The 70,719-nt window shown below is 43.4% G+C and overlaps 2 protein-coding genes, 7 non-coding genes and 1 pseudogene across 9 annotated transcripts in view; 6 read left to right on the top strand and 4 right to left on the bottom strand.

The window, feature by feature from the left end:
* The first annotated feature begins 5,900 nt into the window (after positions 1 to 5,900).
* Positions 5,901 to 14,743, top strand: PRSS16 (serine protease 16). The gene is made up of 12 exons (XM_054490587.2): positions 5,901 to 5,970; positions 6,045 to 6,211; positions 7,008 to 7,107; positions 7,269 to 7,398; positions 8,825 to 8,948; positions 9,184 to 9,261; positions 9,357 to 9,404; positions 9,918 to 10,208; positions 10,976 to 11,117; positions 12,861 to 13,040; positions 13,154 to 13,299; positions 13,416 to 14,743. Exons 1-12 carry the CDS (start codon positions 5,901 to 5,903, stop codon positions 13,482 to 13,484), a joined length of 1,545 nt encoding a protein of 514 aa, XP_054346562.1. The 3' UTR covers positions 13,485 to 14,743.
* An 11,304-nt stretch (positions 14,744 to 26,047) lies between these two features.
* LOC129038054 (cell division cycle-associated protein 7-like) lies at positions 26,048 to 27,616 on the top strand (annotated as a pseudogene).
* Positions 27,617 to 31,889: 4,273 nt separating this feature from the next.
* TRNAI-AAU (transfer RNA isoleucine (anticodon AAU)) lies at positions 31,890 to 31,963 on the top strand. Its single transcript has one exon. It is a non-coding gene; the product is annotated as a tRNA-Ile (tRNA).
* A 1,120-nt stretch (positions 31,964 to 33,083) lies between these two features.
* TRNAI-AAU (transfer RNA isoleucine (anticodon AAU)) lies at positions 33,084 to 33,157 on the bottom strand. Its single transcript has one exon. It is a non-coding gene; the product is annotated as a tRNA-Ile (tRNA).
* Positions 33,158 to 38,166: 5,009 nt separating this feature from the next.
* On the bottom strand, positions 38,167 to 38,239 carry TRNAV-CAC (transfer RNA valine (anticodon CAC)). The gene has a single exon. It is a non-coding gene; the product is annotated as a tRNA-Val (tRNA).
* Positions 38,240 to 48,911: 10,672 nt separating this feature from the next.
* TRNAV-UAC (transfer RNA valine (anticodon UAC)) lies at positions 48,912 to 48,984 on the top strand. The gene has a single exon. It is a non-coding gene; the product is annotated as a tRNA-Val (tRNA).
* Positions 48,985 to 52,192: 3,208 nt separating this feature from the next.
* TRNAI-AAU (transfer RNA isoleucine (anticodon AAU)) lies at positions 52,193 to 52,266 on the top strand. The gene has a single exon. It is a non-coding gene; the product is annotated as a tRNA-Ile (tRNA).
* A 4,015-nt stretch (positions 52,267 to 56,281) lies between these two features.
* Positions 56,282 to 56,363, top strand: TRNAS-GCU (transfer RNA serine (anticodon GCU)). Its single transcript has one exon. It is a non-coding gene; the product is annotated as a tRNA-Ser (tRNA).
* Positions 56,364 to 62,527: 6,164 nt separating this feature from the next.
* Positions 62,528 to 62,599, bottom strand: TRNAM-CAU (transfer RNA methionine (anticodon CAU)). Its single transcript has one exon. It is a non-coding gene; the product is annotated as a tRNA-Met (tRNA).
* Positions 62,600 to 67,115: 4,516 nt separating this feature from the next.
* Positions 67,116 to 70,719, bottom strand: part of POM121L2 (POM121 transmembrane nucleoporin like 2) — a 3,952-nt gene continuing 348 nt past the window's right edge. The window contains exon 1 of the mRNA XM_054490562.1: positions 67,116 to 70,719. This exon is cut by the window's right edge and continues 348 nt beyond it. Within this exon, the coding sequence (XP_054346537.1) occupies positions 67,801 to 70,719 (2,919 nt within the window). The 3' untranslated portion in view covers positions 67,116 to 67,800.

Genomic DNA, 70,719 nt, shown 5'->3' on the forward strand with positions numbered 1-70,719 from the left:
TTTTTTCATCCGACGTTCGGTCAGGGTCTGCGGGTCGGACCCGGCACAGTGTTCATGTGAAAAGGCTTTTCATGATATCCCAAATCATTTCTAATTTGTGAGAAAAAAACAAAAGTCTTACTTCTGAGCACCTTTGTGAGCGTCTGCCCTGCCATGAAAATAAGTTTCAGTTAGAAGCAAGAAAATGGAGCTCACTTCTAGCTAAACATTGTAAAAGAAAAAGGACAGTAATGCATGTCAGTTGATTTGGGACTATATATATATAATTTTTTTCTTAGAGATGCAGTCTCACTCTGTCGCCAGACTGGAGTGCAGTTGCATGATCTCGGCTCACTGCAACCTCCGCCTCCCGGGTTCAAGTAATTCTCCTGCCTCAGCCTCCCGAGTAGCTGGGACTACAGGCGCACACCACCACGCCCAGCTAATTTTTGTATTTTTAGTAGAGACGGGGTTTCACCATGTTGGCCAGGATGGTCTCGATCTCTTGACCTCGTGATCTGCCCACCTCGGCCTCCCAAAGTGCTGGGATTACAGGCACGAGCCACCATGCCTGGCGAGTCAACTATATTTTTTAAAAACCAGATTAATCAATAATAAAATTTTCACATATACAGCATAGACCTGAAAAAAATATGACTGACCCAGAAGAGAAAGGCATTTAAAGACCTTTTCTATCCTCACTGGGCATTCACTCCACTGCCCCAGTATGCTACCCGTCATTACCACCTGCACACCTGGACCTGTCTCAACCTCACAGTCTCTCCCAGACAGAAGCTAACCTAGCAGAGACGTCATGATAGTTCCAAGGTTCATTTTGGGGAGTCTTGATTCCTTTTCAGGTCACTTGTAGGCACTAAAAAGATGCAGACCAGAAATAGCGAGATAACCAGGAGTTTCTTGAATTCAAATTCCTTCCACTAGTGCCTGAGGTTCTGGAGAAGAAGGCAACAGCTTCATAGCAAAAGGGAGTGACTAAGAAAGTGGCCCCAAGGACAGGGCAGGAGATCTCTGAAAAAAGTTAAACTCCCAAAGGAAAAGGCAAGGATGGAGGGAAGATATGGGAAATATCTTTTGGACAGTGTCACTTTAAACAGATGGGTCTCTTTTCTCTGTGTAGCGCCAGGAACTCCAGACGCTTGAGACAGAGTGAAGGGCTGAGAGGAAATCAAGATCACGTGGAAACTCGCTCACACAAATCAAAAGATGCCCTTAGTTATCAGGTGGATTTCGCAAATAGTTTATAACGGTTGATTGAAGTTCATGAAAGCGCGCTGGATGGGGCGTGGGGGATTGAAATGAGTGAGCGCGCTAGTGTCCTGCCTGCGGATGATCACGAATCTGTTGGGCTGCGAATGGTTTAAAAAGGCAAAACAATCTAGAGGATGGATTTAAAGCTTCCTAGAGCATCATAATTTATCCCCTGTTTTACTGCTCAAATTAAGATGACTTCTGCTAAGAACAGTTCAGAGGAACAAAAACCATAGAGAAGGTACGGGTACTGGAAGCAAACCCACAATTTTGTGGGCGCTAGGACACACTCGAGCCCAGCTAAGCTACCAATCATTCCACTGACTTGTCTTTGCTTTGAAAACATTAACTTCATCAACATTCTTCTCGTAGATAATCTTAGACCGGAAAGAAGTCCCTTCCCACCTTCCACCCCTGCCTCAATAAAAAGAATAATCTATTTTCGATTAAAACAAACAAACTTGGTTTTAAATCTTACTCATGGAGTAGACAAAGGATGCAGACGTTTTCAAACCTGCAGCTTCTGACTGGGGAATCCACGGAAATTTCTGACCGTCCTGAAGGACATCATGTTTATGCTCACCAGGGGTCTGACACGCTGAACTTCAGGCAGCAGGCACCACTGCCCACAATAAAAAGATACAGTTTCATGCCTGAAGGGATAATCTGGCAGCCTCTGGTCCTCTCTATTCAATGATTTTTCCTGGCGTCTTTCAGTTTTCACTTTTCCAGCGTGTTCATGTTTGAAATTGGAGACTTTCTACCTGTTTGGTTCAGGTTTCTGGAGTCTAAGAAATTACATGAACAAATGGTACAGCCACTTTGGAAAACAGTTCAGTTCAATTTCTTTAAAAGTTAAATCTGATTTTAATATATGCTCTGGTAATTCCACATCTAGGTATCTACCCAAGAGAAATGAAAATGTATCTCAACAAAAAGACTAGTACACAAATGTTCATAGTGGCATTAGTCATAATAGCAAAAAGAGGAAATAATCCAAATGCGCATTAACTGATTAATAGATAGCTCAAACATAGTATATCCATAAAACAGAATATTATTCAGCCATAAAAGGAAATGAAATGCTGATACCTGCTACAACATGGATGAACCTCGAAAACATTATGCTAAGTGGAAGAAACCAGACATAAAAAAGCATATATTGTAGAATTCCTTTTATATGCAATGTTCAAAGAAGGAAAATAAATATATAGAGAAAATACATTAATGGTTGTCTGTGGCTAGGGATAGAAATGGGAATTCACTGCAAATAGGCATGAAGAGACTTTTTGGGGGTTTCTGAAAATGTTCTAAAACTGGATTCTGCTAATAGTTGCACAAATCTGTAAATCTACTAAAAAACATTAAAATTTACACTTAAAAACAGGTGAGTTTTATGGTATGTAAATTATACCTAACAAAAGTGATTTTTTAAAAAAAAATGAGTTCAAGAGTCTTCTACAGTGGCTGTTTCCTTTACATTTCCAATGCTTGTATTGCCTATCTTTATCAGAGCCATTTTTGTCAGTATGAAGGATTATCTCATAGTTTTAATTTGCATTTTAGTGGCTGGGTGCAGTGGCTCACGCCTGTAATCGCAGCACTTTGGGAGGCCGAGGTGGGTGGATTTCTTGAGATCAGGAGATCGAGACCAGCCTGGCCAACATGGTGAAACCCCATCTCTACTAAAAATACAAAATAGGTGGGCATGGTGGCGTGCACCTGTAATTCCAGCTGCTCGGGAGGCTGAGGCAGGAGAATCACTTGAACCCAGGAGGCGGAGGTTGTAGTGAGCCAAGATCATGCCCCTGCATTCCAGCCTGGGCGACAGAGCGAGACCCTGTCTCCAAAAATAAATAAATAAATAAATAAGAATTGCATTTTAGTAACGACTAATGATGTTGAGCATCTTGTCATGTGCTTATTGGCCATTGGTATATTTTCTTTGGAGAAATGCCTATTCAAACCCTTTTTCCATTTCCAATTGTGCTATTCGTCTTATTATTGAGTTGGGATAAAGATCCCTGTCTTTCCAGTCTAGCAATTAAAACAACTAAGTAAACTGGTATTTATCAAAAAATAAATTTAGAAATTTACTAATACTTTTTTTAAATATGGGTTCTTACTGTGTTGCCCAATATGGACAACATTGTGTTGCAGTGGCTAGTCACAGGCTCGATCACAGTGTACTGCAGCTTTGAACTCCCAGCCCTCTCATCCCAGCCTCCCAAGTAGCTAAGAATATAGGCATGCACCACCACACCCAACTTTAAATTTACATATGTATTAATGTTTTAAAGGGACCCTTATGGCAACAAATTAGTATTTTTTTTTTTTTTTTTTGAGATGGAGTCTAGCTCTGTTGCCCAGGCTAGAGTGCAGTGGCATGATCACGGCTCACTTCAAGCTCCACCTCCCGGGTTCAAGTGATTCTCCTGCCTCAGCCTCCTGAGTAGATGGGATTACAGGCGCCTCCCCACCATGCCCAGCTGATTTTTGTAATTTTACTAGAGACAGGGTTTCACCATGTTGGCCAGGCTGGTCTCGAACTCATGACCTTGTGATCCACCTGCCTCGACCTCCCAAAGTGCTGGGATTACAAGCATGAGCAACTGCGCCCAGCCATATATCAGTCTTTAAATAAAAGCCAAAGCCCTTTCTATGGCTTGCCAGCAGGGTTGAATCTCTGATTACTTCTCTCTTCTCATCTAATTCAAATTCCTTCATTGACTTTCCAGCCCACTAACTGCTGATGTTCCTTGGAGGTGCCAAGCAGGTTTGTGACTCAGACTCTTTGCACCTGCTCTTTCTTGGGCCAGAAGCCCTCTGACTCCAGATAACCTCATGCTCCCCCCAGCTCCTCATTCTTACCTCAAGTATTTTTTTTCCCTGCCTTCCTCCCTTCCCACTCACTCCCTTGCCTCAGCTCTTAGGTCACATTCTTAGGGAATTCTTTCCTGAGCAGAAAACTAATTCATTAATTAATCAGTTTATCCATATAGCCTTTTGCTCATTGCATATTCATTGAGAACCTATCAAGTGCCTTGAAGTAGTTTGGGTGTTATGGGTACACCAGTGAACAAAACAGACAAAATTCCTTCCCACAATAAGCTTACTTCCTGGGGAATGGTTTGGGAGAGAAATGCAATAAAATGTCATCACTATCAGGGAGTGACAACAGAAGGATCAGAGGACAGGGTCTCAGGGGTTGTGCCATTTTATAAGGGTGGTCAGGTAAAACCTATTTGGTAAGATAAAATATATGAATGGGAACTACAGGAAGTGATAAAATAAGACTTGCAGATATTTGGAGGAAAAGCATCCCAATGAGAGCAAAAATTCTAAGGAAGGAGTGTGTCTTGTGACATATGAAATAGCCCAATGCAGCTGGAGCAGTGAACCCAGGAGGGGTAGGAGATGAAATCATGACAGTATATATAACAGGGGGCCAGGTCATACAGAGTTTTAAAACCTGTTTTCAAAACTTTAGATTTACTTTGAGTAAGATGGGGCATCAGGGAAGTGTTCTAAACCAGGGAGTGAATGATTGTGAATGATTGGGCTAATATTTAATTCTATCTCTCTGTCTGCTGAATGTAGAATAAATCATGAGGCAGAAACAGGGAGACCAGCTAAAAGGCTTCCATGATATCCCAAGTCAGAGATGATGGTGGCTCAGCAGTTGTAGCACTGAAGGTAGTGAGAAGTCATCAGATTCTGGATATATTTTTTAAATTTATGGGAATAATTTTTTAAATGTACAATATTTCTCATAGCGATAAGTCCTATGAAAAAGAATTAGGAATAAAGTTTGAAAAGGAATAGAAGAGGGCCATAGGTTTGGCAATTTTTAAGAAGCTGACCATGGAAGACCTTTCTGAATGAATGACCTTTGAATAAAGATCTAATTGAAGTGAGGGAGCAAACCACGTGGGTATATGGGGAAATCACAATCCACAGGGTGGGAACAACAAGAATAAGAACCCTAAGGCAGTAGCAAGCCTGGTATGTTCAAGGAACTGTAAGGAGTCTATGGACAGTGTGACATTGTGGGTCAGAGAAGCTTGGGACAGTGAAGCAGAGCAGAAAGTGAGGGGGCTGGAAAATAGACAAGGTGAGATTGGGGAACAAAGAGACAAGTATGGAGAGAAAGACTGAAAAAGAGATGGGGGACTGAGAACAAAGAGAGGGAAAGACTGAGTATGGGAACAACTGAGGGGTACTGAAGATATGCTGAGGGGCAGAAAGAAAAGACTGAGAATAAGTGGGCAACTGGGGTTCCAGAGGAGGTGCTGAGGTGGGGAGAGACAGAGGTTGAAGGACAATAAGGCATGCAAAGGAGGAATCTGAGATAAAGAGAAGGTAGACTGAAGAGAGGAGAGGAGGAGACTGAGACAGCGAGGGCTACTGAGAGCTGAGGGAAGAACAGACTGAGAGGCCCAGAGAGAAGGAACTGGGAGTTCTGATGCTGCATCAGCAGCCTCTGTGTACAGACTCTGGCGTCCCTGCCCCGCTTTAGCAGTTCCTACAGACGCTTGACCTGCCAGGAAAGGAAAGAAACCTGAGCCTCTGCTGAAAGGTGATGGATTTAAAGCCCGGCTGCTAAGGATAAGATAAAGGTCCCCCTGGGGGAGAACAGAGTCCTGAACACCATGGCCGTCTGGCTTGCCCGGTGGCTGGGCCCTCTGCTCTTGGTTTCCCTCTGGGGACTCTCAGCTCCAGGTAAGAGGAGGCTGAGGGTCAAGCAGGGCATCCTAAGGGGGCCAACCTGACTTCCTTCCCTCCATGTCCCACAGCCTCCCTTCTTAGGCGCCTGGGTGAGCACATTCAGCAGTTTCAGGAGCGCTCTGCCCAGGGCCTGGGCCTGAGCCTGGGGCCAGGTGCTGCAGCCCTCCCAAAAGTGGGGTGGCTGGAGCAACTGCTGGACCCCTTCAACGTGTCCAACAGACGATCCTTCCTACAGGTGAGGCCAGGAGACGGGGAGTCCACTGCCCATCCTGCCCTCTCCTCAGTCTCCCTCATCTCTTCCTCAGTCTGCATTTTTCCCTCTCCACACCTCAGTTCTCCCCATCCCTCTGCTTGAATCTCATGTTATGCTTGCTGTCAGTATCCCTTTTCCTGCCCTTTTTAGATTTGGCCTTAGTCTTCCCTCTCCTCAGGGTCCCACTCGTTTTGTCCCTCAGATCTTGCCCTTCACCATTTCTTTCTCTCTGTCATTCACATTCACTGCTCCTCCCTACCCCCTTGTCCCTGTCCAGACTGGACACAAAACCTACCACCAGGTCTCAGTAGGTAGCAGAAATTTGAACCAGCTTTGGAATCAGACCTAGCTCACAACAGGCACTCAAAGATATCTACTGAAAGAAGGAACAAATTCGCCATTTTTCAGTGCTTCCTCTGTATTTAGTCTCCAAATATCATCCCATTTGGATCTTATTCCTAAATCCATCTGCATTTATTTCTTATTCTACAATTATTACTTCAAGAAATAGCAAGTTCCTTCAATGTGAGAGCCACTCCCTCAGTTCTGGGGATATAAGAGTGAAAAACCAGGCCAAAAATTTGCTTTTGTAGATTTTGCATTCTAGATGAGGAGATGAACAGGAGAAAAGTGAGCAAGTAAATGAACAAGCTCATTTCAGATACTGTTAAGTACATGAGGAAAGATCCATTAGGGAGACAGACTGGAACAAACGAGGAATCGAGAATAAGTCAGGACTCTCACAATGCCATTTCTTCTTCCCCATCCCACCTCTTAGCGTTACTGGGTGAATGACCAACATTGGGTTGGCCAGGATGGACCCATATTCCTGCATCTGGGGGGTGAGGGCAGCCTTGGGCCTGGCTCAGTGATGAGAGGTAAGAGGCAAGGTTGGGGGAGAGAAGGAGTTGGGATGCTGGTGGGGACCAGGAAGGGGAGCTGCATATTGCAATGCTGTGAGACCTGAGGAGTGCAAGGGATTAAACTCAACTTGCATCTCACACCCCCCCTCCAACCCCCATCCATACACTCTTCACAGGCCATCCTGCAGCCCTGGCCCCAGCCTGGGGCGCCCTGGTGATAAGCCTGGAACACAGATTTTATGGCCTGAGTATACCTGCTGGAGGCCTGGAAATGGCCCAGCTCCGCTTCTTGTCCAGCCGCCATGCGTAAGTGGAGGAAGGGAAAGTGTTTATGGTCAAAGGACAGGAATGTCTGTGCTTTGGCATCTCTGCATCTGTGTCTCTCTCCTCCACTGTCTGAAGTCAACCTCTGAGTCTCTGGTTCCCTCTGTTTTCTTCTGTCTTTCATAGTGTCTTGCTTTTTCTCTTTCCATTTCTGGGTCTCTGACTCTCCCTATCTGTCTTTCTCTTATCCTGTGTTCTTTCTGTTTCTGTGTCTCTGTCTGAAGTAAGCCACTGTATCACTGTGCAGACCACCAGCATTCCTTACCTGGATTGCAGCCACAGCATTCTCACCATTTTCCCTGCTCTGCCCGTGACTTCCAGGTGGAAATCAGAGTAATTCTGTTAGAGCATAAACCAGGTCATGATCCTCCCTGGCTTAAGTCTCTCAGACATCTTCTGTATTGCTCAGAGTAAAGTCAAAGCTTTTACAGTGGCCATGGGGTCCAATGGGTTTTGGCCTCTAGTTAACTCTGACCTCCACTCTCTCACTTTCACTGGGCTCCAGCTACACTGAGGTCCTCACTGTCCTCCAGACTTACATGCACATTCCTGCCTTGAGCTTTTGAACTCATCCCTCTGCATGGCGTGGCCTTCCCCCAGATGTTTTTATGGCTCCCACCCCAGCCTCCTTCAGTGCATCTCACTCCTGTTAACGACCCCCACCATTTTTCCAACTTTACTTCACCTGCTTTTTGTTTCTTTCATCTGCTTTATTCTTACAGAACTTAGCTTTTTCTTTCCTCATTGGTATCTCTGTCTGTTTCTGTCTGTAACAGTCTCTTTGCCTGTCTGTCTCATTTTCTCCATCTCTGTATCTACATCTGTGCCTCTTTGTCTCCATCTCTGTCTCTCTCTGCATCTTAATCTTTTCTACAAGCTAAACGGTTTTCTAACTGCAGCAGGATGGCACCAACTGCAAGCCATTCAGAAAGGTTAGGGAAGAAAGAAAGCGCTTGGGAGGAGAAAGAGGATGTTAGACATATCCAAACTTCACTCTCCATTTCTCTTTGTGTCTGTTCGCTCTCCCAAAACCTTGTAACTCATCAGGTTAGGACCTCTCCTCCTCTGAGTAACCCTCCTTGAGTGCCCTCAACCCTTCCCTACATTTGTCAGGTTTTCATCTAAACTGACTTGGAAATTTTTCCTCTCCTACCTAAAACGAGAAGGGAAAGAGGGTGGTGGCTTTCTAGAAAGTGGACGAGGACAGGGTCTCCCTTGGCCTAGGCACACATGTTCTGGGAAGTGTATGTGGCTTGGAGAACCCTTGGAAACACGTCATGAGAAAACGGCCCTGGCTTCTGGCCAGATTCACCCATTCATGTCTCTGGATCAGGGTCTCCCCCAGAATGGGGAAATTTTCAGGGATTCCCAGCGATGAGGACCGACCGAGTCCCCCCTTTGACCCTAGGCTGGCTGATGTGGTCTCTGCCCGCCTGGCACTTTCCCGCCTCTTTAACATCTCCTCCTCCAGCCCCTGGATCTGCTTCGGAGGCTCCTATGCCGGCTCCTTGGCCGCCTGGGCGCGGCTGAAGGTCCTGCGACTCCTCCGGGTGGGCTGGGGGGAGGGAACTCGGACTTCAGGGCCCCAGTCTCAGATAATAGGAATACCCTCCCACCACGCCCCTACCTTCCTCCCGCCCCCAAAAAATTTTGCACAAGCTGTCCTCACAAGAGCCCGAGATCACACAGCGAGTAAGTGACACAGAGGCACGAAGATATGCGATTCCAACCCCTCAGCCCGCAGGCTGACGGCGTCTCCTCCCTTAGTTCCCCCATCTCATTTTCGCGTCGGTCGCCTCCTCCGCCCCGGTGCGGGCCGTGCTGGATTTCTCCGAGTATAATGATGTAAGGATGGCGGGCAGCAGGGGCGGGGGGGGGGGGTCCCAGTGGGCGCAGTCCCTTGACACTTCCGGATACCTTCCTCTGCGGTCCGCCCACAGGTGGTATCCAGAAGCCTAATGAGCACCGCGATCGGCGGGTCCCTGGAGGTAGGAGGTGGGGCCTAGTCCGAGGGAAATTGGGAGGGAAAAGAGGCCTCTGATGTCAGGGAAGAGAAGGCCAGAGAAGGGCAAAACCTGCAACGTGGCGGGGTCTAAGGAAGGTCGGAGCTCGGGGGAATACGCAAGTTTTAGAAGAAGGCGGGAGCTGACGAAGAGGCGGGGCACCAGGAAAAGAGGTGCTCCCCAGAGAGGGCGGGGTTTAGGCAGGGAGAATCCTATCCGGAGGTGAGGTTCAAGGTGGGGCGGGGCCACAATGGAGGGCGGGGCCTGCAGGGACGACCCGAGAAGGAGGGTTGCGAGGCGGAGGCCTGGGGGCGGGGACCTGGGGGCGGGGGCCTGGGGGCGGGGGCCTGGGGGCGGGCGCCTGGGCCAAGAGCTCGGTCTGCACCCTCTGAGTCCCGCTGGGGGAAAGTGGGGAACCCAAGGAGGACGCAGGTCCTGGGAAGGGAAAGCCGAGGCCCAGCCTAAGACTTGGCGGACATCGCCTCTTGCTTCCCACAGTGCCGGGCGGCGGTGTCCGTAGCCTTCGCTGAAGTGGAGCGGCGGCTGCGCTCGGGTGGGGCGGCTCAAGCAGCGTTGCGGACGGAGCTGAGCGCTTGTGGGCCCCTGGGCCGCGCTGAAAACCAGGCGGAGCTGCTGGGGGCGCTGCAGGCACTGGTGGGAGGTGTAGTGCAGTATGATGGGCAGGCTGGAGCGCCGCTAAGCGTGCGACAGCTCTGCGGACTTCTCCTCGGGGGCGGGGGCAACCGCAGCCACTCCACGCCCTACTGCGGGCTTCGTCGGGCGGTGCAGGTAAGCACTCCCTGGCACAGCTGGGAGGAGTTAGCGGACAAGGGTTCCTGCCCCACTTCCGTTGTGTGATCTTGGGCAAGCGAGAACCTTCTCTGAAACTTCGTTTTCTCATCTGTAAACTGGGGATAACACTTCACAGGGCCGATGGGAAGATGAAATGAGGCGGGTCATGTAGAGCAATCAGCTGGGAGCCTGGCACACAGTGTGCCAATGTTAGAGACTGCGATTGTTACCTATTTTGCCTATCTTGTCCTGTCCTCTTTTGGGGGGCCTGCAGGAGTGCCTGGCACATGGCAAATTCTCACTTAGTATTTTTAGAATGAATCAAAAAATGTTATCTCTGGGGATACGGTTCTCCTAGGTACCTGGGACTGCAGACTGTAAATCCACAACTGCAATCCAGCTGTCGCTTTTCCAGCACTGTCTGGACCAAGTGCTGTATAAAGTGCTTCACATGTATTATTTCATTAAGTTCTCAAGAGATAGGCACTATTATTATCGCCACTTACAGAAAAGGAAACTGAAGTCTGAAAGATTATCACTTGTCCAAGCCCTCACAGGTAATAACGTCTCAGTCTTCTAGTGCCTTGATCTCTAACTCACAAGGACCCAGGCATCCACCCGCTCTGACCACTGACTCCCAGGAGAACTCAGGAACTCACCCTTCTATTTCTGACTTTTGACCTCTGGGGACATAGGCCTCTGCACCCTGGCTTGCTGGGAAGAGAGGAGGAATTTATGTCTTATGTATGTACATTGTTCCCTAGATTGTCTTGCACAGCCTGGGCCAGAAGTGTTTAAGCTTTTCCCGAGCAGAGACAGTGGCACAGCTGAGGAGCACAGAACCTCAACTGTCTGGTGTGGGTGACCGGCAGTGGTTGTACCAGACATGTACCGAGTTCGGCTTCTGTAAGTGACTGGCCTAACCCTAACGTTGTCCCCTCAAACAACCTTTTTACTATGCCCAGAGAAGTCATCTTACAGGTGGTCTGGACTCATTTCGACCCGGCTCTCAGGCACTGTGTAACCTGCAGATGTTGGGCTGGAGAAGGTGGAAGCCATACTAGTGTGTGCATGTGCTTGGCCCTCACATGCCTCCTCACTCACACACTGAGGTCTCCACTTGAGTGGTCTTCCTTTCAGCCTGTTCTTTCTCTGTGTCCCCATTCCAGGGATGGCCCCCTTTCCCCATCCACCAGACTAGAAACTTGAGCCTTGTTTTAGTTGCTTCCTTCCCATTTTCTAGTGAGCCTGTCAATTACTGAGTCCTCCTCACTCTGCATGGACAACTCTGTAGTCCATCCCTTCTGCTTTCTATGCCTACCTCTGCTGTCCTGCTAGGAACCTCCATTCTTTCTTGCCTGGATCCCTTCCCAGCCGCTTCTCTGGTCTCATGGTTTTCACTTCCTCTGTACAATCCAACTTTTTCATAGCATCCACAGAGATCCTTGTAAATATAACCTTGTCCCTCCTGTACTCAAAACCACAGCTCCTCAAAGACCCCAGGGTAGTGTTGCCAGATACAATACAGGATGCCCAGTTAAATTTGAATTTCTGATATACAACTGATTTTTTTTAGTATAAGCATGTCCCAAATACTACATATGGTAAAGTTAAATGTTCAAATTCCAGCTCCATTTTCTACTCGTGATCTTGGGCAAACTTGGGCAAGTGACTTACTTCTCTATGCCTGTTTCCACATCTATAATGTGGGAATACAGGCAGTATTTCTCTCATAGGTTTGTTTCAAGGACTAAAGGAGGTAATGTTTGTAACACTCTAAGAATAATGCAGGTCTACAGTAAGTATTCCATAAACCCCTTGCTATTGTTATTATTATAAGGCTTTACATATTTTAACCCTCTTAATACATTAGTCTTCCTAACACCTTAGGAACTTTGTAGATGCTGTTCACTTTGCTTGGATTATCCATCTTAAGTCTCAATAGGATGCCCTCCCTCAGGAAGCCATGATCCCTCAAGATAAGTCAGCCTTCCCACCTCCGACTTGGATAGCTCTGTGTTCTCTTTAGCATTTTACACAGCCTGTCATCATACATTTTTTATTGCCTGTCTTCCCCTCTGGACTGAGTCCTGTGACAGCAGAGCCTGGAGCTGTCTTGGTTGCCACCATGTGCCCAATATTGTACAACATTTATCTGAGCACATCGTAGGTGGTCAACAAATAGGGAAGGAAGGGATGACTTAATCTGATGTTATGGAAGTTAGCTTTACCCTGAAAGCACAGTGAGCTACGGGTTTTAAGCAGGGGAGACAAAATACAATTTGAGCTCCGAGCATTCCAGACCTTTGCACTTGCTATTTCCTCTATTTACTATGCCTTCTCTTCTCTATCTTTGTTTGACTCAGTCCTACTAATTTCTCAAGGTCTTATCCTTTGCAGGATGCTTTCCCTGAGCCCATCATATTTCTTCTGGGATCCCTGCCTTCTGGCCTTTTTCTATCACAGCCCCAATCACTCTGGGCTGTCACTGTCAGGGGACTGTGTGAGTCTCTCTGCCAGGACTGTAAACTCCTTGAAGGGAGTATTAGAAATGTTCTAGTCATCACTGAGGAAAGCTTTGAAAATGATTATTAAAGGAGAGTGGTGGGCTGGCTGTATACCCACACTTACAGGTATCTCCCTACACAGATGTCACCTGTGAGAATCCCAGATGTCCTTTCTCCCAGCTCCCAGCACTGCCCTCCCAGCTAGACCTATGTGAGCAGGTGTTTGGGCTCTCAGCCTTGTCAGTAGCCCAGGCTGTGGCTCAGACGAACTCCTACTACGGTGGCCAGACCCCTGGGGCTAACCAAGTGCTGTTTGTTAATGGTGAGCATGCTATCAAAACCTGGCTGCTAAGCCTCCACCTAGCTCCAGCTCAACATAGCCTCATCCTCTCCCAGCACCCATCTATCTAGCCCCATCCTATCCTTTCTTTCCAGGGGACACAGACCCCTGGCATGTGCTAAGTGTAACACAGGCTTTAGGATCCTCAGAATCAACTCTTCTTATCCGCACTGGCTCCCACTGCTTGGACATGGCACCTGAGAGGCCCTCAGACTCCCCCAGCCTCCGCCTAGGGCGCCAGGTAAGAGAAAAAAGGCTCTGAATCATTTGCATTCTCATTTGAATAATCACTTGCATGTTCCCTACTTCTGCTGGTGCTGAAATCTGACTTTCAAAATTCTTCCCACCTCCCCACAGAACATCTTCCAGCAGCTACAGACCTGGCTCAAGCTGGCAAAGGAGAGCCAGATTAAGGGTGAAGTCTGAATCTCATACCCTTTCCACTCCCTGTATGGTCACCTCAGTCTTGGACATACTTGTTCACTGAACAAAAGAAAGCAGCTTGTTTTGAAAGAAGAAACTCCCAGGAATTGGAATTCAGCACCTGTTCCGCATGTAACTGGCATGTGTCTGCAAACATCTTTATTCCCAACTTAAAGTGCTTTATTGCAGAGAGTTATGGAAATATAAGTGGATGATTATTCTCATTGTAAATATTGGTATTTTGAATGTTAAATGTCAAACAAATGTGACTTATGCTGGTGCCCTCCCCCTGCTGATCAGATTCTGGTTCAAATTCTGCCACTCCACCTCCTGGGTTAGGGGCTTTGCTGTAAGTTTCTTTTTCTGGACTTTAGATCCTGAACCTGTCCTTGCTTCTCAGTTTCTCTCACTGTACCCCTTTCCCTCAGTCTCTTCCTCTCTCTTTCCCCTGTCACTATTTGTCTTTCTAATCTCCTTCTGTTTCTCTGAATATCTTCATTTCTATCTCTGTGTTTTTGTCTATTTCTCTGTTTATCTTTCTGTTCTTCCATCTGTGTTTTTGTTTCTCGCTCTCCGTCAGTGTCTTTGTCTCTCCTCTCTCTCTTGCTCTGCCCTGGCTATTTCCACTGCTCTATTTCTGACTCTCATTTTTGGTCTCTGTGTGTCTCCTAGTCACTTTCTCTCTCACTCTATCTCTGTCTCTATTTCCCTCTCTCCTCTGCTGTGTCCTCAATCTCTCTGTCTCCCTGAGGCTCTGTTTCTGTCTCTGATGCTCTTCTTCTGTGTCTCTATTTCTCTTCCTGTCACTTAATCTTTTCCTTCTCTATCTCTCTCATTTAGTCTTCCTTCCACACCGCTCACTCACCATCTCTTCCCACAATCAAATATCACTCCCTGGTACTTCCAGCTTCCAACCCTAGGGATTCATGATTCTGGTGGAGACTCCTTCTTCCAGGGCCTGGGAGGATAGGGCTAATCCCAAGGGTGCCTGCTTAGGCTATGTTAGCTGTGACAAGAACCTGCCATAGATTTGCACTGTTCTTTCCTAAAGATCAATTGTTTTCAGCAATAAATACTTCTCAGCTTTTTGTACATCTTTGTATGCACAGAGATGGTAGTTTTAGAGTTTTATCCAGTTTCATATTTGCTTGTTGGTAAGAGGAAACCTCCTCATGCTGTCATACCAGAGTCGATCTCCACTATACATTAGTTCTGCCTGTTCTTGATCTTTATATAAATGGAAACATGCAGTATATACTATATGTTTTTGTGTCTAGAAGTTTGAAATCAGCGTGTCAGCAGAGCCATTCTCTTTCTCACAGCTCTAGGGGAGAATCCTTCCTTGCCTTCTAATCCTTCCTTGACCAAAAATGAGAGTCAAAAATAGAGCAGTGGAAATAGCCAGGGCAGAGCAAGAGAGAGAGGAGAGACAAAGACACTGACAGAGAGCCAGAAACAAAAATAGATTGAAGGACAGAAAGATAAACAGAGAAATAGACAAAAACACAGAGATAGAAATGAAGATATTCAGAGAAACAGAAGGAGATTAGAAAGACAAATAGAGAATGCTTCTGTGCTTCTTCTGGTTTCTGGTGTTTGCCAGCATTCCTGTGTTCCTTGGCCTGTAGATGCATTACTCCAGTCATATGGCCATTTTCCCTGTGTGCCTTCACATCATCTTCCTTCTGCATGTGCCTATCCATGTGTCCAAATTTCCCCTTTTATGAGGATACCAGCTATCTTGGGCTAGGCCTAGCCTGTTGATCTGATTTTAAGTTGGTTACCTCTGTGAATACCCTGATTCCAAATATGGTCACAGATTGAGGTACTGGGGGTAAGGAGTTCAATATATCTTTTTTGGGGAGAAGGTGGGACACAGTTCAACCCATAACACCATGGAAATGATAGCAAGTAAAGGCTATTTATTCAGAACTTGCTATACTAAGAGAATCCACCATCATCACTTGTGTTTGGCAGAGACTCACAACAGGCAGAGGAGTGGGAAAGCGCTATAGTGGAAAAAAGAGAAGTTTCTAGGTATGCCTTAGCTGGAGGCTATGGCATGGTGAAGCTGTGGGCAGGCTAACTAGAAGAGGGGCATCATATGTGATTGGTTGGGAGTACATGTATGGCTTTCCCTCATTGGTCCTAAGTTGAAAGCCAGAACAAAAATTAAGGAATTGTGAGTTATTATATTTAGTAAGTGCTGGCCATTTGGAGCCGATCGGTACAGGGGTATTATTGTTTGTCTTCTTCTACTGTTTGCTACAGATAGCAGCTTGACTTTCTGGACTGGTTACTGTAATAGTAGGTTGGCTTTCTGGGCTGGTTACTGCAGATTGTAGGTCAGAAGCCTGTTTTTACTTTTAGTTTGGCCATTATCCATTTGTATATTCAATCTCTCAACCTTTGTCTCTTGGATCTCATGTGGCTTGGGGATTGCTCTCTAAGTTCAGGGAGTTTACAAGTCTACTGTGCATTCAGCCAGAGACAGTATCCTTTCTGGTCTTTTCTGAGCAAGCCTACCCTTATGCATGTATACAGTCTTCCAGACCTCCAGAGATGAGTAGGTGATCTCGATGACTGTGCACATGCACAAGGGTAGGGTGCCCTTCAGCCATCCCTAGGTGTCATTTTTAAATTTCTGGTAGATTTCTAAATTAAATATATTAACTTGCATGCTTCTGTTAGTACCCTTGAGCTGTCAGCTTTCCCTGATTACTCTTCACTGTGACCTCTATTGTTTTCGGCATTGCCCTTGGGCCAGATTTTTCCATGTTCTACTCCAAATAAAGTCAACCCCTTCATGCAGGGGCCCCGAGCAGCCAGTTGTCAAGGTTTGCCATATCTACTAGGGCAGAACCTCTTTAACACAGAGTTGGAGCTTTAAGGAAGTGGGAATAGGAGCCACCAGTCCTTCCTGTCCTCATGGCCTACTCTGGCCCTCTTGGAGTGGAACTGCCTTGCCAAGGAGTAGGAGTGGGGCTCACAGGAGCAATGGGAGTTACTGGTCCTCACAGACTACGCTTCATGTCTAGAGTGAGACTTCTACAACATGTTGGGAAGGGGAGAGATGGGCACAACCCCTGGCTTAAGTGCCACAGACTTCCATGGTCTCTACCAATACTCACTAAGAGATTTTCAATATTTTGTAGAAATTTGGTCAATTTCCAGAGACTTTAAATGGAAATCCTACCTGTACCTGGGATAAGTGAGTTACCGCACTTGTAGAATGTGGGAAGTTACTTTTAAGATAGAGTCTGGAGTATTTTTAAGTAAACAGCACAGTTAAAACAAGAAGATCTCGGCCAGGCACGGTAGCTCATGCCTGTAATCCCGGCACTTTGGGAGGCCAAGGTGGGTGGATCACCTGAGGTCAGGAGTTCAAGACCAGCCTGGCCAACATGGTGAAACCCCATCTCTACTACAGATAGAAAATTAGCCAGGTGTAGTGCCCAGCGCTGTAATACCAGCTACTTGGGAGGCCGAGGCAGGAGAATTGCTTGAACTTGGGAGACCGTGCCACTATACTCCAGCCTGGGTGACAAGAGCGAAATTCCTTCTCAAAAAAAAAAAAAAAAATGCAAAACTAAACTCTTATAGTTTGCAGACGAGAACAATGAAATCTCAAGAGATAATTGAGCATCTCACAGAAACAAAGGCAATAAAACTCATATTTAAACCTACTCATCTAAATTTATGTTCAAAGCTTTTATTTCACTACCAGGGCTGTAATGTGGCCTGGAACACATGGTATGTATGTGTGCACATATGTGTGTGTGTGTTGGCCAAAGAGGTTGGAGGAAGTTTTTGATACAAGATCAAGCACTCTCAAAAATTAAAATTCCTAACTAATGCTGTAGTTATGGGTCTTCTGCCAACCAAATTCAAGACTATCATTTTTCCTTAGGAAAACCTGCCTGGTGGTACATGCCTTTGTTAACATCAAATTCGTTAAAATTAAAATTACACACACACACACACACACTCACGTCCCTCCTGAATTAAACATTTTTCTGCAGCCAGTGGGAATCAACTCCAACCATCCCCAGGAGCAGTTTTGTTTTTGTTTTTTGAGACGGAGTCTCACTCTATCACCCAGGCTGGAGTGCAGTAGTGGATCTCGGGTCACTGCAACCTCTGCCACCCGGGTTCAAGAAATTCTGCCTCAGCCTCCCGAGGAGCTGGGATTACAGGGGCCTGCCACCACACCCAGGTAATTTTTGTATTTTTTAGTAGAGACGGGGCTTCACCTTGTTGGCCAGGCTGGTCTTGAACTCCTGGACCTCGTAATCCACCCACCTGGCCTCCCAAAGTGCTAGGATTACAGGCGTGAGCCACCGCGCCCGGCCCGGGGGCAGTTTTAAACATTATCTCCATAGCCAGTGTAAAAGGGAAGGCTGCTCCGCACCTGGCAGGGCCAAGGTGTCTCCTGCCTCCCTCTGAATTTGCCCAACTTGAGCCTCAATGCCTACACCTTTTCCCAAATCTTGATGTTTCTCTTAAGGGAAATGCCCCTGACTCTGGATGCGCCCTAGCCTCGAGTTCCTCCTGGCATTGATTTGGGGGTCTTGGTCGTGCCCGGAGATGGGGAGAACTCAGAGTTCTGGAGACAGGCCGTCTCCACCCGCTGGATTACCTGAGGTCAGGAATTCAGGACCAGCCTGGCCAACATGGTGAAACCCCGTCTCTACTAAAAAATACAAAAATTAGCCGGGCGTGGTGGCGGGCGCCTGTAATCCCAGCTACTCGGGAGTCTGAGACAGGAGAATTGCTTGAACCCAGGAGGCGGAGGTTCAGTGAGCGAGATCGCGCCATTGCACTCCAGCCTGGGCGACAAGAGCAAAATTTAGTCTCAAAAAAAAAAATAAAAAATAAATAAATAAATAAATAAAAAACAAAAATAAAACCCATCCCATCCGCTCAGGACCATTCAGGGTCGCGGTGACCGGAGAACCATCCCGAGTCCAGGCGGCGAGAGGCTGCAAATTCACTGGTTCCGAGGCCTCAGGGAAGAGCCCACCTGCCGGGCAAGCGTCTCCAAGAGTGAAAAGGAATCCGCACCCCGCGCGAGGGAGCCGAGTCCTGTGAACCCTGCGGTGGCTTCGTGGTTGCTTCCCTGATCCATTCGCCGCAGTCTCAGAGTTGGAGCAGTTTGGCGTTTACTCCCGGGCCTTTCCCGGATGGGAGAAGGAAGCCTGCGCGAGAACTTGAATTTTTTCGAGTCAGAATCAGCAAGTTGTTGTTGTTGTTGTTGTTGTTGTTGTTGTTGTTTTGTTTGAGACCAAGTGAGCCACCGCACCCAGCCAAGAATCGGTTGTTTAAGAAAGACTAGGTTTCCACGTAAGAAGCAGGGTTCTTTGGGCCAAATGTTGACCTTTTCTCTTTTCTTTTTTCTATCTTCTTGATGAAGAGAATGCAATAGGAAGAATGTGAAGATTTTTAAAAATTGTTTTTGGTTGTTTCACGTTTGGGGATTTTTTGTTCCCTGCAAGGAAAAAAAGAGTTAAAGAGAACAAAGGAAAAAAAATCGTTTTGTTATCCTTTGCATATAGCGAAGGGGCCACAATTCTCGTCCCGTCTGCCGGTTAGCTCGGTTGCTTAGAGTGTTGTGTTAATTACGCTAAAGGTCGCGGGTTTGATCCCCTTACGGGCCACATGAGGGGAATTCGTTCTTTACCACTTTTGTTGATCACATCCCTTGTGAATTCTGCTTCCAGTTTCTCCGAAAGTAAGCTCTATATCTCCACTACTGAACTGGAAACACAGTCTTTTAAAAGAAGTAATGTGGGCGAGGGCGGTGGCTCACGCCCGTAATCCCAGCCCTTTGGGAGACCGAGGTGGGCGGATCACTTCAGTTCAGGAGTTCGAGACCAGCCTAGCTAACATGGTAAAACCCCCGTCTCTACTAGAAATACAAAAATTAGCCAGGCGTGGCTGCGAGCGCCTGTAATCCCAGCTACTCGGGAGGCTGAGACAGGAGAATAGCTTGAACCCGCGGGGGGGAGGGGGGGCGGTGCGCAGAGGTTGCAGAGAGCCAACATCGTGCCACTGCACTCCAGCCTAGCTGATAATAGCGAAACTCAATCTCAAAAAGAAAAAAAAAAAGAAGTAACATGTGAGAGCTAAGATGGAGGCCTTCATTTTTGTTTTTAAGTAAAATTGAGTAAGGTAAGGGGTGTGTGCCAAGGGAAGGGGAAATAACGTTAAACAATTTCCAGTTTTGTTTTAGACAAAACTTTTTGAAACATCGTTTCACATTAAACTTGTGAAAGACAAAAAAAGATTCTATTTGCTGTGGCTGGTTAGCTCAAGTGGTTAGAATTCGGTCATAGATTCCCGTTTGTCCCTGGCTAAGAATACTTCGTGGTCTCGCAAGTCCTCTCCAAGGTTTAACAACGTCCCCAATAAATCTGTAGAATCCGATGGCTGTTCCCTCACAATTTAGGTCTTTGCTTTTATTTCCAACCTCATACATAGAAAATTGGCCTATGTGAATTGTCTCCATCTGAGAAGAAATTGTAAAGCCATCTGCACTTCCAATCACTTCCACACTTGGGTTTTCACCGGATCACATGAAATAGGATTTTTAAATGACATATGTGAACAATTTTCATTAACATCAACACACTAGGAAAAAAAAAGAAACTAAAAGCTTCATTTTAAACTGAAACGACATGTAAAAGACATTATTTTGTAAACGCCTAATTAAAGTTTAATCTTGGGGTATGAAATATGGTGGGCACAGTGGCTCACGCCTGTAATCCCAGCACTTTGGGAAGCCGAGACAAGTGGATCACTTGAGGTCAGGAGTTCGAGACCAGCCTGGCCAACATGGCGAAACCCCGCCTCTACTAAAGATATAAAAATTAGCTGGGTGTGGTGGCACACACCTGTAGTCCCAACTACGCGGGACGCTGGGGCACGAGAATCGCTTGAACCTGGGAGGCGGAGGTTGTAATGAACCGAGATCATGACACTGCACTTCAGTCTGGGCGACAGAGCGAGATTCTGTCTCAAAAAGTAAAGAAAATAAATATATTCACATTTCAAAGTTAAAAAGCATAAAAAGATACAGTAAAAAGTCTCTTCTTATGTCTCATCCACCCAGAAATCATTTCCAATGTCCATAGGTAAACTCTATGCATAGTTGTTTATGTATCCTTTCCAATATTTATACAAATTCTTGTTTCTATTTATTTGTTTATTTAGACAAAGTCTGGCTCTGTGGCCCAGACTGGTGTGCAGTGGCACCGTCTTGGCTCACTGCAACCTCTGCCTCCTAGGTTCATGCAATTCTTGTGCCTCAGCCTCCCGAGTAGCTGGGACTACAGGTATCTGCCAGCATGCCTAGCTAATTTTTTGTATTTTTAGTAGAGACAGGGTTTCACCATGTTGGCCAAGCTGGTCTTGAACTCCTAGCCTCAAGTGATCCACCCACCTTGGCCTCCCAAAATGCTGGGATTACAGGCGTTGAGTTACCGTGTCTGACCATCTCTTTTTATAAAAGAACGCATCGTGTTGCAATTTGCCTTCATCACTTCACAATGTAACTTGGAATCACTATTTTATCAGTATTTAAAAATCTAGCAAATAACACTTTACAGTTGGCAAAATCAGAGCTCATTTTCAAAAGAGTTGGCACATTCAGCAGAAGTTGAACCTGAAATATTCTGTTTGCATCATTGAAGGAGGGAATGCATACAAGAAGGAGACTTTGAGAAACTTGAAAGTCGGAGAGATGATGACAGTTATAATTTTCTGCTAGAAAGGAGGACAACACATTTTCTGCCTAACAGCATAAAATAGTACATGAATATGTATTAATTTAGCAAATATTTACTGATTTCTCCACTCTTCAGAGTGCAATAATTAGTTATTGTTCTATGTCTGGTAGTTGCTGATGAGATATTGTTATGTGGAAAAAACAGAATCCAAAACAGTTTTGCAAGATTATGATTTTTTTAGTTTTAAAAAAACTGTATTATGGGATGATTTACTTATGGTAACTTGTACAATTTGATGTTTTGGCATATTTATACATATATGTAACAACTACCACAATCAAAGTAGAGAACATTTCCATGATCCCAAAAAGTTCCCTTGTGGCCTGTGATAGTGAAACCTGTGAATATGTTATCTTTCAGAGCAAAAGGAACTTTGCAGCTGTGATTAAATTAAGGATTATGAAGTGAGGTGATTATCCTCAATTACCTGGATTGGGCGTTGTAAACACAAGGACCTTTTTAAGAGGGATCATTGTCAGAGAAGGAGATGTGACAGTGGAAGCAAAAGTTGGAATGACGAGGCCGGGCGCGGTGGCTCATGCCTATAATCCCAGCACTTTGGGAGGCCGAGGTGGGCAGATTGCCTGAGCTCAGGAGTTTGAGACCAGCCCTGCCAACATGGTGAAACCTCATCTCTACTGAAAATACAAAAATTAGCCAGTAATCCTGACTAAATGCGCCTGTAATCCTCGCTACTCAGGAGGCTGAGGCAGGAGAATTGCTTGAACCCGGGAGGCGGAGGTCACAATGAGCAGAGATTGCACCACTGCACTCCAGCTTGGGCGACAAAGTGAGACTCCGTCTTAAAAAAAAGAAAAAAAGCTGCAGTGCTGCAGGGTGATGAGCCAAGTAATGCCAGCAGCCTCTTCTAGCTGGTGAAGGCAAGGAAACAGATTCTCCTCTAGAGCTTACAGAAGGAAGACAGTTCTGCTGACTCACTCTAGGCCCCTGACATCCAGAGCTGTGAGATAATAAATTTGTGTTGTTTTAAGCTATTAAGTTTGTGGTAAGTTTTCACAGCAGTAATAGGAAACTAATGCACGCCCTTTCCCAGTCAGTCACACTCCAACCACACAATTTCCAGTCAACTATAGGCCCTTTCCTTCATGATGGTTTTGCCTTTTCTGGAATTTAATCTAAATGGAATGTACTCTAGTTCCTGGTTTTTGCTCAGAACATTTTTGAGATTCATTCATGTTGTTGCACATATCAGTAATTTATTCCATTTATTAGCACTTTATTGGTAAAATGTATTCTATTTGTACAGACATGCCACTATTTGTTTTTCCATTCATGTGTGGGTGAACATTTTTATTATTTTCACATTCTAGCTATTATAAATAGGGCTGCTGTGCAAATTTGTGTAACAAGTCTTTGTGTAGACATATATAAGCCAGAGTTCTTCAGAAACAGACAATCAATTGTGTGTGTGTGTGTGTGTGTGTGTGCATGTATGTGTGTAGACAGTGATTTTAAGGAATGGACTTACATGATTGTAGAGTCTGGCCAGTTCAGATTCTGCACGGTATGCCAGCAGGCTGGAGACCCGGGAAAAAGTTAATGTGGCAGCTAAAACTCAAAGGCTGTCTGCTGGCAAAAGTCTCTCTTCCTAGGGAGAGAAATTAGTCTTTTTTCTCTTAAGTATTTTTCAACTGGTAGGAAGCAATCTGCTTTACTCAAAGTATACTGAATTAAATGTTAATCTCATCCAGAAGTACCTTCACATCAACGTCTAAACTAGTGTTCAATCAAATATCTGAGTACTATCAGCTAGCCATGTTGACACGAAAAATTAACCATTGCATATGTTTTCACTTCTTTTCCAGGAAATACCTACGAATGGAATTGCTGGTCATTTAGTAAGTGGTTGTTTAACTTTATAAGAAGCTATCAGTGTTTTCCAAAGTGGTGGTGCACTTTACATTCCAAAAAGCATTGTATGAGAATTCCAGTTGTACAACCTCCTCAGCATTTGTTATTGTCAGACTTAATGTTTGTGCAAAGATATCCTATGACATCTTTGCCTATTTCATAATCATTACTTTCTCCTATATTTCCTTCTCAGAGATTTATAAATTAGTACTTTTGTTTAGGCCTATGATCTATTTTCAGTTAATTTTTTAATGTATTCTAAAATAAGCATCAAATTTAATTTTTTTTCCATATGGCTATCTCCTTGTTTCTGCACCATTTTTGAAAAGACTATCCTTTCCTCATAAAGTACATAGGCACCTATGTTGAAAGTAAATTTATTATACATATACATCTATTTTTGAAGTCCCTATTTTATTCCATTAATCTATATGACTTTCCTAATTATACTTCAATTTGTGGGCCAGTTAGGATGGTTATTATCAAAAAACAGAAAATAAATTGGTAAGGATTTATTGGTAAGGAACCTTGTGTATTGCTAGTGGAAATGAAAAGCAGTGCAGCCACTGTGGAAAACAGTAAGATTCCTCAAAATTTTCTTTTTTCTTTTGACAGTCTTGCTCTGTCCCCCAGGCTGGAGTGCAGTGGCGCAATCTCAGCTCACTGCAACCTCCACCTCCTGAGTTGAAGCAATTCTCCTGCCTCAGCCTCCTGAGTAGCTGGGACTACAGGCACATGCCGCCATGCCTGGCTAATTTTTTTTGTATTTTAGTAGAGACCGGTTTCACCATGTTGCCCAGGCTGGTCGCAAACTCCTGAGCTCAGGCAATCTGTCCACCTTGGCCTCCCAAAGTGCTGGGATTACAGGCGTGAGCCACTGCACCCGGCCAATCCTCAAACTATTAAATGTAGAATTACCATACGATCCAGCAATTCCATTTTTGCGTATATATCCAAAAGAAATGAAAACAGGGGCTCAGATTCATAGCAGCGTTATTCACAATAGCCAAATATCCATCAACAGATTAATGGATAAACAAAATGTAGTATACACATACAATGGAATATTATTCAGCCTTGAAAGGAAATTCTGACTGGGCACAGTGGCTCATGCCTGTAATCCCAGCACAGTGGGAGGCCCAGGTGAGTGGATCACCTGAGGTCAGGAGTTCGAGACCAGCCTCACCAACATGGTGAAACCCCGTCTCTATTAAAAATACAAAATTAGCAGGGTGTGGTGGCTCATGCCTGTAATCCCAGCCAGAGGGTGAAGCAGGAGAATCGCTTGGACCTGGGAGGCGGAGGTTGCAGTGAGCCAAGATAATACCACTGCATTGCACTCCAGCCTGGGCAACAAGAGCAAAACTCAGTCTCAAGAAAAAAAAAAAAAAGGAAATTCTGACACATGCTAAAACATGGATGAACCTTAAAGACATTATGCTAAGTGAAATAAACCAATCACAAAAAGATGAGTATTTTATATTCCATTTATATAACGTACCGAAGTAGTACAATTTGTAGAGAGATAAAGTGGAATGGTGGTTTTCTGGGAACTAGAAAGAGGCAAGGATGTGGAGTTAGTGTTTAGTAAGTACAGAGTTTCACCTGGAAAAGATGGAAAAGTTCTGGAGACAAATGGTGGTAATGGTTGCACAACAATGTAAATGTACTTAATGCCACAGAATTGAACACTTAAAAATGGCTAAGATGGTAAATTTTATGTTATGGTTGCTTACATAATAAAATAATTACACACCAGAGACCTATGACATATGTAAAGCCACATTTTTAAAAATGATAAAACTCTAACACCTTATTAGAGACTGACTCAGGTACCTACAGCAAGTAATAGATGGAGTTGTCAGTAGCCTCTCAAACTGAGGTGTTTGATGGTCCCTGACTAACACCCAAGGGTTACCTCTGCATTTATAACACAATCATCACTTTAGTTATGGATAGAAAAAACGCTTAAAGCTGTCTCCACATGTCTCTCATTTTCTACCCTCTCTTTTTGCACTGCACTTGGCCTGTGGTCTGGGTGTGAGGTCCACATTCCTTCTGAGAACTCATAGACCAGCACTCTGAGCTCTTCCAACCCCCTTCTCCTATATTTCAGCCTCCAGGCTCAAATCCTCCTTTACTGATCTTTATTTATTTCTTTTTGGAGACAGAGTCTTGCTCTATTCCCCAGGCTGGAGTGCAGTGGCCCAATCTTGGCTCACTGCAACCTCTGCCTCCTGGGTTCAAGTGATTCTCATACCTCAGCCCCCTGAGTAGCTGGGATTACAGACGCCCACCACCACAGCCGGCTATGTTTTGTATTTTTAGTAGGGACGGGGTTTCTCCATGTTGGCCAGGCTGGTCTCGAACTCCTGACCTCAAGGCGATCCGCCCGCCTTGGCCTCCCAAAGTGCTGGGATTACAGGCATCAGCCACCGCAGCCGGCCGCTGATCTTTCTTTAATCATTCTTTTAAAAATGATGGATATCTTAATGGTTTTCTTCTTTTCTTTTCTTTCCTCCTGTCTTTATTTTGATTTATTTTATTTTATTATTTTATTTTTTGAGATAGGATCTCTGTCACCCAGGCTGAAATGGTTTCTTATAGGAAATAATCTTTGGAGCCTCTCCGAACCCACTCCACTACCATACAGAGATAATTTTATTAAGTTCGGATTATATCCTTTCAACCTTTATCTACATCTATGTGAAATTATCTTTATCTACATATTTGTAATTATATTTTTGCATAAATAAAGCCCAATAGACATGATGTTATGTGTTCTTTAAACTTAATATGTCTTGGACACATTTCAAACATACTTATATCTAAAGGTCTGCCTTATCTTAGCTATTTGATTCTATGGCGTAGCATAATTTATTTAACTAGACCTCATTTGTTGGGCATTCAGGTGGTTCCTACTTTCTCTCTCTCATAAAGAAGTTTCACATCGCCTCCAGCTCCTCCTGTTGTGCGACCGCTACGCGCCCCGCTGCTGTGCTCCGCCGGCTCCAAGCGCAGACCAAGGGGTCCGCTGCCAGCAAGGCTGCTCTCCGCGTGCCGCAAAAGGATCTCAGAGTAAAGACGACCTTAAATTCGATATGTGAAATTGATTTCCATGGAAACCTCGTCATCCTCTCATGACAATTGTGACAGCTTTGCTTCTGATAATTTTGCAAACACGAGGCTTCAGTCAGTCCAGGAAGGCTGCGGGACCAGCAGGCAGTGCAGACACTCTGGACCTTTCAGGCAGGCGATGAAGTTTCCAGGGCGAAACACCAGGGAAGCAGCCAATAAAAAACAGAGTACCCCAAACCCTCAAGGAATTCTATGACCGGTTCCAATTCTGATTCAGAAGATGAAAGTACCATGAATTTGTTTTTTTGTTTTGTTTTGTTTTGTTTGAGGAAAGTGCTTTAAATATAAAGCGAAACAAAGCAATGCTTGTAAAACGCATGTCAGTATTAGACAGCTTCCCTGGTTTGTTCCCTGGAAGACATTCCCCGCCAGGCCCCAACTCACAATCAAGGAGACCCCAAGGTAAACATTCCTGGGTGTTGCTTCAAGGAGACATTCTGAATGGAAGGAGCTCGGCCTCTTAGATGTCAAAGTCAGGATCCTCGGGTCCCTTGGCGCTCTACCTACGGAAGAGAAGGAAGAAAAGACAGAGGAAGAAGAAAGAGAAGGAAGAAAAGTACGTGTTGGTGAGAAAGAGGAAGATCGTGGACGGCTACATGAACGAAGTTGAGATGCCCAGAAATCGTCCCGCCAGATCACCCGTGATCCTTCCACATATAATTTGCTCACCGGAAGAAATTACAGAGGAAGGTTTGGAGAACACCTGCAGCAACTCTCAAGAGAAGATATATAACCGTTCGCTGGGTTCTATTTGTCATCAATGCCGCCAGAAAACTATTGTTACCAAAACAAACTGCGGAAACCCAGACTGCTGGGGGTCTTTCAAGGCCTGTTCTGCGGCCCCGACCTTAGAAACCCTTGTGGTGAAGAGGTCAGGAATGCTCTGCTGGATGAGAACTGGCATTGCCCGCCTTGTCGAGGACGTGCAACTGCAGTTTCCGCCCGCAGCGAGATAGACTGTGGGGAACTGGGGTCCTTGTATATTTAGCCAAATACAATGGCTTTGGGAATGTGCGTGCTTACTTGAAAAGTCTGAAACAGGAATTTGAAATGCAAGCATAATATTGGAAAATTCACTGCCTGTCTTCCACTTCTCAAATCTCTCTTGCTGAAGTTTTCAATTTTGTCATTGCTTGAAACCTGAGTTAAAAATCTTGGTGATCAGTCTGTTTTATAAGAAACTTCCATCAAGAAGCAAAACAAGAACAAAAACAAAAACAAAAAAAAGCTTCCATCAAGAATCTTGACAATCAGCCTGTTTATAAGAAGCTCCAATCAAGATAAATCTCAGTAGAGACGTGTTTCTGGAGCATCACTAAACGAATATTGCTGGCTATACTTTCCCCTCCTGCAGTTTTCTCCTCTGCTCCCCACAACCTCCAACTCATAGCACTACTTTCTGTTTCCAATGGTCCTCTCCCCCTGCTTAGTTTCTGAAGTCTTTTCAAATGACAATTTTATGAAAGCATATTTGATTTAGTTGCTGTTGAAATATCCCTGAAGTCCACTCATGAAACCTAAGCACTTAAAAACACAGTAGTAGTATTAATTAACTATATCTATTGAATTTCAGAGAACAGCCCTCTAACTTGTTTGTGCAAAAACAATGGGTATGTGGGCTGGGAGCCATGGCTCATGCCTGTAATCCCGGCACTTGGGAGGCAGAGGCGGGCGGATCACCTTAGGTCAGGAGTTCAAGACCAGCCTGGCCAACATGGTGAAACCCAGGCTCTAGTAAAAACACAAAAATTAGCTGGGCCTGGTGGTGGGTGACTGTAATCCCAGCTACTCAGGAGGCTGATGCAGGAGAAACGCTTGAAACTAGGAGGCGGTGTTTGCAGTGAGCAGAGATGGTGCCATTGCACTCCAGCCTGGGTGACAAGAGGGAAACTCCATCTCAAAAAGAAACAAAAAACAAAAAACCAATGGATATGATTTAGTGTTTATACTAGTTGATATTTTTAACAGAATCGAGGCACAAAAGTCTTAAAACCATGTGGGAAACTTAGGTAATTGTTGCAGAGTGTAGCATATTACTTCAGATGCCTCTCATGAAAATATTCCATGTATTGTGCTTATGATACAAGTTGTCACATTTGAGTCTTAGTTGCTGCTAATTTCTTCTGCCTTAAAGTTAAGTGTAGCATCTCCCTTACACAATCATGATCCAAAGGTTTGTGGGCAGTGTTATACTTACAATATAGATATATATATATAGATATATATGTCTATCATATATATAGATATATATGTCTATCATATATATAGACATATATATGTCTTCATATATATAGACATATATATGTCTTCATATATATAGACATATCTATATATATATCTATATATATGATAGACATAGATATGTCTATCATATATGTCATATAAAGTTCTACCATTGTAATTTCCCAGGATATCTTTCGAGGTCTTTCCTATATGATACAGGAAAGACATCCTGGGAAATTACAGTGGTGAAACTCTAGGAGTAGGCTGATTGAATTCTTGGTATAAAACTTCAACATGGCCGGGCGCGGTGGCTCACGCCTGTAATCCCAGCACTTTGAGAGGCCAAGGTGGGCGGATCACAAGGTCAGGAGATCGAGACCATTCTGGCTAACACGGTGAAACCCCGTCTCTACTAAAAAACAGAAAAAAAAAATTAGCCAGGCGTAGTGATGGGCGCCTATAGTCCCAGCTACTTGGGAGGCTGAAGCAGGAGAATGGCGTGAACCCGGGAGGCGGAGCTTGCAGTGAGCCGAGATCGTGCCACTGCACTCCAGCCTGGGCGACAGAGCGAGACTCTGTCTCAAAAAAAAAAAAAAAAAAAAAAAAAAAAAAAAAAAAAAACTCATCATAATTGTAGTTTTCCAAGTTTATTTCAGTTCACATGTTAAGTATTTCAAACAAATTCTTGGGCCATTTTGGGTGGAAACTTGATATTAATAACCAGTGTAGGGTTCTTTGCAGTTTCTTGAAAAAATTGTAGGCTACGCACAGGGTTCATATTTAGATTTTAAGCACCTTTGTAACAATGAGAAGTTCTTTTTTGGAGATGGGTAACTGTCAACAGTTTGTTAACCTGACATCTCTGCTGATTTAGTTTCTGGGCAGAGTTCTTGTGTTGGCATTCTCCTTTTCTTTTGCATTAATCAAGTTGTTTGGTAGAGGTGGAATCTAAGTGTTTTTGTCTCAGCCGCCTGGGAAAATAGTTGTAAGTTGACCACTGTCTGATTTACAGAATATAATTTCTCTAAATCCACTCACATCTTTTTCTTTCTTTCTTTCTTTCTTTCTCTCTCTCTCTTTATTTCTTTCTTTCTTTCTCTCTCTCTCTCTTTCTTTATTTTTTTTTTTTGAGACGGAATCTTGCTCTGTCGCCCAGGCTGGAGTGGTGGAGTGGAAAGTGGAGTGGCCCTATCTCACTGCAACCTCTGCCTCCCGGGTTCAAGCAATTCTCCTGCCTCAGCCTTCCGAGTAGCTAGGACTACAGCCGCACGCCACCACGGCCCGGCAAATTTTTGTATTTTTAGTAGAGATGGGGTTTCACCATGTTGATCAGGCTGGTCTCGAACTCTGACCTCGAGATCCACCCGCCTCGGCCTCTCAACGTGCTGGGATTACAGGAGTGAGCCACCGTGCCCGGCCCACATATTTCTTATATAGATTTATTTCTGTTCTCTCTTTTTAAAATTTTCACTGAAAAAAATGCAGGTGTGCTTGAAATATGGCTTTATACCTAAAAGGAACATTTATATTACTTCCAATAAATAAGACGTATTAGCTACTTCATAGAGAAAATAACGAAAAAGACAAATACAGTGAAAAGTTGTTATTTTTTTAAGAGTAACTGATTTACAAATTCAGATACATGAAATGATTCTCAGTGAAACTAAAGAAATTCTCAGAGAATATAATAAAAATGCTAAATTCAATTTCTCCAAATACACTTTAAAATTAGAACGTTAACTATTTGAAATGGTGAACAAAAGCCTTCTTATCTCGATACAATTGTAGGGTTACTAGGATTTTATAATTTTAGTATAAATACCATAAGATATAATTGAATTAGTGGCTAAATATTTATGCCATAATAAAAGCAACTAGGATACTCAATCTCCTGAGAATTTCAAACAAAACAGCTTTTAAAGATGTACACAAGCAACTCTTTCTAACACCACCACTGATAGACGTAGAATGTAACTTTTACAAGAAAGGTAATTTAAAGGTCATCAGCGAACAACTTATCAAAAATCACCTAGTCCACAAGCGAGTTCACACAGATCACTGGTCTCCGTACCCTCTGTTCTGGGGAAGGACAGGGATGGCCTAAGACAGGGACTGAGCAGACTCGCTGTGGGGAACTCAGGTTCTGGGCGGGTCCCATTCATCCACTCGCAATCCCCTAGGCTGTGCCAGATGGCAATCACCCTTGGGCCTCCTAGGTACAGACGCTGGGAGGACCGCCCAGATTCACTTACCAGAAGATGCCCATAGAGCCTCGAGGCAAAGGTGTTCCAATTTCCTCAGGTGAAGGATATCTACTGGTGGCTACAGGGCACAAAAAAGTGCGTGGATCCCACATACCAGTTCACGTCCAGCAGAGATCCGAATGCCCATTTTAGTTACATTTGACCCTCCGGACCCCTGGTCCCAGAACCTGCCCTCCCCCAAGCTCTCTCTCTACCTCTGTTCCCATTCCAATCAGTCAAACAGAGCATTCCAAGGCAAACCCAAAAGAAGAACAGGCAATTTAGCCACCCTGGGGCCTGTAGCCTGAACTCTTTAGACATGTTGTCCCAGTCGGAGCCTGGAGACGCAGCTCAATATCTGCTTGCCCCAAGAAATCTGAGGCTCCGAGATCTCCGGACAGCCCTGGAAGACAGGCCGCTGCGTTTATATAATAACAGGGTCCTCTCTGGTGCCAAAAGCCTGCAACCCATAGCAGAAAATAGCTCCTCCAAATAGCTCTTCATCCTCCAAGCAACTGGGAGATGATTCCAGTCAAGTTGGAATAATAGGGATCAGATTTACATTCCTGCTGTAAAGAACCAAAACTTAACAAAAAAGATGAAATGACACTTTTCAAGACATACAGTATTTGGTAAGGAAGAATAGTAACCCCTGAATCACAGGGAAAAAAAAAAATGAATGATTGGAGAGAGGCGGAGGTGAACACTAGGATTAGCCCCTAACTATGGCCTTGAGTTTCCAGGCCCCAATGCAGAAAGGCAGAACCCAAGCAGAGCCTGGTGGACTCCCAGAGTTGATGAGGAGTTGATAGACTGGGAGACAGGGGCAGCTAGAGTTAATATGACAGCATACCAGAAAGAAGAGAGCTGTAATAAGAGATAACTCCAGAAAGAACTTCTGCAATATTCAGCTTAATACTCATGAGTATGTGCAGGTATGGAAACTATACAGGACAGAAAAGAGTACCCAGAATGATCAGAGGTAATATGATATTGAATTGTGTAAAGTAACTAAGAAATTGTTTCTCCTTGTGAGACAAACAGGAATTATATTGCTGAATTTAATGCTTTCACCAAAAAAAAGGATGAGGGTCTAGATTAATTGGGGGGGGGGGCGGTGTGTGGGGGAAGAGACCCAAAATGTTGGCCGGTTAGTTCAGCTGGTTAGAGCGTGGCGCCAATAACGCCAAGGTCGTGGGTTCGATCCCCATACGGGCCACATATTTTCCTCAGTACTTTTTCTCGGTAGTTCTAGAGAAACTCGTCGGTTTTCAGCCACCGAAGAGCTAAGGATAATTAACAATGCAACTCGTCGGTTTTTAGCCAGCGAAGAGCTGAGGCTGATTAACGATGCTCTCAGATGGTCCAAATTCCCTGCCATCATTTCTTAATCTATCTGAAACCTAACTCCATTCCCGAATCACCCAAATTTCTACATCTCCTCAGGTAAAGTTTTTATTCTTTTCCTCCAGGTGTAAGGGCTGGGGACAGAAAGCTGTTCAGAGCAGAGGGCCCAAGATCGGGAGTCCTGCCGAAGGAAAAAAAAAAAAAGAAAAATTAGAAGATTATTGGCTTCTTAAACATTATTTAAATAAAGCTTACTTGATTTCAAATTGTCCTTCCAAATTACTACTGAAACCAACCTTGTTTCTCAAATTGACAAGAGATACAAGATAAAGAGAAGAAATATTGAATTGCCCTTTCAAGTTGGAAGCAGTATGCAAGGTGCATGTTTATTAATCACAAGAGGCCAGATTCGACTCCTGTCTAGTTCATCCTTTGCTAAAAACCAAACCAAACCAAACCAAAACAAAACACACCAAGTCTGTATTCCATGTTCAAAGTGATAGCTTCGTCTCAGGGCAATCTTTTCTGTCAGTTAAATCTGAAAAAGTCTTCAGAGACATATAATAACAATCTCCTAAGAATTTGTTCTCTTTATCTTGTATCTTTTGACAATTTGAGAAAGAAGGTTGGTTTCAGAAGTAATTTGGGAGGACAATTTGAAATCAAGTAAGCTTCATTTAAATAATTTTTAAAAAGCCAGTAATCTTCAAATATTTTTTTCTTTCATTAGGCAGGACTCCCATTCTGGGGTCCTCTTCCCTGAACAGCGTCCCCAGCCCTTACACCTAGTGGAAAAGAATAACCTTACCTAAAAAGATGTAGAAATTTGGGGGATTCGGGAAGGGAGTTAGAATTCAGATGGATTAAGAAATGACGGCGGTGAATTTGGACCATCTGAGAGCATTGTTAATTGCCTTCAGCTGGCTCTTCGCTGGCTGAAAACCGACAAGTTTCTGCAGAACCGCCGTAAGAAAACACTAGGGAAGAATATATGGCCAGTACGGGGATCGAACCCGCGACCTTGGCGTTATTAGCACCACGCTCTAACCAACTGAGCTAACCGGCCAACGTCGCAAACGGTCTTTTTTGTTTGTTTTAATCTCGACCCTCATCGGGGGTCGCATTAAATTTTTTTAATTTTTTTTTTTTTTGGGGGGGAACGCATTAAATTCAGCAATATAATTCCTGTTTGTCTCACAAGAAGAAACAATTTCTTAGTTGCTTTAGATTCTTAATAAAAAGAATGAGAAACTTTCTCTTAAAACAAAAACAAAACAAGGAAATAACATTTTTTATTTATTTTTATTATTTTATTTTTTAAGCTGTGTTCCTAGAGTTGAAAGAGGACGCTTAAAAATTTCAGACTGCGGCGAATAGTCCAGGAATCCATGGAAACATTTGTTGCTTTCTAAATGTCTGCTAATCAGTACGTGCAGACAATGAATCAGACTCGGTGAAATATTAGCAAGTCCTTGTTTTGTAAGAGCCGTTCACTAACACAGCCTAGAAATTGGCACCTGAAGGATATTCCCGACGAGTCTGTTTCCGATGGTCCCACCGTCGAGATCGTCCCAGGTTTCTTACGCCCGGAGCCTTCATTTGGAAGTTTCCCTACCTGTCGCCTCAGATTTCCAGTGACCTCAAATCAAAGCCCACTTTGAAGACCTTGGTATTGGAGAATTCTAGAAATGTGGCTCTACTCACCATTCAGAAACGGTTAAACCGATCTTTCTACCCAGCCATTGTCTCCCAAAAATATTGCCATTGTTTTTAATATCTTCTTTATCGCTCCAGAGATTTTGAACGCATAGCCAAAGTTAAACAAATGTTTTCTTTTTTCTCTTCACAAATAGTGGCATTTTATCTACTTTTTAAATCCTTTGCTTTTTTTTTAACTCAGAATATATTTTTGCAATTCTTTCATATCAGAACAGAGAAGTGTTCATTCTCTTTTAAATATGCATAGTATTCAGTTATATGAGTATATACCATAGTTTAATGGGCATAGCTTAGATTTCCATCCTCCTATTGCAAATTGTTCGTATCTATGAGCATACACCGTATCTGATGTATGCCATGATACTTTGCACATGTGGAAAGGCTGCATCAAAGAACATGTACATTAGCAATTTTGATGGCCACTGTCACACTGTGTTTTAGAGGGTTGATCCCAATACTCTTTTTGCTTGCTTGTTTGTTTTAACTATACTGAGCACAAATACGATCCTGGACACATTTCTTTCTTTCTTTTTTTTTTTTTTTTTTTTTTTTTTTTTGGTGAGACGGAGATTTACTCTTGTTGCTCAGGCTGGAGTGCAATGGCGCGATCTCGGCTCACTGCCTCCCAGGTTCAAGCGATTCTCCTGCCTCAGGCTCCCGAGTAGCTGGGATTACAGGCATGTGTCACCACGCCCGTTAGTAGAAACGGGGTTTCACCGTGTTGCCCAGGCTGATCTCGAGCTCCTGACCTCAGGTTATCCGCCCCCTCGGCCTCCCAAAGTGCTGAGATTACAGGCGTGAGCCACTGCGCCCGGCCAATCCTGGACACATTTCTATACCTTCTTCTTCCTGAATTCCCTGCTACAAATTCGAAGCGAAACTAGGCAATCAGTATGTAGATTGTCTAGTTGGGGCATACTAGATTCTGGAACATTGTTTTGGGGGTACAAGTAATGATGTAAAGGGAATGTGATAGAATCAGGTGGGAGAAGGAAGGGGCTGAGTGGAGAGCAGGGAGAAGGGGCCAACAGTGGCTTTATTTTGTGCACCTAAGAGAGAACAACACGGGCAGAAACACCTGAGGGACAGGAACTAAGACACGTCAGTCTGTCTGGAGATTAAGACTGAGCTGCAGAGTGGTACAGGGCGAGTAGTAGGAGATGAAGCCTGAGGAGGAGAGAACATATATTAATACATGATGCAAAACCCTCTAGTAGATTACTATAAATGAATCAGAATACTTGATGGTAAGTGGATGGGGCACTAAAAACAAATTGGCCGGGCGCCGTGGCTCACGCCTGTAATCCCAGCACTTTGGGAGGCCGAGGTGGGCGGATCACCTGAGGTCAGGAGTTAGAGGCCAGCCTGGCTAACATGGTGAAACGTCATCTCTACTAAAAATGCAAAAATTAGCCGAGCTTGGTGGCGGGCGCCTGTAGTCCCAGCTACTCGGGAGGCTGAGGCAGGAGAATGGCGTGAACCTGGGAGGCGGAGCTTGCAGTGAGCCAAGATAGCGCCACTGCACTCCAGCCTGGGCGACAGAGCAGGACTCCATCTAAAATAAATAAATAAAAGTAAAAACAAATTATCAGGTGTTAATTGATCTACATTAAGTCTAAACTAAGAACTATGATCACTATAGGCCAAGTTAAGGATTTTTGAGTTGCTCCTAACAACAATGGGAATCTATGCAAGGATTTTAGGCAGAAAAGTCACATGGACGGATTCACATTTTTAAAATTTGTTTATTATTTATTTTTGAGACGGAGTCTGGCTCTGTCGCCCAGGCTGGAGTACAGTGGCACGATCTCAGCTCACTGCAACCTCCACCTCCCGGGTTCAAGCGATTCTCCTGCCTCAGGCTCCCCAGTAGCTGGGATTACAGGCATGCGCCACCACACTCAGCTATTTTTTTTTTTTTTTTTGTATTTTTAGTAGAGACGGAGTTTCGCCATGTTGGCCAGACTGGTCTGGAACTCCTGACCTCAAATGATCCACCCGCCTCGGCCTTCCAAAGTGCCGGGATTACAGGTGTGAGCCAGCGCGCCCAGCCAGATTCACGTTTTAAAAAGATCTCTTTAACTTTGTGTAACAACCACACAGGTCAAGTTCTAGACACTTGACAGGCATCAGGGAACTATAGCAACTCATCACTAGTACCGTGCCAATGAAATATCTGCCCTTATAAAGGACGGAAACAGATATAAATAACAAACATAATAAAAATGTGAATTATAAAACATGTAAGAAGGTGTTAAACGTGATTGGTAAATAGAGGCAGGTAGGAGGAACTGGAGTGATGGGAGTAGGCTGGAATGCTAAATAGAGTTGTTAGTGTAGCCTTAATAAGATTGTGACTGGAAGAAAAGGAGCAATCAAGCCACCTGACATGTGAGGTGTCACAAGCAGAGTACAACCACTATAAAAGTCTAAAGGTGGGTACTTGCATGGAATGTTTGAGGAACAGTAAAAGGGCTCATGTGGCCAGAGTACAAGAGAGGGAGAGAGTAATAGAGATGAGATCCGAGAGAAATGGAGGATCGGAGTATATACGATCTTGTAGGAGATCTTAGGAATTTGGCTTTAATTCAAGTAAAACGGGAAGCTATTGTATAATTCTGATTTTAGGAGAGACAAATCTGATACATGCTTTAAAATACTGTTTTTAGTAGGTCTTTTGTAAATAGACTATAGGGGACTGTATTCGGTTTTATATTAAGATTGCATTAGCCGGTGCTCACGCGGTGGCTCAGGCCTGTAATCCCAGCACTTTGGGAGGCCGAGGTGGGCGGATCACGAGGTCAGGAGATTGAGACCATCCTGGCTAACATGGTGAAACCCCGTCTTTACTAAAAATACAAAAAATTAGGTGGGCGTGGTGGCAGGCGCCTGTAGTCCCAGCTACTCGGGAGGCTGAGGCAGGAGAATGGTGCGAACCCGGGAGGCAGAGCTTGCAGTGAGCCGAGATCGCGCCACTGCACTCCAGCCTGGGCGACAGAGCGAGACTTCGTCTCAAAAAAAAAAAAAAAAAAAAAAAAAAAGATTGCATTAGGTTACTGTATTCTATGAGAAACAGACTCCAGGATATAGTTTTCATGAAGGAAGTCTATTGTGTATCCAGGAATGATATACAAAAGAGGACTCAACCATTCCTATGGGGAGCTCTGGAGCTAACAATGATCCTTTAGAATTGTCCTGAATTGGGGAAAAGGAGCTGGGTCATTGTACCCACTCACAGACGTGGCTTTAGATGTAGGCTGATCCCGAGAAAAGGTATAACCTTAAACAGGGTAGCTTTTTTAGCTTAGAACAATTCCTGGGAAGAGCTCAGCTTTGAATTAGCAGCAAACAGCACTCCAGGATGTTGGGTGTCTGAGTACCTTGCCCCACAAAACACTGGGCAATGTAGAAAACCAGTGGGTTCTAGGTAGAACACCATCATATCCATTACAGTCTACCACTTGCCCTACTCAGAGCCGCTTCCTTCATATAATGAATTCATCCCACCTGGGAATAACTTTTCTAGGATTCTGGTTGATTTCTTCGTGACTAAATCTTAAAAGAGGCAAGTGGCTGTTTGGCTCCTTCTATACCTCAAAAAAAAAAAAAAAAATGTCCGCAAACGGTTCCATATATCTAGAGCCAGCAGGCTCCATTTATCCACAGGGGCTGGCCTTGGCCTAAGTGCAGTAATCTCCGAGGTGGACTGTGAGTCCCGGTAGGGAGGAAAGCTCAGCAAGAACATCTGCCTGCCCAGGATCCTTTCGAGGACCTCAGTACATGTACACACAGGAAAACACCCTAATCCCACTCCAAATCTTCCTGGAGCGTCCTGAGTCTAAGTGGAACCTTGTGAAGATCCCATGGAGCGAGGCTTACGAGCAGCGAGTGAGCGACTGGAGCCCAGTCCGCACCTGGAGGGGCGGGTCTGGCCCAGTGCTCCCGGAAATGGTGGCTTTCGGCAAAGTCTCGGCCTCGCATTGACCCTGCAGGAAAAATGGTCTTGAGCGGAAAGATCGTTCAAGTTGCCTGCGAACAAAGTCCTTGAGGTCTTTGTGGGGACCAGGCGATGAGAGCATCCGTAATAATAATAATAATTTGTCCGGCAAAAAATTGCTTGGGTCTGTTCATGTCCACCCGAGTAGCCATGGACACTTGGCTTTGAGGAGGACTTTTTCCTTGTCGAAAACTGTAAGGGCTCTGGTGGGAGAAAGGCGGCAGGGGTACTTCGGTTTATATGCACACCACAGGTGACAAGGAGAACTTTCTCTCCTAAACGGCTAAAGATGGTGCGGGGGTGCAATTCTAAAAACGTGCACTGAGAAATTCAGCTAAGGATTCCTCAGAAATACAAGTTGTTTCTGCCCGGTTTCGAACTGGGGACCTTTCGCGCGTGAGGCGAACGTGATAACGACTATACTACAGAAACCATTACATTTGGTAGTTTTTCTCCTAGGGGGAGAAGAAAATTTTTCTGGGTATCCCAGATTTGGTAACATCGAATTGATCTTTTCTTTCAGGAAATTATCAAAGTTGATAAGCTTTTCTATTTATTAAAATCAGTAATATCGGAGTTCACGAGTCATACAAAGAAAATACTATGACTTGGGGAAAATTTTCTTTTCAAACACAGCACAGAAATTTTACATAGCCCCCCAGTGGAGTACATTTTTTTTTTAAAGTGCTCCCTCTGTTAGGCTTTCTCCAACAGCAGAAGGCTCTGTGATCTCCATCTCTTGGGAGGCAGAAAATTACCACAAGGAAATAGCCAGGAGCCAGCGGATTGAACCCTGGAAACGGCCCGCTCTTTGTGCTGGGCAGTGCTCGAAGGGAAGAAACTGAGGGCCCGGGAGTCGAGTGTGTCCAGTTGTCTGCCAGGCAGGATAAGGACTGGGAAAAATGAAAAAAAAATTCCTAGACATACACAACCTACCAAGCCGGAATCATGAAGACATAGAAAATCTGAACAGACCAATAGTAGATAAGGAAATTGAATCAGCAATAAAAACATCTCTCATCAAAGAAAAGCCCAGGACCTGTAGCGTCTCTAGTGAATTCTACCAACTATTTAAAGAACTAATACCATTTATTATGGAAAACAGTATTATGGTTCCTCAAAAAATTAAAAATAGAGATACCATATGATCCAGCAAATTCTCTAGTGGGTATATAGCTAAAGGAAGTGAAATCAGTAAAATCAGTATGTCCAAGAGATTATCTGTATACCACCACCAAGATATGGAATTCTTTATTTATTATTATTTTTTTTTTGGTGGCACAGAGTGTCTCTCTGTCACCCAGCATGCGATTTTGACTCACTGTAACCTCTGTCTCCCGGGCTGAAACGATTCTTGTGTCTCAGTCTCCCAAGTAGCAGGGATTACAAGCCTATGCCAATATACCCCGCTGATATATATATATATATTTGTATTTTTAGTAGGGACGGGTTTTCACTATGTTGCCCAGGCTGGTCTTGAACTCCTGGGCTCGCCTCGGACTCCCAAAGTGCTGGGATTACAGGCGTGAGCAACCGCGCCCAGCCAAGATATGGAATTCTTGTGTTCACCAATGGATGAATGGATAAAGAAATGCGTTTAGCCTCCCTGTGCCTTGGAAGTATCATTTCCAATTTATCATCTGTGTGTACATTTTTATTGGTGTACTTGTGAGCTCATCACCAATTTTTGCAGTCTGTTAATCTACCATAGTTTCAGTTTCATTGTATGTTCTTATATATTTATATTGTGTACTTGATGATGTGTGCATGGATTAGTAATGAGTACTCTATTATTTTTAGTTAAATGTCATAAAATACATGAAAACACATTTTTCTGTAGAATCACATTTTCCTCCTACTGTGAATAAAGACATAATTCACTAAGGGGAAGAATCTTGGCCAAAACGTGTGATAAATTGTGCAGCAGTTAAAAGTGTGCAAAAACAAACAGTAAAGGTGAAAGGAGGCACAAATTTAATAAAGTTACTCCATAAATCATAATTGACATTAAATGTTGGAATGTAGGAACTGATTTATTAACCATATAAATTTAAAACAGACATGTTATCTTTTGACAAATTGTTTACCTATTTTAGTTTTCAAGGTGGGCAAAATTAACACCTCAAAACATAAAAGTGTTTCAAGAGAAGGATCAGAGAGAGAGTGTGTTCGTGTGTGTGTGTGTGTGTGTGTGTGTGTATAATGGTAATATGTAGACTTAACAGCACCTTTTGCCTAAATGACAAAATGGCCTAGACCCAATCTGGTAGAGTCCTTTTTCCAGGAGAACTGGGAAAACTTTTCATATTTAAGTATGGAACAACAGAGAGAACGGGAAGACTTTGGCATTTAGAGAATGTGAATATTTGTATTTCTCGATAAAGTGAGAAATCTTTTTTGGAAAAGCTATGGCTTTAATCAGTTTCAAATCTGAGACCCCTTTCTTGTAGGCAGATGTGCTAACCAGTACACCCCAAAAAACTTTCTCTTCTGTGCAGCAATCCATAGCAGAATGAAAGGAGGATTCTTTGGATATACTCAAACCTAATAAGTTTTAATATATTTTTCTTTTTAGTATTTTAACCACAGTGTGTTTCTTCCTTCATACTTTCAATTCGTTAAAATTAATATTTAGGTGGGTGCAAAAGTAGTTGCAGTTTCGGACCATGAATTTTTAAATCATTATAACTAGGCTCAAACACATCTTTATTAATCAAAATAGGAACCATTACAATCAACACATTTTTGCCAAGAAGAAATAAGTTTGTTTATTCCTGGAGGGTAAAAATCTGTGCTTCGGGATTGGACAGAAAATGCTTGCATCCCGCTCGTTGTGGAAGCGTTTTACCTGCAAGAAGTTGTGGAGATGCTTGAAGAAGTGGTAGTCGGTTGGTGAGAGGTCAGAGGAATATGATGGATTAGGAAAATCTTCGTAGCCCAATTCGCTCAACTTCAGAAGCGTTACTTGTGCGACGTGCAGTCGAGTGTTGTCGTGAAGAATTGGGCCCTTCCTGTTAACCAATGCTGGCTGCAGGCGTTGCAGTTTTCGGTGTATCTCATTGATTTGCTGAGCATACTTCTCAGATGTAATGGTTTCACGGGTATTCAGAAAGCTACAGTGAATCAGACAAGCAGCAGACCACCAAACAGCGAATATGACCTTTTTTTGGTACAAGTTTGGCTTTGGAAAGTGCTTTGGAGCTTCTTCTCGGTCCAACCACTGAACTGGTAGTCGCCGGTTGTCGTATAAAATCCACTTTTCATCGCACGTCACAATCCAATGGAGAAATGGTTTGTTGTTGCTTAGAATAAAGGAAGAAGACACTTCAGAACGACTTTTTTTTTTTTTTTTCGCTCAGCTCATGAGGTACCCATTTACCAAGCTTTTTCATCTTTCCAATTTGCTTCAAATGCAGCACGGTAAAATGGTCGACGTTGAGTTATTTGGCAACTTCTCTTGTAGTTGTAAGAGAATTAGCTTCGCTGATTGCTCTCAATTAGTCTTGTCAACTTCCCATGGCCCTCCACTACACTATTCATCTTCAAGGCTCTTCTCACCTTTGCAAAACTCTGGAACCACCACTGCACTGTACGTTCATTAGCAGTTCCTGGGCCAAAGTGCGTTGTTGATATTGCGAGTTGTCTCCGCTGCTTTATGACCCATTTTGAACTCGAATGAGAAAATTGCTTGAGGCCGGGCGCGGTGGCTCTCGCCTGTAATCCCACCAATTTGGAAGGCCAAGGCGGGCGGATCACCCGAGGTTGGGAGTTCGTAGACTAGCCTGACCAACAAGAAGAAACTCCGTCTCTACTAAAAATACAAAATTAGCCGGGCGTGGTGGCGCATGCCTATGATTTCAGCTACTCGGGAGGCTGAGGCAGGAGAATCGCTTGAACCCGGGAGGCGGAGGTCGCGGTGAGCCGAGATCGCGCCATTGCACTCCAGCCTGGGCAACAAGAGCGAAATCCCGTCTCAAAACAACAACAACAACAACAACAACAACAACAAAAAAGCTGAAGAGGGAAAAAATCGTTTTTTGTTGTTTTTTTTTATATCTTGTTAAGAGGGAAGTGAACTTCGCGTCGTGGCCGGTTAACTTCGTTGGTTAGAGCGTGGTGCTAATAATGCCAAGGTTGCGGGTTGGATCCCCAAACGGGCCACAGCAGGTGTTAGCTTTTCATCATTTATATCGATCATCTGTGAACGCTGTGAACGCAACCAGTGTGTCTGAATACAAACTGTAGATCGTCACCGCTGAACCCAAGCAGTCATCAAGATAATTCCACCTGATAGAGGGGGTATTAAGTAACACTTAATACCTTAATTTGAAGAAAGGATATTGTTTAGTTGTCGTCATATCTTTTTTCTTTTTTTTTTTTTTTTTTTTTTTGAGACGGAGTCTCTCTTGTTGGCCAGGCTGGAGTGCAATCGCACAACTGGGCTCACGGCAACTTCCGCCTCCTGAGTTCAAGCGATTCTCCTGCCTCAGCCTCCCGAGTTATTTTCCATAATCTTGATTCTTGAAGATTAGGTTGGCTTGTTGTGTAATTCTTGGTTCACACTTTATTTTTATTTTTAGTGCTGATCTAATTTTTTGTATTACTGTTCAGAAGTCTGATACTAGGCTTCTATTTATAGAAACTTTCCTTGGATAATCGTTTCAATGATTATCTACTCTATTGACTCTTTTCTTTCTTTCAGGTAATTCAATTAAAGTATTAGGTTTTCTGAGGCCTTACCTTAACCGTATGCAGAAAAGCCTTCCTTGCTCCTTTGTCTCCATATTTGGTCCCCTAAATTTCTTATTTGCATAGCAGCCATTGAGACTTTAGCTTGAAAAGGAAAATATAATTTTTCTTCTCCAAACTTTCCCAACTCTCCACAGCACATCACACTAAAGTGTTAAGTGAAAGATCCTCCTCTTTCTTCCTGGTCTAACCTTTATTTTCTCATTTTGTCTTATTTCCTCCTACTCCCTGCCTCAAATTTAGAATTTCTTGGAGTTTCCCCAAACACTGACTTATTTCTCCATGCTGCCTCTAATGCCAGATTCCCCTATCCCCCTCCGTCTCTCATCAGCCGATTTCTTACTTTTCATCTATTAAGTCTTGGATTGAGGGAAGAGAGAGACCCTCTCATATTGTTTTATATTGTTTTATACTCAGTACCTGTTTTAAGAAAAAAACAAGGAAGTGAAATCAAAGACAGGCAGCCAGGCGCCAGGCCCAAAACCAGACCTGGGCCTGCCTGGCCTAAACCTAGCAGTTAAAAATCAACTCATGACTTAGAACCCGATATTTTTCATATATTTCAGACATTGTATAGAAAAACATTGTGAAACTCACTGCCCTGTTCTCCTTCTCTCTGACCACCGGTGCATGCAGTCCCTGTCACGTACCCCTTGCTTGCTCAAATCAATCACGACCCTTTCATGTGAAATCTTCAGTGTTGTGAGCCCTTAAAAGGGACAGAAATTGTGCACTCGAGGAGCTCGGATTTTAAGGCAGTAGCTTGCCGATGCTCCCAGCTGAATAAAACCCTTCTTTCTACAACTCAGTGTCTGAGAAGTTTTGTCTGCAGCTCATACTGCTACAGGATCAGTTATCACTTCTTCTGAAAGCTTTTCCTCATTATTGGAAGTGACAGTTTCCCCTTTTCTATGTTTCTGTGATAGTGCATAAGTATTTATCTCTGTGGTTTCATTTGTCAATTTAAAATATAACCACCTGTTTTGGGTAATTTTATTATGAAAATCAGTGCTTGAGCCCTTTGTTGCCTCTGGCACGTCCACTTTTTCAGGATATCTGTTACCTCTAGAGCCTAGCTCAGAATGGGGCACATTGTAGGCTACTCATTAATTTCTTTGAAATAAATGTCTAATCAAATTGTTGAAAATAATAAACTCATGCCATTTATGCTGCAGATTTAATGTCAGAAAAATATCATAAGACTCAAGATTTTGCTAACTGGGAAATACTGTCTTTCTTCTCTGTTTCCTGAAATATTGTGATCAGTCCAAGTTTTAGCTGCCAAGAGCAGGAGTTTTCCACTTTGCTATTTGTCAGAGATTCATAAGCGGCACTATCCTGTCATGTCAACAGATTTGGAGGAAGAGCACCATCTCACTGTTGAGCACCTTCCAGATACCCGGGAAATGCTGGAAAAGGAAAAAAGACAGTGACAAATGTCAGTTGAAATAGGAAAAGAAATAGAGAAATGTTGTACATCATCTGTCCATTAAACAGATTGACATAATCACTGAGCATGTGCTTTCCAGAGCAGTAAGAGTGACACAAACAATAGAATGACTGATGACTCCTAGACACACTCACCACACATGAATTCCCAGTCATGTGAATTCCCAGATACCACCTCTTTTGTCATCACCTTCTGACAGTCTACTGGGCACAGCCTACCCCTCCCCCATCACATCCCCTGCTCAACAGTGTCCTCCAGACAAGCATTGACTTTGCAGAAGCTTGCGTGGTCTCCAGATCTCAGTGTGTTGGATCCTCCTGGCTCCTCAACGTCAAGAAGAGAGTTGGAAATCAAAGCCATAGGAAAATATCGAAGAGTTCCTTGAAATCAAATCCCTGTGTTTACTCTGCCTAGCTTTGGGGGAGAAATTTAGACTCTAGTTATGAGCTGTATTTGATTATGAATCATGGAGTTTCTATAGCATTAATTTTAACAAATAGAAAGTATGAAGGAAAGGGCAGGGTGCGGCGGCTCACGCCTGTAATATCAGCACTTTGGGAAGCCGAGGCCTCCAGATCACGAGGTCAGGAGTTCGAGACCAGCCTAGCCAAAATGGTGAAACCTTGTCTCTACTAAAAATACAAAAATTAGCCAGGCATGGTGGCACACGCCTGTAATCCCAGTACTCAGGAGGCTGAGGCAGGAGAATTGCTTGAACCCGGGAGGTGGATGTTGCAGTGAGCTGAGATCATGCCACTGCATTACAGCCAGGGAGTGAAACTCCATCTTGGGGGGTGGGGGCAGGGGGAAGAAAAAGGAAAAAAAAAAAGAAAGTATGAAGGAAAGAAACACACTGTGGGTAAAAATATAAAGAAAAACATGGCTGGGGGCAGTGGCTCATGCCTGTAATCCAACAGTTTGTGAGGCCAAGGCGGGTGGATCACCTGAGGTCAGCTATTCGAGACCAGCCTTACCAACATGGTGAAACCCTGTCTCTACTAAAAATACAAAATTAACCAGGCATGTCAGCACCTGCCTATAATCCCAGCTACTTGGGAGACCGAGGCAGGAGACTTGCTTGAATCAGGACGGGGAGGTTGCAGTGAGCTGAGATCCCAGCACTGCACTCCAGCCTGGGCAACAAGAGTGAAATTCCGTCTCAAAAAAAAAAAAAAAAAAAAAAAGAGAGAAAAAGAAAAAAGAAAAACATTCAAAGTTTTTAGGTTTGAGTATATCCAAAGAATAACCATCTCATTCTGTTGTGAAAGGCCTGATTGTAGCAGGGAGTTTCTGTAATGTAGTAATTAGCATGTCCGTCTAGCATGTGAAAGGATTCTGGTTTTTAAATCCAGGGGAAACAACAGCTTTTCCAAAAAATTTGTCTCACAGATACCTTCCTCCAGTCTGAAGCTGGCGTTTTCTCTCTCAGTAGCCTTTTGATGAAAATAATGTTTAGTTTGGATGAAGTCCATAGTTTCAATCTTTTTAAAAATGTTTACTTGTTTTGTCAAATCTACAAAACATTTGGCTATCACAAAGACAAAAAGGATTTTTCTAAATTTTCTTTAATAGGCTTTGTTTTCATTTTCACTTTAAGATGTATGGGTGAACAATTTGAACAGGAGCTTCACAAAGACGGCCAAATGGCTACTGAACAATTTACAATCAGTAAAAAATAAAAATAATAAAAAAATAAAAATAAAAAAGAAAGAAAGAAAAAGAGGGAAGAGGGTCTAAACAAGCAAACAAACGAAAAACGAGAGGAGACGCTACCAGGTGACATCCGTCTCTGGCAAACATTTATTGTTGTTGTTTTTTCCCTTTACAAAATTATTTTCAGAAACCTTCCACAGGAGATTTGTGCGTGGAGGGGGTGGGGTGGAAAGTAGTAGGGAATGGAGAAGATTACTAAGAAAAGTTTCCTGTCTGGAACTGCGGCAGATCTCTTTGGATAGAGATGACTACTTAACCTCACTCTGCTTTCCTTCGCCGCGGTTGCCGCCGCGACCCTGTTCTTACCACCAGCAACTCCTCCAGGGACTTGGTCAGCAGCCCAACTTGATCTGCGTCTCTCTGCTAAGGCGTTTCCGCAACAGGGTCAACTCCGAGCCTCACCTTTCTAGGAATCCCGGGCGCCGCGCAGGGGTCTGGAGTCCCGCCTGCATTTCCAGGCGGAGGCTTCCCTGGGTCCAGCGGCCACTCTCTGCCAGAGGTTGTCAGTTATCCAACTGTCACTACAGCCGCCACTCCAGCGAGTTTAATTTAGGCACAGAATAGTTCTGCCTGGGTTGAGGTGGGCTTAGGATGAGTTTACTTGAGTGTGTGACTTAGAAATAGATCTATGGGACAGACAGACACGAAATCGGGCATTGGGGCCCTCGCAAGCAGGGTATCTAGACTGGCAGCTGCCGTTGCAGGATATTGCCAAGGACTCGGCATCCGGCTCAACTCAAGGTGGGGACGAAGACGTCCCGGTTGCAAAGAGGGAGCCCTACTCCCCCCGGAATCAGAACTGTGCATAGCGGACTCTGGATTTGCCAGGATGTTTGAGGAATTTGAAATGAGAAAAGAGAGGAGGAAATGGTTTAATGGTATATTGAGTTACTGGAGTGTATTTTAGTCACAGATTTTGGTTTTAAAAAATGAGAAATATGGAGTGCAGGATTTCTGCCTGATTGAGTACAAGGCTAGAAAATAAGTGCTACAACCTCCCTAGTCCACCTACACTTCAATGTCTTAAATCCTAGTGCATCTGTATTCACAATAGCAAAGACTTGGAACCGACCCAAATGTCCAACAATGATAGACTGGATTAAGAAAATGTGGCACATATACACCATGGAATACTATGCAGCCATAAAAAATGATGAGTTCATGTCCTTTGTAGGGACATGGATGAAAGTGGAAATCATCATTCTCAGTAAACTATCGCAAGGACAAAAAACCAAACACTGCATGTTCTCACTCATAGATGGGAATTGAACAATGAGAACACATGGACACAGGAAGGGGAACATCTTACTCTGGGGACTGTTGTGGGGTGAGTGGAGGGGGGAGGGATAGCATTAGGAGATATACCTAATGCTAAATGGCGAGTTAATGGGTGCAGCACACCAGCATGGCACATGTATACATATGTAACTAACCTGCACATTGTGCACATGCTCCCTAAAATTTAAAGTATTTTTTAAAAAAAAATCCTAGTGCATCTGTAGAGCCCAGCACCGGATGTGGGAGGGGAGTGGGGGCAGAGAGAGAACAGAACTGGAATTCTAGGTAGGGGAGTCAAATTTTCTGGGCTCTCAACTGAGACCATCGCATTTATTCTTAGTTGGCTAAGGGTGTACACATGATCTGAATTTCTCTGAGTATTCCCAAATTGTTCGGGGGAAAATTTAGCTGGTTTTAACTCAGAGATTAGGTCACACTAGGTCTCACATCCTGTGCACTTTGAGAGGACAAAAGGATAAAGGGCAGAAACAGGCATTTTAAAAGAACCGATTATCACACACTTTATCGCTATTTAATAATGTAATCCTTAATATTATGACCTGAAATCCTCTCCATGGCTGACTCTCATGTGTTCAGCTTTATTTCATACCCCACTGCCCCTTTCTCTCCAACCACACTGTCCTACTTGCAAATCGGTCCCTCTAATTTACCACGGGTTTGGGTACATATGATTTCTTTTACTTTTAACACTGTCTTAAACCTAGTTAACATCTCCCCAACCTTTAAACTTGAGCAGAATCATTATTTTCTTGGAGAAATCTTCCCCTAAACTTTCTAAATTAATCTTCATATATATTAAATGACAGCACTGTATGTCTCTCTTTTCTTGGAAATGCTGCATTAATTTGGATGATAACTTGATTACTGTCTGTCTCTCACAAGAATATAATTTCCAAGAAGACAGGTGCAGTGCCTGGTTTCGTTTACTAATAAAACCCTACTGTCCATTGCAATGCCCATATATGCAATGGGCACACAATAAATATTAGTTGACTAATATGTGAACCCATACCATTCTACAAAGTAAATGTTAATCTTATTTTGAGACAAGGAACTGAGGTTAATAGTTAGTTGTCCAAATTGCAGAATTAGTAAAAGAGTTATTTCCTATTTTTCTCGGATTTGAGACTCAATTGCAGAAACTGTGTAATCAGTAGCAAAAGAGGAATTGAATTCTTCCCTTTAAAAATAACAGACAATAACAATGGCCTTCATGGTCAGCATCTTTAAGGAAAAATGCAGACTGGTGTCTTTGAACAGGATTTTCACAACCATCACAGTGAGACACTAATTAACTACACAAATTGAATGCTGTATAGAGAGGTATTTGATAGACAATAGAACCTTTCCACTTTCCTGAGAGTCCTCTGCCCTTCCCAAATTCTGTAAACATGCTTACCCTCGTGATATATCCAGAACAATATGAAGATCTCCAGACAGGAAATGCAGACATCTGGTCATCAAGATAGGAGATACATTCACTTTGAGCCTCAACTTAAGTTCGCAATATTCTGGCCACCGCAACCCTTCCTTTTACACTATGTAGAATCTTGTCTACTACATTACATCTCTTTACATTTTTTTCCATAAACATCGACAACAACGAAATCACTCTCTTATGAATTCCTGCCTCTGTCCAGTGAAAAGAAAAAAAAAGAAAAAAGAAAAAAAAATCAACGTCCACAGTAACGAGCCTCGCATCTGAGGGTAAATTTTCTTAAATTCTCCAGTCACATCTGAAAAAAAAAGTTTTAATGGAGGACTTTGTAGTAAAGAAAAGCATGGTAACCTTGATAATTTACTGAAAGGAAAGGCCAATCAACTCGATGTTACCAAAGCTGAAACAGAAAAATTTAATTCTCCCTTAACGAAGGAAGCCAGCCTAGTACACAGGTTTCCGTAGTGTAGTGGTTATCACATTCGCCTTACACGCGAAAGGTCCTCGGGTCAAAACCGAGCGGAAACAACTTGCAATTTTTCGGGGTGTTTCTGTTTTTCAAGATTCCCTTAGCTGACCTTGTCAGTGGACGTCTTTACAATGGCACCATTGCACGATCTCTCGAACACTCCCAGCTTTCAAAAGCAGAATACTGTTCTATTAGGTATTTCTTTCTGCATGTTGTCAGCAGTGTTCTGAATAGGAGGAGATGCCTGCCTGTAAAGGGGGCGAGATTGGGGTGGAGGGGTCTCTGCTCTCTTTCTAATGCGAACTGTCGCCTGCTGGCTTTATTCAAAGAGAGGCTCTTGGGGATTTCCATAAGTAAAAGTCTCCGCTTCTAGACTAAGAGTCCCTGACCAATTGAGTGAACATTACCAGTCTCCAGCAATTCATTTATTATCAGACAATATTTTCAAACATCACATGACTTTTAGAGAAGAAAAGAAGAGAGAATGGGGACGGAATATGTGTAAGACAAGATTCTGCAGGGAGAGCTCAATTAGGACAGACTTTACTGCGTCGCCTGTTTCTCCACGATCCTTTCCCTTGATGGTCCTATCTCCCGATCGCCACAAAGACCTCAAGGATCAGGGTTGCAGGCGCCTTGTTTAATGGCCTTTTGGCTCGCAGCATTTCCAATGCGGGTCAATGCGCAGTAGCACTTTTGCTGGAAGCTAGCGTTGCATGGAACATTGCGCCGGACCCGCCTCTCCAGGTCCAGGCTGGGCTCTGGTTGCTCACTCTCTGCTGGGAACCTGGCTCCCTCCGAAGCATGGCAAAGTTCCACTTAAGGACGTTCCAGGTGGATATGGGGTAAAGTTAGGGTGTTTCCCGGCATGTACATACACTGGGGTCCTCGAAAGGAACCTAGACGGGGAGATGTGTGGGCACAAAGTGTGAAGATGTTTGTGTCACATGTTAAGTTAACCAGAGTGCGTCCACCACAGAAGAACTAAACAACTAACTAACTAGAATGATTCTACCAGTTTTTGTCAGCTAGCCTTAATAATTCGCCACTACAGTGCTGGCAGATTGATTACATGAACTGAATAGCCTAATGTCAGAGATGGAAGCTAAGCATGGGCCCAGTAACAATGGGCTTGTCTGTTACAGGAACTTAAAAAGATCTTTTCAAAATGCAAATCTGTTCATGAGACTTCTCTGCCTAAAATCCTTCCATGGATTCCCATTGTTGGTAGGGCCAATTCAAAAATCTTTAATTTGGTCTATACATAGTAATCATAGTTCTTAGTTTAGACTCAATATAGATCAATTAATGCCTGTTAATTTTAGTGCCCTATCCTCTTTACCATCAAGTAAAGTATCCTGATTTATTTATAATAATCTGCTAGAGGGTCCTGCATCATGCACATGTTCTCTCCTCCTCAGGCCTCATCTCCTACTACTTGCACATCACTCTACAGCTCAGTCTTAATCACCAGACACACTGACGCTGTCTTAGCTCTTCTCCCTTCAGGTGTTTTTGCCATGTTGTTCTCTCTGAGGTGCAGAAAAGAAGGCCTCTGCTGGCCCTTCTCCTTGCTCTCCATTCAGCCCCTTCCTTTTGCCACCTGATTCTATCACATTCCCAAAGTCTCACCTAATTGAGAGAAGGTGATATTCCCGAAATAAACATTCCCCAGTATGAATTTCTCTACATTTTCACTGATTGTAATTCAGGAAGAAGGAGGGGTAGAAAGGTGCCCAGGGTCCTATTTGTGCTCAATATAGTTAAAACAAACAAGCCAAGGAAAAAGAATATTGGGATCAACCCTCTAAAGTGCAGGGGAACAACGGCTGTCAAAATTGCCAATGCACTACTCTTTGATGCAGCTTTTCCACATGAATGCAAGGTATCATGGCAGATATCAGAGATGGCGTATCTTCATAGATGTAAAGAGTTTGCAATAGCAGGATGGAAAACTAAACTAACTGTTCATTAAACTATGATATATACTAACATAATTGAATATTATACTTTTTTGTTTTTGTTTTTGTTTTTGTTTTTTTGAGATGAAGTTTCACTCTGTCACCCAGGCTGGAGTGCAGTGGCACAATCTCCACTCACTGCAACCTCCACCTCCCAAGTTCAAGAGATTCTCCTGTCTCAGCCTCCTGAGTAGCTGGGATTACAGGCGTGCCCCACCATGCCTGGATAATTTTTGTATTTTTAGTAGAGATGGAGTTTCACCATGTTGGCCAGGCTGGTCTCCAACTCCTGACCCAGATGATCCGCCAACCTCAGCCTCCCAAAGTGCGGTGATTACAGGCGTGAGCCACTGCTCCTGGCCAACTATTACACATATTTTTTTGAATTATTGTACTTTAAATTCTGGGGTACATATGCAGAACGTGCAGGTTTGTTACATAAGTATACACATGTATAGTATATATAATACTGTACATATTTTTAAAAGAATGAAGAAAACATGTCTATTCTGATATGGAAAGGTTGCAAAAATACATTGTAAGTAAAAATTTAAAAAGTCAAGGGACTTAAAAAGTGTATAAAATGCCGCTATTCATGAAGAGAAAAAAGAAAACATTTGTGTAACTTTGTCTATGTATTCAAAATCTCTGGAACGATAAAAAAGATATTAAAAACAATGGTAATGCTTTTGGGAAACAATGGCTGAGTAGACAACGATTGGGTTTAACGGCCCCTGGAATGGTGACTAGAACCACATTTCTAGCATTTTTCAATACCAAGGTCTTCGAAGCGACCTTTGATTTGAGGTCACTTTAGGAATCTGAGGGAACACATAGGAAGACTCCCAAATTGAGGATCTGGACATAAGAAGCCTGGGACGATCTCGCCATGGGACCATCGAGAATCACACTCGTTGGGAATATCCTTCAGGTACCAATTTGTATGTTGTATTAGTGAGCGGCTTTTACGAAGCAAAGACTCATTAATATTTCACCGAATCTGATTCATTGTCTGCATGTATTGACTAGACATTCAGAAGGCAGCAAGTATTTCCATAAATTGCTGGGCCGTTAGCCACAGTTTGAAATGTTTAAGCGTCCTCTTTCAAGTCTACGAATACAGCTATTTTGTTTTGTTTTCGCGTTAAGAGGAAATTTCTCGTTATTTCTATTAAGACTCTAAAGCAACTAAGAAATTGTTCCTCCCTGTAAGACAAACAGGAATTATGTTGAAGAATTTAATACTTTCGCGGAGAAGGGGCGGGGATGCGGGTGAGATGAATAACAAAAGAATAATGTCGCGGCGGGCCGGTTAGTTCAGTTGGTTGGAGCGTGGTGCTAATAACGCCAAGGCCACGGGTTCGATCCCCGTACGGGCCGATGGGTTTTTTACCCGCGCCGAGAAATTTGGTTTTCATGCTCTACGATGATTCAAATTCACTGTTCCGATTTCTTAACCAACCTAGAACCTAAATTCGTTTCCGAATCATCTGAAATGCTACATCTCCCCAGGTAATAATCTTCTTCTTTTTTTTTTTTTTAAATGTTCTTTCTGTCTCCTCCAGGGATAAGGGTTGGGGACAGAAAGCTGTTCAGAGCAGAGACCTCCCAAGACTGGGAGCCTGCTTAATGAAAGGGGGGTGGTGGGGAAGAATTCAAGGAGTGGAAAGATAACTGGCATTTAAAAAAAAAAAAAGCTTATTTGGTTTCAGATTTTCCTTCCAAATTAGTCCTGAAACCTACCTTCTTTCTCAAATTGTGGAGACACGAGATAAAGAGAATAAATTCTTAGAAGGTTGTGGATATATGTCTCTGAAAACCGTTTCGAATTTAACTGACAGACAGCATTGTCCTGTGAGGAAGCTATCACTTTAAACAAGGAACACAGACTTTTTGTTTTGTTTTGTTCACAGAAACCGATTCTGTGTGTGTGTGTGTCTGTGTCTGTGTTTGTGTTTTCACATGGGGTCCTGTGTGTGTCACAAAGGGATATGCGAGGGAGAAGCAGGGAGTTTTCTTTGTGTCCGTTTGGAAGTTTACCCTGCACAAATTTCTCATTGGTGAAGGGCAGTGGAAGGACCAGGGGAGCTGTGCACTGTCCTGGGAAACTCCAGAGGGACTTTTGTCTACCCTTCCCCTTCTTTCCCTGAGTTGCTATCCTAGGGTTGCTGGGATCTTCCTCTAACCCAGTAGTTCAAGTGCATTTATTTCAGTTGTCTGTAAACAGCAAAGTGGCTCCCCTGTGACTTCGGTAAAATCTTTCCATAACGTGTCCTTAAAAACGCTACATGTTACCCTGGTAAAAACGATTTTTGAGAAAATAATTAGATCTATAACGAAAAGTAGTAAAGCATCTCAGGTATCTGACTCAAATTTCTCACCTGTAAAATAGAGATTATGGGTCCCATCTCACAGCGTGGTTGTGAGCCTCACAGGTAAGGTAACAATAGAAAACACTTGTCACAAAAACTGGCACACGGTAACCTGGCATACTGTGTGCCTGGCACCTGGCACACAGTCTTGTTTAACAATCTCTCTTGTTTTCCATTAATGAAATAGAGGCCCGAGGCCCGGGGCGCCAAGCTCCTAAACCACTTGAAAGGAGTGGTTTAGGATGAGAGGACTCCGGACATTTGGAAGTCAACGTTTTCCATTAAGACTCTGGTGTAAAAGGTGTTGAATGTAGGCATGTGGCAGGTAAGCGTCTTCTTGACTTAATCCTCCAAGAGGAAAAGCAGAATACACCCATCACCCAAACTATGGGGCGGAGGGAAGGAACCTAAGGTGGAGAAATAGGTGTTTCCTATGACTTTAGGAAATACTGATTTAGCTGCAGATTCCATGGTGTAATGGTTAGCACTCTGGACTCTGAATCCAGTAATCCGAGTTCAAGTCTCAGTGAAACCTTAGTTTCCGTCCTCTGCAGTCAAATCCCCATCGTCTCTCCACAATCTATACTGTTGCTCATACAAATCACTCGATCAAATTTTATTCCTGGTATTTCCATGTCACATCTCTTGAGCGGAGGATCTTTAGCTGCCAACCAAATAATAACTTTATTTTTGCTGCGCACAATTTGTTCTTTGGAGAAAAGAGAAACCTCAAAAGGAAATGCACGAGGCAGTCGCTCGAGTCCTGCTGGAATTGGAAATCAAAGTCTCCAGAAAAGATCTGCAAACAAGTGAGGAGACACTAGATAGGAGGCTAGTGAGAAGAGAGAAAGGAAATTTGGTGATAGTCACGGACAGAGAAAAGCTGGGGTGGAAACTGAGGAAAGGACTTACCCACTAAATGGGTCTGGGAGAGCTGACAGTAGCCGAAGCCGAGAGAAAACTGTCCTCAGACAAGACCACAAGGGGATAGAAGCTCAACTTGTGAGGGCTGGGCAGATAGAACAGGTGACGGGAAAGATACAACTGGCGATAGCCAATAGTCAATAGAGATAGATGCTGCTTCGAGTTTGCAAAAGCAAGTTTTACTTGGACAAAGAAGAGGGGGAAATGAGCTGAAAAGACTCCCTGTCCCAGGATAACAGAGTTTACTCTACGCCCTCTCCCCGCCAATCTCCCCAACCCCCAACATCCCGCAACGTTTCCTAGTGAGGGTTCCCTGAGCTCATTGCTGGGAGCTCAGCAACTCGGCTTTCTTGGCATTTCCAAGTCTGGGCATGGACCAGCTCCTGAAGAAGGGGTTTCAGAGCTCGGACCCTTTTAGACAGATTGTAGAAGTTCAGTCACCCGGAAATTGCTGGGGCGGTTTGGTTTTGGAGAGAGGCGGGGACGAAAGAAGAAAGCTGTGAGCGAGGAGAGAAGGCAGGGAATGTGATTAGGAAAAAGCTCTTGCGCTAAGGAATGTCAGAGAAGCCAGCGCCCGGTGCAGCAGAGAAGCTTAGCGACAGGGTTGCTGGGCCGGAGACCACGAGATCCTAGAGGCTACAAAGAAACATTTCCCCAAATTATCTCCCCTACCGCGCACTAGCTCCCTATGGGATGTGAATGCTCCCTGCTTCCATCTTACCCTGCAAATCATTCTCACCTTTTAGATAACATCTTACCGTGACAGAACAACTGGAAATGCTGGTGTCTCCAAAGTCTTCTGTAAACAAGACACAGAGATGTGTGTCTCAATTGCGTATTTTACACGATTTTATGAAGGAACTGACAAATTCCTCATTTACTTCCGACTAATAACATTCCATTTTTAACAAAACGGAACGTACATATTGGGCCATGGAAAGTTAGTGTGTTCATTTTTTTACAATTATTGAGACTCGTAGGAAAATTATTGGACTTTTATCAAATATGAATACAAATACAAATATGGATATCCGTAAAGTTATATATTTTACGTCGTCCCAAATCTCCTGCTCGCCATCACTTTTATTTATTGCTACCATTTATTTAATTTAGATAAACGTAATGAGAATGTGTCGAAGATTCCACTTTAAATAATGCACCTTAAATGATCATAAAAACACCTTTTGGAAGGCTCGGACTTATTCAAAACCACAATCTACTGATCTTTTTGTTGTTAATTCCACTGAACCTTTCTTATTCCAGCTATAAGAAGTATTTATCCGCGGACAATGAATTGATGGAGAAAAAAATATTAACAGCCATTTCACTAAAAGATGCATTTCCAATGCAACTCTACTTTTCATATATACTAAATTACTTACCAAAATTGTTGATTTGTGTATGTTATTGTGTGCCACCATTGAATGTAAAGGTAATTCAAACCAGAAGAAAAACGGTGAAACTCGGGGATTTATGGTCAATGGAAATAAAAAAAAATTAGAGGTTTCAATTTATATAAGTATTTTCCGTTGCTGTGAGTTATGATAGGGTCTTTAAGCATAAAAATACATAATATTGGGATAAAATTCTGTGGCAGAAACAGAAAAGAAATACATTAGCAACAGAAAAAGAGTCCCCCCCCCCCCCACCCCACCCCGCCGCCTCAATTTTCAGCTACTTAGCCTTCAGTAAGAAGGGCTGTAAGGCCTAACTTGAGATCTGAGGAATGAGTAATGAACTAAGGCAGGTGAAGTGAGGGCAAAGAGAAGAGTTAAAAGAGTGCTGCGGGTAGAAAATGAGAAGAAGGACAGCATGGAGCTTGGGGAGAAAAAAAATTCACTGTAGTTGGAAAGCGAGAATGGATACGGAGGAACGATGACACTCAAGACTGGACACACGGGCGCTGGGCAGGATCATTAAACTGTAAAAGGTTCTCCATATGAAGGTGGAAAGAACTTGTTTTGCGTAAGAATTCTTTAAGGAGACCACAGTTTGAAGGACATTACAATACATATCAACATATCACCATAATTAAACTGCAAGGCTTCGTCAAAAGCAAGCCTTAAAACAGTATCCCAAAAACAACATATCGCCCGAAGGACGAGGTGGCCGAGTGGTAAAGGCGATGGACTGCTAATCCATTGTGCTCTGCACGCGTGGGTTCGAATCCCACCTTCGTCGACCGTTTTCTTCAAGAGGGTAACCAGGTTTCTTTCGCAGGTCTGAGTTGCTCTCAGAAAAGTTATATAGATTATCTAGAGCTTTCCTCCTTTTGCTTCCTCTCATTTCTCTCGACCATCTATCAGTTTTATTTCCTCCCGAGGTTCAAAGGAATTCTTGTGGATCTGAGTGGTATTATTCTCCATTCTTAGATTACAATTTACTACATCCGGCACGTGGGCTGCGGGCATTGCCTGCACCTGAAGGGCTCTTAGCCAAGATGTCCGCATGGTGCAATGGATCCCTTGCTCCACTCACATAGTGCCTCCTGTTGCAAAGCGAAAGAACCAAAGGAGTTGTTGGTCAGACACTGATACCCTCTCCTTCTCTGAACAATTAACAGAAGTTTGTGTGTCACCTTCCTTTCTATTTACATATGAACGAGTAATGTGTACCTTTGCTTATTGTCAAAGTAAAGTGCTTTGGAATCTCCTGTCTTGGATTTGCTTCAAAATACTAGTTGGTGTTGGAGAGCAATAGAGAAAACATTACAAAATATTGCTAATTGTTTAAGCTGGTTGATGGGAAGTTGAATGCTCGTTATACTAAATCTTTTTACTTCCTCAAATTTTTACTAAAATGTTTTTTATTTTTTATTTTTATTTTATTTATTTATTTTTTTTTTTATTTTATTTTTGGACAGTCTTACTCTGTCGAACAGGCTGGAGTGCAGTGGCGCCATCTCGCCTCACTGCAACCTCTGCCTCCCTGGTTCAAGCGGTTCTTCTGCCTCAGCCTCCCGAGTAGCTGGGACTACAGGCACCCACCACCACGCGCAGCTAATTTTTGCACTTTTAGTAGAGGCGAGGGTCTCGCCTTTTTGGCCAGACTGGTCTCGAACTCCTGACCTCATGTGATCCTCCCGCCTCGGCCTCCCACAGTGCTGGGATTACACTCGTGAGCCATTGCACTCAGCCTTTTAAAACTTTTTACCCGGAAATAATTTCAAACTTAAGGAAAAAAATTAGAATAAGAATAGTATAAAGGCCACCCATATACCTTTTATCAGGATTCACCTATTAACGTTCATTCTCTCTCTCTGTATATGTTTATATCTGTGTATGTTTGTGTGTCTTCCAGAACATTTACGAGTAAATTATATATATTATGTTCCTTTGCCCTTAAATATTTAAGTGAGTATTTCCTAAAGGAATATTTTCTTGTGCTATAGCCACAATATAGTTACCAATTCAATATATTTAACATTGATATAATTTTTTTATGAATTTTCTAACCTGTATTCCATTTTTTTCAATTGACCAGTAATATCCTTTATAGTATTTACCCCCCTCCAGTTCAGGAATCAGTCTAGAATTGGGTGTTTTCCATATCCGTTTAGTCTCCTTTAACCTGGAACATTTTCACAACTTTTCTTTGTATTTTATGACATTGACTTTTTGAAGAACATGGTAACTGCTCACATTTTTAAAACATAGAACATTTCTTGTTTGGGCTTTGCGTGATTTTCTCCCCTCATAATTGGGTTCACGTTATGCATCCCAGAGAATAGAATGTACGTGGCATGTCGTTCCCAGGACTATTAAATCTGGAGACACTGCCCCTCATTACTGAGGTTAATTCCAATCACACAGTCAAGTTGATATATGTGTATAGTTTCCCCCTTGCAACTAATAAGGAATCTGCGGGAGATGCTTAAAGATCATACAAACAACTTGCTCCCCATCAAAATTTTCGAATCTGCGGGAGATGCTTAAAGATCATACAAATAACTTGCTCCCCATCAAAATTTTCCTCTAGAGTTAGCATCTATTGATAATTCCTACCTGAACCATATTTACTATGTTGGTTGCAAAATGATGTTTTTTTTTCAACTCCAGAATTTTCTTCATATTTACCAGTTTTTACTTTGGCATTCTATTGTAATCAAGAATCCCCCTTGGCCCGGCGCTGTGGCTCACGCCTGTAATCCCAACACTTTGGGAGGTTGAGGCGGACGGATCGCAAGGTCAGGAGTTCAAGACCAGCCTGGTCAATATAGTGAAACCCCATCTCTACTAAAAATACAAAAAAAAAAAAAAAAAAAAAATTAGCCTGGTATGGTGGCGGGCGCCTGTTGTCCTAGCTACTCGGGAGGCTGATGCAGGAGAATCGCTTGAACCTGGGAGGCAGAGGTTGCAGTTAGCCGAGATTGTGCCACTGCACTCCAGCCTGAACGACAGAATGAGACTCTCTCTCAAAAATAAATAAATAGATAAATAAATAAAAATAGTCCCCCTTTAACATCTATTTATGTATTTATTATCAGTATGGACTCATAAAACCTTATTTTTCAGTGGTTTACAATTCCATTATTGCCTTTAATAACTTTGGTAGTCCATATAACCCAGATTTTGTCAGAGGCAGCCCCTTCAAGCTGAGTACTCTGTCCTTGTGACACTCTTCCACCATGTGACATTCTTCCACCATATTTCTTAAACTTTCTTAATTTCTGGCATAACAAATTGTTCTAGGCTCTACTGCATTTACCCTGTCCCAGTCCTGAAGTCTCCTATTTCTTAGAGGTGATATTTTATTTTATTTTATTTTATTTTATTTTATTTTATTTTTTTTTTGAGACGGAGTCTCGCTCTGTCGCCCAGGCTGGAGTGCAGTGGCGCGATCTCGGCTCACTGCAAGCTCCGCCTCCCGGGTTCACGCCATTCTCCTGCCTCAGCCTCCTGAGTAGCTGGGACTACAGGCGCCCGCCACCACGTCCGGCTAATTTTTTTGTATTTTCAGTAGAGACAGGGTTTCACTGTGTTGGCCAGGATGGTCTCGATCTCCTGACCTCGTGATCCGCCCGTCTTGGCCTCCCAAAGTGCTGGGATTACAGGCGTGAGCCACCGCGCCCGGCCTAGAGGTGATCTTTTAGTGAGGAATGTATTAGAGACCAATATCCAGGGTCTAGGTGTACTTACTGTTTCTAAGGCACCTTTGCTTCTAGAACATTTTATCAACAATATCTAGGAAATACATGTGTATACTCACACATACATAATATGTAAATAGACACACATATATGTACATGTGCACATATACATGCCTATGCACATACATATGCATATTTTAATAATTATGAGTACCCAACGATATTCACTTTTTTTTTTTTTTTTTTTTGAGCCAGAGTTTTTCTTTTGTTGCCCAGGCTGGAGTGCAATGGCGTGACCTTGGCTCCCCGCAGCCTCCACCTTCTGGGTTCAAGCGATTCTCCTGACTCAGCCTCCCGAGTAGCTGGGATTACAGGCATGTGCCACTATCCCCAGCTAATTTTGTATTTTTAGTAGAGATGGGATTTCTCCATGTTGGTCAGGCTGGTCTTGAACTCCCGACCTCAGGTGATCCGCCCTCCTCAGCCTCCCAAAGTGCTGGGATTACCGGCACCTGCGTGAGCTGCCGCGCCGGGCCGGATATTTACAATTCTAATGTCTCCCCTGAGGGGCATTTTTTTTTTTTTTTTTTTTTTTTTGCCTTCCCAGCATCTCCTATTTGTATGATCCTCTTCTGCAATTAGAATAGTGGCTGAAATGATTTACTGAAATGAGTAAATCAACACATTTACTCATGTGCCCTATCCTATAATACACCTAAAATTGCTTCAAAATTGCTTTGTCCACATTACAACAGAAAACAAAATCAATTAAAAAGAGTCCAAGATTTGTTTGTAATTCTCGTCCTGCCCCAAGTTAAAAGTAACATGGTCTGATTCTTTCTTTTTGTATACTATGGTTTGGTATTCACTTGAGTACCAGCCCAGGCTAGAATGTAGTGGCGTGATCTCAGCTCACTGTAATCTCCACCTCCCGGAGTCTCAAGCCACCCTCCCACCTCTCCAGAATAGCTCATTTTTGTAGAGACAGGATTTTGCCCTTTCTCTCAGGCTGGTCTCGAACTCCTGATCTCAAGGATCCGCCCGCCTCGGCCTCCCAAAGGGCTGGGATTAAAAGTGTGAGCCACAGCGTCCAGCAACCACTATGCTTCTAGGTAACTGACTTCATTGCTTCCTGATTTAATCCTCCTTCTACATGTCTGTCTTCTTATTTTCCCTTTTTTCTTGCACTTCAGAAAGTAATATAGTACTATAAATACTCCTTTGCATTTTGCTTTTTCTTCACTTAACAATGTCTTCTAGAAATTGCTCCTTATAAGTTAATAGATATCGTCCCTATTCACTCTGTTTCACAGTATCCCAATGTGTACACGCACTGTAGGTATAAACTGATCTCCTATGACTGGAGATTTAGTCAAAATGCTTTTGGTAGTCAGTGGGTAAAAATAAATAGAAGATTGTAGGCCTAGGAGGTCTCCAGATAAGAACATCTTCAAAGCAGCAAGATTAAAGGAACAAAACATGTTCCCCTCATCATCTTATTTCCGTTTGTCCGAGTCATTTTTTTGTGTGTAAATTCTCATTAATTAGGGTGCTCATTGTTCAGAATAATTTATATACTTTTTTTGTTTGTTTTGCCATATATAACGACTTACTAAAGAGGGCTTTAATTTAAATTTTTTTCTCAGGGCCGGGCGCGGGGTTTTATTCCTGTAATCGCCAGCACTTTGAGAGCCCGAGGCGGGCGGATCGCTTAAGTCCGTGAGTTCGAGACCAACATAGCGAACCCGTCTCTACTAAAAATACAAAACATAGACCTGGCGCGGTGGCTGACGCCTGTAATCCCAGCACTTTGGAAGGCCGAGGTGGGCGGATCACCTGAGGTCAGGAGTTGAAGACTAGCCTGACCAACATGGTGAAACTCCGTCTCTACTAAAAATACAAAATTAGCCATGCGTGGTGGCGCATGCCTGTAATCAATCCCATCTACTCGGGAGGCTGAGGCAGGAGAATTGCTTAAATCCGGGAGGCGGAGGTTGCAGTGAGCCGAGATCGCGCCATTGCACTCCAGCCTAGGCAACAACAGCTAAACTCTGTCTCAAAAAAAAAAGTTAGGTGGGCGTGGTAGAGCGCGCCTGTAGTCCCAAAATACCCCACTTCCTCAACAACAACAACAGAAATTGCAAATATCTTACTAAGACTCCCCTCTCCTATTTTGCTATTGAATCCTGATGCATAAACTTAAAAAAGTTTTAATGCATTCCACTTTCCCCCCTAGCATTTCAGATTTAACTTATTTGTTTCTGTTTTCCCCATAAAGTCCAAATGACTCTAGTTTATGTATGTGGGGATAAAACTGGTGTCTTCATGATTAACATATATTGCTTTAGAGAAGAATTCACAAAGCATTCTCATTAACTTTATCTGAAGTTTGCATATCATGTGCGGAAGCTTACAAAGGAGTGACAGTGAGCAGGAGAGTCTAACCCAAGTAAAAATGCAAAACAGCTGGCCCTTCGTAACCATGGGTTCTGCATGCAATGGATTCAACCTACCGCGGATCTAAAATACTTGAAAAACCCTGCGCCTATACTGAACATGTACAGAAATTTTCTTGTCATTATTCCCTGAACAGTGCAATATAACAACTATTTACATAGCATTTGCATCATGTAAGACAATGGTCCCCAACCTTTTTGGCACTAGGGACCGGTTTAGTAGAAGACAATTTTTCCACGGACGGGACCGGTACCGCTCCGCGGCCGGGAGGTTGGGGACCCCTGATATAAGGTGTGATAAATAATCTAGAAATGGTTTAAAGTATGCCGGAAGGTGTACATAGGTTATAAGCAAATACTCGGTCATTTTATATCAAGGACTTGAGCACTGGTAGATTTTACTATTTGTAGGAGGTCCTGAAACCAACCTTTCACGGATACCAAAGGACGACTGTATAGTTAATGAGCAGAAGTAAAAAATGCTTTTCCTTCGGGTGTACGAAAATTGTAAAACCATAACATACCAAAGATAGGTGTGTATTCTATTCACTGGAAGACAGAACGCGAATCCGTTGGAAATTAAAGTTAAATTTGTCATCTCTCTTTTGAAATGAGTGATAAGGGAAGGTATTGCAAGAACAGATGAGAAAAGAAAACGATTAACGCCTTTATAAATGTTGGGCGATGGAGTAATAACTAATTTTAAGAGGTTAAGTAAAGAGACTTTCAGAATCTGATTTTCTTAATTATATCATGGTACCCACGATCCTGGGAAACGGTGATCATTAAGAAAAATGCCCTAGCAGAGGATGGTTTCGATCCATCGACCTCTGGGTTATGGGCCCAGCACGCTTCCGCTGCGCCACTCTGCTTGCGGATGGAAAAGGCTTGCTCCTTTCGTTTGCTAAGATGATCATCAGTAAGCTCAGATTTCCTCATACCAACAAATTCTGGTTTATTTATAAAATGGAATCTTATTTAGCTCTAAGAATGAATTTCTGTGACAATACAAGTACTCTTTTAATACAAATAAATGTTTTTATTTATTATTATTATTATTTTTGAGACATGGTCTCACTTTCACCCAGGCTGGAGGGCAGCTATGCAATCTAGGCTCACTGCAACATCTGCCTCCGCTTCCCAGGCTCAAACTATCCTCCCACCTCAGCTTCCCGAGTAGCTGGGGCTACAGGCGCGCTCCACCACACCAGGCTAATTTTTTTTTTTTTTTTTTCAGTTTTTGTATTTTTTGTAGAGAGGAGCTTTCTCTATGTTGCCCAGGCTGGTCTTGAACTCCTGAGCTCAAGCAAACTTTCCGTCTCGGCCTCCAAATGTGCTGGGATTACAGGTATGAGCCACCGCATCCAACCCAAATAAACCTTAAAATGACATAAATACATCTCAAAACCATAATGTTGTGCAAAAATGCCACACTATGGGATATACTCTATGATTTCACTTCTATCGAGTTCAAGAACAGGCAAACTAACATCTGGTGATAGAAGTCAGAACAGTACTTAGCTTACAGGATGCAGTATTGACTTGATAAGGGAACGCAACGCAATTTGGAAATTTTCTCAGTCTTGATCTGGATGGTGTAATTTCATAATTACATGAAATTATACATATATAAAATTCATTGAGCTCTATACTTTTTTTTTACATTTTATTGTATGTAAAGTATACTTCAATAAAGTACTGAAAAAAGTGAAAGCAGAAATGAAGAAAGGAAAGAAAGAAGGCAAGAAAAAGGAAAGTATGTTCTACATACACTTCAGGGAGCTAAGGCAAAAGTGATCAAAGGACAACTTCCTAAACAAAGTTGTAGAGCCATGAAGTGGTCCGTAGGAGCAGGAGGAAATTCCTAGCACTATTTGGAAAAAGTACCTGAGCTGTGCCTCCCACAGATAACACCCCCTCAATGCAAAACACTATTTTGCCGAGCCTTACTCTCCTCCCAGGAAGGCAGGATTGTTTATAACCCCTAATGTATGACAGAATGATGGACCTAATAGGGGTACTGGCTCTGATCGATTTTGAAAGCATTCTCCTAAATAAGAAGAAAGTTTCCTTTTAATGTATTAATTCCAAAAGAAAAAAAAAAGAAATTAAATGGAGCTCCAGAAAACTAAGAAATATTTCTTGTTTAATTGAGGTGCTGATTCATTCAATATTCAGGAAAACGTGTCTGTTTGGACCATGGGTCTGGACTTCAGAGGCAAAGAAAGATCTCCAGACTGGGGACAGGTCTCTTCTGTGGCTGACTGCAACTACTGCATAAAGACCACATGCTTTTCTTTTCTTTTCTTTTTTCTTTTTTGTTGAGACGGAGTCTCGCTCAGTCGCCCAGGCTGGAGTGCAGTGGCGCGATCTCGGCTCACTGCTAGCTCTGCCTCCAGGGTTCACGTCATTCTCCTGAATCAGCCTCCCGAGTACCTGGGACTACAGGCGCCCGTCACCACGCCCGGCTAATTTTTTGTATTTTTAGTAGAGACGTGGTTTCACCGTGTTAGCCAGGATGGTCTCGATCTCCTAACCTTGTGATCTGCCCGCCTCGGCCTCCCAAAGTGTTGGGATTACAGGCGTGAGCCACCGCGCCTGGCCAACTACATGCTTTTCTTTTTGGCTTCCTTTTATGCATTGTTGTGAGTGGTTGGGCAAGTGCAGTACTAACTATGAGAGTCCAGGACTGGAGCAGAGACTGTATCTTGAGGTCCCTGGAAAATGAGTAAAGAGAGTCAGGCTATTTCTGGGGCAATGGTGGGGAAGTCAATTAAAACTACTGGTGGGGAAATCAACACATACAGGCAGATGCTCACACACAAACCCACAGATAGGTAGACATATAGACACACATACAAAGGCACCAAACAATTTATAGCTATTCTTTAACCAGTCTTTTAATTTTATTAAATTCCAGCATTCTCTCTTTTAGAGAATCCAGTCGTATCTTGCTTGAAAGTTTCACTTGAAGTAAACACAACATCATTCAAGGGGAGTTATTCTGTTTCCTTATGCTAGGGTACCAGCCAATAAGAAGACTTGTAATATAATTGCTGAACACAGAATCTTTGAGTATTGAACCTGGGGTGCCCTCCTTAAGGGAGCAAGCTGTAAGTCTTGCCATATTCTTATGCCATGCTGATGCAGGATAAGAAGCATCTCTAAAACATTTTAGACCTGCGCTATTCATGTACTCTACGGTGGCTACTGAGCACATGAAATGTGGCTAGACTTAGCCTGGGCAACATGGTGAAACCCCGTTTCTACAAAAAATTAGTAGTGCATGGTGGAGCATGCCTGTAATTCCAGCTACTTGGGAGGCTGAGGTGGGAGGATCACCTGAGTGCCGGAGGTCGAGGCTGCAGTGAGCCGAGATCACACCACTGCACTCCAGCCTGGATAAGAGAGTGAGACCTGTCTCTAACCAAAGAAAAAAAAAAGAAGGAAAGAAATGTGGCTGGACTTAATTGAGATGTGATGTAAATGTGAAATACACAACAGATTTTTTTACACATTATGTGAAAAAAATGATAATTTTTTTCAAATTAATTGTTAAAATAATATTTTGAGTATATTAAATAATACATATCACCCATTTATTTACTCTTTAATGTGGCTTCTAGACTATTTAAAATTATATACCTGGCTCACATTTGTGGCTTGTGTTATATTTTGTTGGACTATGGCTGGTGTAGCTAGCCCGCATCTTGTATAGATGTATTTTTATCATGACCTCTTTTCAATGTCTATTGATTAATATATCACTAATTTTACCATTGTAAACACATTTTTGACATTCTTTAGACTAACTAGCATAGTGTCTGCTATTGATCCAGAAAAGAGAGCTGAAGCAATTGAACCATTCCTAGGTTATGAACTCTTGACTAAGGAAAATGACTGCCTTCCAGCTGTAGATTGAAAATAACCCACATTTATATCACACTTTCTACGCTGAGGAAAGTTAAAGACATCATAGGTGTTGGGTGTCCAGAAAGAGGACCGTGGAATGTACTATCAGCTAAGAGGCATTGTCTCCTCCCTGTGTACAAGTACTAGTCTAAGGGCTTAACATGCTTAATTTTCCTATGAGCTATTCTCTATTATTGTCTTCATAATTAGGTAAAAGGCCCAGAGTGGTTGAGAAACTTTCTTATGTGAGGTGAGCTGTGTGTCAGCCTAGATTTGGACTATAGTATACTTTTACCACTATCCTGCACTCCAGGAAAGTCCCATAGTGAGGGGTGAGGAGCACAGTCTTTGGAGCCAAACTACCTAGCAACAATTCTTTTTAAAAAATTTAATATTATTTTTCATCGACAAATCATAATTGTCTACATTTATGAGGTGCAGTGTGATGTTTTGATGTTTTGATATATGTGTACAGTGTGGAATGATTAAATCAAGCTAGTTAATTAAATTAAATCACGTGCTGGATATGTTCCCTTGCCTTTTTATTTTTTCATACCCAGATGAGTTTGAATTACCTATCATTTTTTATGGTGGGACATTTGAAATTTACCCTCTTATTTCGAAATAGGCAATTCATTTTTGTTGACTTATAGTCACTTTGCTGTGCAATATATTTCAAAACTTATTCCTCCTATCTGAAACTTTGTACCCTTTGACCAACAGCTCATTCCCTTCCTCTCCCCCAACCCCAGTAACCACATTCTACTTTTTAGTTCTACGAGTTCAACTACATTAGATTCCACAAGTAAGTGAGATCATGTGGTATTTGCTTTCTGTGCTTGTCTTATTTCACTTAGCATGATGTCCTCCAGGTTCATCTTACACATTTTTGCAAATGACAGAATTTCCTTCTTGTTAAGGCTGAATAATATTTCATTGTGTATCTATACCACATTTTCTTTATCCATTCAGTCATTGATGGACACTTAGGTTGATGCCATATCTTGGCTGTTGTGAATAATGCTGCAATAAACATGGGAGTGCAGATATCCCTTCAACACATTGACTTCAATTTCCTTGAATATATATCCAGAAGTGAGATTGGGGCATTTTATGGCCATTCTATTTTTAGTTTTTTGAGGAACTTTCATACCATTTTCCATAATGGCTGTACTAATTTACATTTCTACCACCAACGTACAATGTTTTCTCTGCATCCTTGCCAACACCCTAGACACAATTCATGCCTCTGTCACTTTCTCACTGTGTGTCTTTAGACAAGCTACTTGGCTTCTTCATTGCTCTGTCCCCATCTGCAAAATAATGACTGAAACAGTGCCTACCTCATAGGATTGTCATTAACTCAATAGTTTGACAGTTTCTCATAAGGTTAAATATACACTTATCATATGACCCAGCAATACCACTCCCAGAAATTTTCCTAGAGAAATGAAAACATATGTTCACGCAAAAACCTGAACATGAATGTTTATGGTGACTTTATTTATTTTTGAGAAAAAATGGAAATAAATGTTCTTCAACAGGTGAATGGATAAATGAACTGTGGTATACTCATACAATTGAACACAATTAAAAATGGATTTTTAATCAGCAATAAAAGAAATAAATTATTGATGTAAGTAACAATTTGGATAAATCTCAGTGGCATTATGCTGAGTGAAGGAAGCCAGTCTCCAAAGGTTACATACTGTTTGATTCCATTTAAGTGACACTCTCTAAAAGACAACCTATAGTGAGTGACAGAGAACATGCTAGTGTTTACCAGCAGTAGGGATGGTGGGATGTACGAAAAAATGTTCTAATTGATAGACATTCAACTTGTTTGGAAAGTCTGGATATTATAGATCCTGCTGCTGTGCACACTGCACACCTGACACAGAGAGGAGTGGACAGGAAGGGGAAGGCGAGGTTCTGTTCAAGTCCAGTGGGTTTGGTGCCACCTGGCCTCAATCTGCAGTCACCACTAGATGGTTTAGTCCTTCACGTTCTTCAAGGATGTAGATTAGGACACACAGTGTGAACATCTAAAGCTCCAACTTTAGATCTGGACTATGTTTACTTTAGAAAATTGGAAGACACTGAGGTTTTTCAAAAACAATACTGAGGTCCAAATCAGGGTGCAAGTGACAGGGAACACAGGCTACTTCTTGTAGGCATGATGCCTTCGGGAATGCCCTTGCTTCCAATTCTTTGAGGTTTTTGATTTTGTGCCAATGGAAAATGAAGAGGCTGATGATCTAAAAGATCCTCTCCCAACAGAGCCCTGGGCAGGTGGAAAAGGCATCCTAAAGCCAACACTGCTGCCTGCCTTAGCTTGTCCAGGGACTGGGGTGCTTTGAGCAATGGGGGCCATAGTCTTTCTTGCAGAAATGCTGGCTCTCCCCAAGGCAAAAGCTGTGCTATGGCTGGGCAGGCCTTCAGTGTTCTGGCTCCAGCCTTTTCCAAAGGGGATCATGGTGCTAGTGGTCCCACTAGGCAATGCTCCAATGCTGAAAGCTCCAGAGGTGGAGCTCATGTCTGAACCAGTCATTCTGATCCCAGACTCATCACAGTCCATAGGGGTCACGAATCCCCCGAAAGCGAAAGGTTGTGGGGCTCTGCTGCCAAACACTGAGCCAAAAGCCCCACTTTGGTGGGTCTGAATTACAATTCTAAACCCAGTTGTACTAGCTTGACTAATGGGAAAACCTGCTGGAATGCTGCCAATGCCTGACCAGGTGATGGCAGGGGTTTGAGTGGTGGAGGCTGAGGGTGTCAAACACCCCAAGGCTGACTGTGTGGTACTAACGAAGGCTGGCTGAGCTGGAGTTGGCACGGGGGTTGGCAATGCCAGTGCTGAGCTCCCAAAAAGAAAAGAGCTACTGACACTTGGCATAAGGGCTGGCTGGGAAGGCCCTTGTTTCTGTCCATTTGTGGCACCAAATGCAGGCTGGGGATTAGCTCCTTGGGATAGTGGGAAAGGTGGCCTTGAGCTTGATCCCAACGGACTTGTGATTGCTGGAGTCAGGTTGGAGATGCTGGGGGTTGATGCAGGCCAGTTTGTGGATACTAGGGCAGAGGCAGGCAGAGGGCTGCCCATACCCCTGAAATTAGCAGTGCTGCTTCTAGGGGATATCTGTACAGCACTGGAAAGGACCTGGGTAAAGATGGTGACTGTGTGCACAGTAGGAATTGTAGGATGATGGTGTGGTGGGAAAATGAATCCTGTGGCTGGGGTGAAGTTGCCCCTGAAGGCCTGAGCAGTCCCAAGCAGGAAAGTGTCGCAAGTGGAAGGGACAGAATAAGTGTTGCCTACAGCACTGGTAACATTCACTACACCAAAATCCAAAGGTGGCTTAAAAACAGAGTCTTTAGATGTGCTGGCTAGGGTGGTGGACATGACCGCAGAGGTGGCCTTGACCAGGCCATGGAAATGATGGATAGAAGCATGAGTAAATGGAGGAGGGGTCTGCTTGGAGGAGAAAGGAGCTATCATGGGCATAGTTTTAAGTGGATCTATGCTGCCAAAGATAGGCTTGAAGGTAGGAGTTAAGGTACCCTGAGTTGTGGAGAAGGAAGAGATTGAAGATGCTGCAGCTGTGACTGAAATTCTGGAATATGAGGAGCTTCCAATCTCGCTGTTGTTCAGCGGCCCCAAAATCGGTTTTAACATGAGGTGAGCAGAAGTTGCATCAGGAGGTGCAGATGCAGAAAGATGGGATGTTGGGCTACTCACCATTCCAAGCAAAGTACTTTGGATGGTGGGTGGTGCAGATGGGTCTGGGGGCATGGGAAACCTGTCAGCCTGAGAGGTTGAAGGCTGCCAGGTGGTGTCAGTAACTGGTGATGTGGGAGAGGTGGGGGTCAGCAGGATGAAAGTAGCTGTGGGCTTTGAGTCTGGAGAAGTGCCTGGAAAGAGCTCTGACTGTGAGCACCCAGGTGGGGTCAGTAGGCTGGGTGTCTTCAAAGGAGAATGGGCCACACTGGTTGCCTCTCCTGTGGACTGTAGAGAGGCCAGTGGACCTAGAGACTCCTGCATTTTTCTTAAGTTTTCCAACTGAGGATTTGCCCCCTGGGTTAGATCTGTTCCTGAAGAAGGCAGAGTAAGAGATAGGGAAGGCTTAATAGCAAGCCAAGTCTCAGGGACAGGGTCTGTGGTGACCTCAGTTGTATCTTCTCTTGCGTTGTTGCTCCGCTGTAGCTCAGCTTTCTTCCCCAAAGTCAAGTCCTCATCAGAGACTGCATAACCAAGCTGGGGAGGTGGGATCTCCGACACCATGTTCTCAGGGCTAGATGGCAGCTGTGGAATCTTTTGGTTTTGCTGCCCAGAACTTTCAGATGCTCCTAGGGACTGAAAATCTGATACCAGTGGGACTGGAGAGTAAGGCCGATGACAACTTTTTTCCTTTTTTATTGGCCACTCTGGTGTCTCAAATGATACACTGGGAACACTTCTCTTCCAAGGGTCTGAGAAATTTCTGGAAGAGCTGTAAGAGCTGGAAATAGCATTCCTTTTGGAGCTGAGGGTGCCACCTCTGTATATGCTGGCCAAGGAGCTCATGGAGGAGCAACTGGGCCTCTTAGTCAAGCTGTGATCTGAGCCCCAGGAGTGGAGACTTCTCTTCAGCGGCCCAGGCCTGGGCACAAAAGAAGTGAGGGTTCCACTTTTCATCAGGGGCTTAAATGCGGATGGTCTGGTCTCTGGACTCCTTCTCTTACTGTCCAAGCTCTCAGGGAATAGTGGTTCTTCCAACCTCCCTTTCCCTTTTTTGCACTCTCTGAGGGCCCTGAACACTGTCTCCTTTGAACATGGATCTGAGAGCTCCTCAGAGGGTGGGAGTCCTGCAAGGGCAATTACATCTTCAGGAGAAGTGGAAGGGGGCACTCTCTGGTCAGGAGGAGTGATCTTGATGGTCACTGGGCTCCAAATTGGCCTGGGATGTCGAAGAGACCAAATAGTCCGCTTTAAGTAACTTTCCCACCAGTCTGAAGGGAGAGGCCCCATGGGGGAATTCTGGGACTTCTTCATGGGAAAGCGCCTCCAAGCCTCGTTGGCCAGCCACGTGGTTGGATTGGCAGG

The sequence above is a fragment of the Pongo pygmaeus genome, chromosome 5, assembly GCF_028885625.2.
Source record: "Pongo pygmaeus isolate AG05252 chromosome 5, NHGRI_mPonPyg2-v2.0_pri, whole genome shotgun sequence".
Taxonomy (NCBI): Eukaryota; Metazoa; Chordata; class Mammalia; order Primates; family Hominidae; genus Pongo; species Pongo pygmaeus.

What these genes read in the sequence shown, in the direction of transcription:
- PRSS16 (XM_054490587.2), top strand. Translation starts at nt 5,901, where the DNA reads ATGGCCGTCTGGCTTGCCCGGTGGCTGGGCCCTCTGCTCTTGGTTTCC. An exon ending in GGCTTCGTCGGGCGGTGCAG is followed by an intron (nt 10,209 to 10,975) that starts GTAAGCACTCCC and finishes ATTGTTCCCTAG; the next exon opens with ATTGTCTTGCACAGCCTGGG. An exon ending in CCAAGTGCTGTTTGTTAATG is followed by an intron (nt 13,041 to 13,153) that starts GTGAGCATGCTA and finishes CTTTCTTTCCAG; the next exon opens with GGGACACAGACCCCTGGCAT.